Below are 72,089 nucleotides of genomic sequence, written 5' to 3'. Positions count from 1 at the left end.
CCAGCTGTCTCTGCCCCCAGCTTTTACAGTTAAAAAAAATTTGTTACTTGTATTGGTGAAAATCCTAAAATTTCCAATTTATGCTGAAGCATTTTCACGAATTCATCATATACTATACCACTTAAACAACAAATGAACTCCTTCCATTTATTTGAATCTCATAAGCAGCATCTTAGATGTGCTTTGACAGATGAACCGCGCTACCTTGCATGGTTATGTGATTAGCATATCATGTAGGGAGACCATTTCAGAAGAACCCTCATCAGAATTTTTAATCGTCTCCCTTCCCTGTGAGTCTGTGACAAAAGAAGTATATATTTATTATTTGTTATTCCGAGGTTGGGTGATAAAACATAAAATTCATGCAAACTGTCTGGGATAGGTAATAAACATTAGATGGTTGAAGCAACTTCATCTTGGCTGACTTTATACTAATTCACCCAGATTGGCCGGTAGATACTGGATACCCAATTTGCAGTAAAATGTTTTGCTATAGATTACACACACACTAAGCATACAGAACTTGGCTCAGTTGAGCCTTTTGCAAATTGTGGTTTCAGCAACAAAGAAGAAGTTAGGCAGCCAAGAGCAACTTTCTATTATCATCAGTCAAAAGGCAAGGTGGACCTGATCAACCAGTGAGCAAAAAAACACAAGAAATAGTACAATCAAGAAATACTCCCCCTCTTGAAACATTTAGGTTGCCTTGATTACAAGTATGAAAGGGTTTTCAAAATAATCTGAAAGTGAAAATTAATTTATAAAATATTTTAGTTGTTGCACATATTTTTTGAGCATACATATGAAAGGAAAGTATTACACTCATTAGGGGAAAAAAGAATTTATTGCAAAAGGCATAGAAAGGTAAATTCATGAAACATTTGACGCCTTAAAGGGGTGTCAACAAGAAGATCCCAAGCACAATAGTAGAAACTTTTTCTCTCTCGTAGTTTATGTAACTTGTTTGCAATAAAGATATTACAAACAAAACCTAACCTTCGGTAAATACTTCTAAATAAAATAGTACAAGATACACACTGATAACTTGGTCTTGCACCTACTTCTATTACAAACTTAATTCAACTTTGCCACCAGGAATAGCAACAAAGTATAGATCATGCATTAGCCTAGGACAACTATCATTCAGATATTGAATAAACATCTAGGCCAAGAACTTGTTCTTACAACAAGTAGTTTAAAGTTTTAATGGTTTTTCATTTAAAATTTTCCTATCCCATCACATGCTTATTATCCATGATAGAGATTTTTGAAAATAACAAAAACATGTGAATGATATAACAAATGCATGTCAGTCACATTACTTAATTTGAACCATTAGGAGATTCAACGCAAAAAAATGTGAATCGTTCTTCTTTATACAATAAAGATGTTCCCTATAGACTAGCCCCTATTTGCTCATCCTTGCGCCTTCCACTCCTTCCCCCTTCCACAACCCTCCACTCCACCCCCCCACCCCCTCTTCTCCAACCTTCCCAGTGCGGCCTCCAGATGTGGGGATATCCGATTACCCTAAGAGTTTGGCTGGCCCCTTCTCCATCTTCCCCTATCCTCTACTCTGTCTATGACGAGTCTAATGTGAATTGTTATTCTTTGTGTGATAAAGACGTCTTAGAAGATGTTCCCGACCTTGAAACCCTTTCCCCGTCATATGTCTTCGATCGGGAGGCTTGTCGAGGAAGCAATTGCATCACCAAGGGGTGCTTCCAAGAGGATGGACAATCTGTAGTTCATTTAAAGTCTCCTAGAAAAAGAATAAATAGAGAAAGTAGGTTCACCTAGTCTAGCTTGGTCTGTTGGTCTCATTGCTTGTCTTTGCTCAATGCTTAATTGAGCCTCTATTTGCCTCACTTTTGTATAGGGCATCCGGGCTTGCCCCCAGTTCGTCTATACTCTCTCCTTCCCCTTTTCTCTCTTTGGTTAATGAATTCAATTACTCATCCCAAAAAAGGAATTACATAGAGACGACTATAGTTTATTGTCATCATCTTGGGTTAAACTTGGTTCAGAAGATTTTGCAGGTCATGCCCATTGGATTGTAGGTTGAGATCCACCACTGCATGGGCCATCATGACAATTTACACTGCAATGTTGAATTTGTTCCCTACTGCATTATTGAAGGCAACCCTATCATGCAAAAGTTTGGAAAACCAGTCATCAAAACTTAATTATGCTGTTCATTACGCACAATCACAATTCCCTATGTTACTTCATGAAGCCTTTGACAATTCTCCATACCCCATCCCTCTCATTTGTGAATGTAACTAGGACCATCAGTGATGCAGTACAAAAGGTCAACTGATAGTGAACAATATGATCTAGCCCCAATTCGAATAAAAAAATCACTAAGAATATGTCAACACCATCAGGTTAGTCTCTATCTATAGAGAGAGAAAAAAAGGGGCATACCCAGTGCATGGAACACCTGCCACTGTGGGCCTGGGGGAGGGCATAATGAAAGCAGCCTTATTCCTATTTTTCAAGAGAGGCAGTTTCCAAACTCAAACTCTTGGTCACTTGGTCAAAGTGGAGAAACCTTACCACTGCACCAAGGCCATCCCTCAAAAGGAAGGTACAAGAAAAAACCTATAGAACAGCCAGAAATAAGCTTTGTGTGTGTGTGTGTGTGTGTGTGAGAGAGAGAGAGAGAGAGAGAGAGAGAGAGAGAGAGAGAGAGAGAGAGAGAGAGAGAGAGAGAGAGAGAGAGAGAGAGAGAGAGAGAGAGAGAGAGAGAGAGAGAGAGAGAGAGAGAGAGAGAGAGTGACCCTCAGTTGATAGATTCAGCTTAGCCCATCAGAGTGACCCTCAGTTGATCTATATCTTAGCAATTAGACCGTTACAGAAGGTAAAGAAGTAAAACTAACAGAAGTGAAAATTCAAAATGTGTTCCATGTTTTATGGTAACAATGTTTAGGGATTTTTATTAATTAAAATGGAGCAATTACTTGATAAAACCACAGGAAATTCGGATACTCCATACCCTAGTCTATACCTTCCTCTCCTCTTAAAGAGGGGAAATATACTATTATGTATTTATTTATTATGGACCTTTTTACTTTTATTAATATGATTTTATTATTTGTTTCATGGATATTTTGATTTTGAATCCCTATTATGTGCTTTTTAGCATGATTTAAGTGATAATTTCAGCGAGTGGTAAATTCTTATCATAGGAACATATTCTTCGTAACATGTTTATCAAACACCAACTTGTTCTAATAGTGTTCCAGAATGAATTTATCAAACACTCATTTTCAAACAAAGAACGATCTCTCAGCACAAAAACATATAAATAGTTTTACACAAAAACTAATCCCTCAAACTGGAAACTTTACCAAATGCAAACTTAGTATCCTCTTCCCAACTATTTCCTTTTCTGAAAGGGAAAAATAATATCTTAGTCCTAATATTACTCGAACTCTCGACATTCAGCTTTTTACTATAAATATATGACTTGCAAATTCATTATTTGCTTTTCACTCCTCTCTATTTCTTTTAGTTGTTTTCTAAGTGCATTATTCGCTGTCAAAAACCCTATTTGCTTGAGTTTTTTAGAAGGCATTCGCCACCAATTTCAAGCACTCTTCACAATCTTCTGCACTAACGATGTCTTCTTCTGGTAAAATTTTTCTGAAGAGCGCTGAGAATGAAACTTTTGAGATCAATCGATCAGCAGCCCTTGCCCTTCTATCCGGCACCATTAAGAATTTCATAGAAGATGGATGTGCTGGTGATGATGATATGGTAATACCAGTACCGAACATCTACTCTCAGATTCTCCCAAAAGTGCTCGAGTATTGCAAGAAACATGTCAATGGTGATCAAGTCGATGGTGATAAGAAAGGGAAAGAAATCGTCGAAGATGACAATCATGCAGATCATAATTCCAAAGTTGAAGATTTGAAGGAGTGGGAAGCAAAGTACATGGATATCGATCAACGGGATCTTTATCATCTCATTTTTGCTGCATATCATCTAAACATTAAAGGCTTGGATTTGACGGTAGAGAAGACGGCTAGTATGATAAGGGGGAAAACTGCACAAGAGATTCGAGAAGCTTTCAACATCAAGAATGATTTTACTCCGGAAGAAGAAGAGCAGATCCAGAAAGAGAATGGATGGGCTTTCAAGTGAATGAAATACATGAAACTATACAAATTGGGAAGTAAATTTTATTATCATTGGTAGGTAAGGGATATGATTGTAGTGGCAGATTTAGTTTGCTTTAGTATGTGATTGATGTTAGTTTGTTTTTGAGTTTTGAATATGTGACTTCAATTCATTAGGTTTCTCTTGTTTATTGCTTTATGGTGGTTCTTATTCATAGTGAACTTGCACTTGTTGTTTGTTTTCTATTGAATTTCTCTACACCCACTTCCTCAAAAGAGTCCAGATCCTCTCCCACCAGGCAGCCCTCTTCTTATGCACCCTCCCTCACACATGGCCTGCTTGAGGGTACACGGGCAGGCTTGTGTCAACCCAACTGTGAGAGGCGGAGCATGGGAGGACAGCCAACCTAGGAGGAGAGGATCTGAGTTCTGAAAGTCATACTAAACATGAGGCAGTCCCTCAAAAACGGTTAAGATTCATGTGAAATGACTTTTTTATCCTAACTTATTAGCTACAATTACACGAAATGAACATGGTAGGTTTTCATATCCAAACCTTCAATCCTTGGCGGCTTGCTATGTGTTTGAGAATTAAACCTCGTTAACCCTCCAGATATCTTCAACTATTCTTCCACACAACTCGCCCCATCGTTTTTTAGGAATTCATACTCTATATCAGGGGGTGGGGACTGTTACATATACCAAAGATAGAGTCGAGGTTAGAGATGCAGGTTATTACCGATGGAGCAACCATTCGATGGTGACTCGCCCCATTCTTTGTAGTTTTATGTGTAGGTGAACAGCTTAGTTTCTCTGAAAAGACAAGCTCTCCAAAACTGATCCATAATGGCAAATACAACATTGCAATGATTCCTTAGCATTTCTTTCTTCTCCCTTCCTCATCTTTCTTGTTATCTTAGGGTTTGTTTTCTATGTTTTAGAGAACTGGATTTCCTTAAGGGAAATCAATGGGAGAAAGCGAGGTGATGATAGAATTCATGTCTCTTGATCCACTGAAATAACATGTTATGGAGAAATCATGGATTTGCATTGGAAGCTTATCCATCATTGTTTAAGAGGAACCAACGAAGAAATTCTCACAATGAGCCAATTTATGTCTATCGTTATTATAGACAGTTGATTGCAAAACTGACTTATGCTGATCCAAATTTTCACTCCCACGGTTCCCCTTCACCCCAACCCCATCTAGGAAAAAAGAAAGATCTATTGTTAGGTTTTTTATTAAAATCTATATTATCTATATATTAAGTTTCAAAGTTAGTTTTTGCAAGCATTTCTTTTATTTAATTATTTTGTTTGTGTGTGGGACCCTTGAGGTAAGGGTGGTAATGAGGCACCATGAGTAAAGGAGGCCCTTCATGACCTTGGTTAAAGGAGGCCCTTCATGACTTTGGTTATGAGGCTCTTCATGACATTGGTCATGGGTCTTAAAGGTCTTGATCATGGTGATGAGGTGGGCTAACTTGAATGGTGGAATTACTCAAATTCTAACTCTTGACCTTTATTTTTCATTTCAACTTCATGACCATTCATGGCCATTACCATGAGTGGGGGTTAAGGTCTTTGAATGGGTTAAAGCCTATTCATTCCAAAGAAGTGAATATGAGAGTTACTTCCTCAAGTAGTGGGGAGGTTAGGTCAAGGGGGTTTATTCACATTAGTGGAGGAGGGACAAACCATTGATTCTCCATTAGTGGAGAATTGATTCCCCCCTTGTGGGGAGGTGTGGTTTGGGCCTATATAAACCCAACCCTTCCTTGCATATTGTGTGCTATTGTGACTCTCCTCACTCACATTATTTGTTTTACAAAGTTCATTTCTTACTTGAGTTGTCTAAGTGTTGTGCTCTAGCTTTTGGCTCCTTTAAGGGACTAGAAGAACTACCTCATCTTCTAGTTGGAGGTTGCTTTATCTTGGAGGTGGTGGTGCGAAGAACCCTTGGTAGTAGGGTGCATCAATTACCTTAAAGACAACATCAAGGTGTGACTCAACCTCGTCAATCAGTGGTTCGTTCGGTTGCTACTTCAAGCTCTTCAAATTTGCTAAAGATCTTCATCTCTCAATTGTATTGCAATTTCACTTTTATATGTTTGAAGAATTTGTAATACAATTACCCCAACAAGTTTAAGGTAATTGATCTGGAAGATCCAATGGCAAGTCTTGGAGATGGCGACTTCAACAAAGACTGAGACAGCAGCATTGAGGTTGTTGATGGAATTAACACCGGAGGAGATCCTTCAAACAATACCGTTGAAGGTAATGTCAACAAACAAGGTGACGACACTTTCGTTGCCATAGATGGTATGAGATATCCATTCCTTGCTACTCATGATTCAATCCCCACTAATGTAATTCCAACAGTGATAGATCTTATCCCGGATTTGGGTAAGATGAGGATTGTCACTGAGTTCGACAAAATCGAACAGTTTGGAGGTCAAAACTTCAAAAGGTGGAGGCAAATGTTGCTATTTGCCTTAGCCCAAATTGGGGTGGCATTTGCCTTGACTGAACCCATGCCAGAAAAAAGTATTGATCCTGTTAAGGAGGGCAAAAGGGTGGCTTGGATTCAAGCGGACTACCAATGCAAGAATCGAATTCTGAATGCATTATATAATGACTTATACCATGTGTATAGTTCATTAGAATATGCTTATTCGATTTGGGATGCTTTGGTTAAAAAGTATTCTCTTGAAGATGCTGGTTCAAAGAAATACTTGGTGGCTAGCTTTCTAAATTTTACTATGAAAGATAGTGACACAATATCAACCCAAATTGATTTATTTCAAATTGTGGTTGGGAAGCTAGCAAAAGAGAAAATGGTCTTACCTGAAGAATTTGTAACCGGTGCCTTGATTGAGAAACTTCCACCTTCATGGAATGCTTTCAAGATGTCTATGAAACATAAGAAGACAGGATTGACCTTAGACCAGTTGGTTGTAAGGATCAAGATTGAAGAAAGGAACCGGTTCAAAGACAAAGGTGAAAAAGACCTTGGAGAAAGTCGCCTAAAAGCGAACTTGGTGGAAACCAACAAGCAAAACAAGAAGAGGAAAAGTCATCAAGAATATGATGAGTCTTCTAAGAAGAAGAAACTGACTTGTTTTGTTTGTGGAAAGGTTGGCCATTTTAAGAAAGATTGTAGGTTCAAGAAGAAAAAAGTTGAAAAGGTGAACCTAGTTGAAGATGATGTGTTTGTAGCTATGATCACAGAAGCCAATTTGGTTGAAAAACCAAAGGATTGGGTGTTGGATAGCGGTGCTACAAGACATATCTATGGTGATCTCAAGATGTTTTCCTCCTATTCTATGGGCTCAAATGATGAAAAGGTATTTATGGGAAACTCCCAAAGTGCCCCTGTTATGGGAAAAGGTAAGGTGATTTTGAAACTTACTTCGGGAAAAATTATTGTTCTCACCAATGTTCTCCATGTGCCGGATATTAGGCGAAATTTAATTTCAATTCCTTTGCTTAATAAAGTAGGAATGAAGTTGGCTTTTGAAAGTGATAAGACAATTATCACTAAAAACAATGTATTTGTGGGAAAGGGATATCTCAGTGAGGGATTGTTTATACTTAGTATTTCCAATGTTGTAATTGAAAAAGCTAGTACCTCTTCTGCTTACTTTGTTGTTTCATCTAATTCTTTTGATTTGTGGCATGGTAGGTTAGGTCATAGTAGTGTAAAATATATCACCAAACTATGCAAGTTAGGGATGATCACCGAAAAGGTGGAATCTCCCAAGGATAAGTGTAAAACTTGTGTGGAAGCTAAGTTAACCAAAATGCCTCACAAGACTATGGATAGAAAGAGTGATCTCTTGGAATTGATCCATAGTGACTTATGTGACTATAAGTCATATGAGTCAAGGAGGGAGGAACAATTATGTTATCACCTTCATAGATGATTATTCTAGATATACCATGATTTATTTGCTCAAATCAAAGGATGAGGCCGGAAAGGCATTTATATCTTACAAAATGGAAGTTGAAAATCAACTTGGCAAGAAGATTAAAAGACTTAGAACCGATAGAGGGACTGAGTATTTTAATCTTGATAAGTTTTGTGAGGAAAATAGAATTATTCATGAAACGACCGCTCCTTACCAACCGGAATCAAATGGGGTAGCGGAAAGGAAAAATAGATCTCTTAAAGAGATGATGAACTCCATGTTGTTGAGTTCTAATGTACCACTTGATATGTGGGGGGAAGCCATGTTGACTTCATGTTATCTATTAAATAGAATCCCACATAACAAGACCGGTATGGTTCCATTTGAAAAATGGTTTGGTAGAAAACCAAGTATAAAACATTTACGTGTTTGGGGCTGTTTGGCCAAGGTGTTATTACCGGATTCTAAGAAAAGGAAACTAGGTTCCAAAACATGTGATTGTGTGTTCTTGGGGTATGCGATAAATAGCACGGCATACCGATTCATGGTAATTAAATCCATGGATGATGTTATTGAACCAAATAGCATCATAGAATCAAGGGACGTTGAGTTCTTTGAAAGAATTTTCCTCTTTAACTCCGCCTTACCTATAAGTAAGGAGAGCCAATTGATCAATGGGGAGTTGGATCCAATTGAAGAGAATATCAATCAATTGGGTATTAGTGATGGGAATCAATCAAGAACAAGCAAACGACTCAAAAGACCCAAATATAAGGATGATGAGTGGCTTGTTTACTTGGTAGATAAGGATCCTCTTAATTATAAAGAGGCTATCACATCACTAGATGCCATCTTTTGGAAGGAGGCAATCAAGAGTGAACTTGATTCAATCTTGGCGAATAATACTTGGGAATTGGTAGATTTACCAATTGGCTCTAAAACTTTGGAGACCAAGTGGATATTTCGAAAGAAGTTAAAAAGTGATGGGTCCCTTGATCGTTTCAAGGCTTTACTTGTTGTCAAGGGATTTAGGCAAAAACCAAACATCGATTATTTTGACACATTTGCTCGTGTCAAGAATTGCCTCAATAAGAGTTATGTTGGCAATTGCGTCAATACATAACTTGATCATCCATCAAATGGATCTAAAAACTGCTTTTCTAAATGGTGATTTAGAAGAGGAAATTTACATAAAACAACCAGAAGGTTGTATTGTAAAAGGACAAGAGCAAAAAGTTTGCAAGCTTTCGAAAATCCTTATATGGATTGAAGCAAGCGCCTAAGCAATGGCATGAAAAATTAGACAAGGCTCTAATTTCAAATGGCTTTATCATCAACAATGCCGAAATGTGCTTATATAGCAAGTTTCACGGTGGTAAAGGCATATTTATTCTATTATACGTAGATGATATGTTGATAATGGGGACAAGCTTGGCAGTAGTGAATCAAACTAAGCATATTTTGATGTCTAATTTTGACACAAAAGACTTAGGGGAAGCCGATATGATTCTTGGGATCAAGATCATCAAGCAAGAGAATTGTATTTCACTATCTCAAGCTCGTTATGTGGAAAACATACTTACAAAGTATGGCTACCATGAACTTTCAGTAGTCAAAACACATTTTGAGGTGGGATGTCATTTGAAAAGGAACTTGGGTGAACCAGTGAACCAGAAAAGGTATGCATAAATCATTGGTTCAGTTTCATATCTCATGAATTGTACATGTCCGGATATTGCTCTTGCGGTAGGAAAGTTGAGTCAACATACTCAAAATCCAAGTAAAGAGCATTGGAGTGCAATTGATAGATTACTAAGGTACCTAAAAGGTACTATAGACTATAGTTTACACTATAGTGGTAAACCAACAGTTTTAGAAGGGTATTGCGATGCTAATTGGATTTCGGATACAAACGAATCCTTAGCCACTAGTGGGTATGTGTTTACACTAGCAGGTGGTGCAATCTCTTGGAAGTCCACAAAGCAATCATGTGGAACAGGTTCTACCATGGAAGCTGAGTTCATAGCTTTAGAGAAGGCAGGAATGTGCCGAATGGCTTAGAAGTTTAATGGCGGATATACCATTGTGGGAAAAACCGACGCCATCGGTATTACTACATTGTGATAACCAAGCGGCTATTCACTTAGCCAAGAATAAGGTGTACAATGGTAAAAGGAGGCATATACGCCTTAGACACAATCTTGTGCGACAGTACATAGATGAAGGAATGATAGCTATCGATTATGTGAAGTCGAAAGGAATCAAGCTGACATGTTCACAAAGGCTATGTCTCACAAAAACTTGTGTATTGCATCTACAGGAATGGGTTAATGCCTAATCCTCAGGTCACATGATGGATACCCTACCTATGTGAAGAGGCTAAATACCTGAATTAGGTTCAAGGGGTACAAACGAAGTCATGGGAAGACCGGTTCAGTACTACCATTTATAATTATTCCATTTTAGGGTGTAGATGAAGGTAATAGTACTACCACAAGGGTAAGGTTGAGCGAAGCTCTTAATTAGTCTAATCCCAAGGAATGTGGGGGTGTGTTAGTTGTGGTGCACATCAGAGACTAACCTAAGTGGATGTAGGTGGTTTGGCCGCCACTAATGAGAACTTATAGGCGAGTGCTCTAAACATTCATGAATCCAAGATAAGGGACATGGCCGGTTCAAAAGTCCAATGTGTAGTGTAAAAGGTAGCTCCAAAAGTCGACCTTTAGGACATGGATGATGGGGCGGTCAGCTACACTAATGAGGAAAGGTTCAAGGAGTCTGACTCTACCCGTACTTTGTAGCGCGACTCATTAGACCTAGTGTAGGTTCAAGTCTGAAAGACACCTACAACGATGTGTCCTTTAGTGTCTAATAAAGTCACAACACGAGTCATTTTTTGCAATTTTGAAACTTGTGGGGGATTGTTAGGTTTTTTATTAAAATCTATATTATCTATATATTAAGTTTCAAAGTTAGTTTTTGCAAGCATTTCTTTTATTTAATTATTTTGTTTGTGTGTGGGACCCTTGAGGTAAGGGTGGTAATGAGGCACCATGAGTAAAGGAGGCCCTTCATGACCTTGGTTAAAGGAGGCCCTTCATGACTTTGGTTATGAGGCTCTTCATGACATTGGTCATGGGTCTTAAAGGTCTTGATCATGGTGATGAGGTGGGCTAACTTGAATGGTGGAATTACTCAAATTCTAACTCTTGACCTTTATTTTTCATTTCAACTTCATGACCATTCATGGCCATTACCATGAGTGGGGGTTAAGGTCTTTGAATGGGTTAAAGCCTATTCATTCCAAAGAAGTGAATATGAGAGTTACTTCCTCAAGTAGTGGGGAGGTTAGGTCAAGGGGGTTTATTCACATTAGTGGAGGAGGGACAAACCATTGATTCTCCATTAGTGGAGAATTGATTCCCCCCTTGTGGGGAGGTGTGGTTTGGGCCTATATAAACCCAACCCTTCCTTGCATATTGTGTGCTATTGTGACTCTCCTCACTCACATTATTTGTTTTACAAAGTTCATTTCTTACTTGAGTTGTCTAAGTGTTGTGCTCTAGCTTTTGGCTCCTTTAAGGGACTAGAAGAACTACCTCATCTTCTAGTTGGAGGTTGCTTTATCTTGGAGGTGGTGGTGCGAAGAACCCTTGGTAGTAGGGTGCATCAATTACCTTAAAGACAACATCAAGGTGTGACTCAACCTCGTCAATCAGTGGTTCGTTCGGTTGCTACTTCAAGCTCTTCAAATTTGCTAAAGATCTTCATCTCTCAATTGTATTGCAATTTCACTTTTATATGTTTGAAGAATTTGTAATACAATTACCCCAACATCTATATTGATCCTTATGCTGCAACAATCAATTACTTGAGCAGAAGGAGGCATTTGATAAAAGTTGGTTTTTGTGCTTGGAAATTTCTAGGCAAAGACCTATCCAATGTGGGTTCTTAACCCCTTCACATTTTCATATGATACAAGGCATAACTTAGCTTCAGATGATAATTATAAAACATGGTTACCTGTGACTGCATGGAAGTGCATGTTGTTGCGTAGCCTTTATTGTTACTTGACATCCTGCTTTGACTCTTATAGATCTTTGTCATTCTTCATAAAATGGAATCGTAAGATATCCTTGTGTTTCCTAGTTCCTAGAAGACGAGTGCAATGACCAAGGCCACTCCCACCACAAGTCCTACACCTGTAGAGTGATCAAGCAATTTGATGAAAAAGGGAGACTAAGTAAAATTACCATATAAGCAAAACTGCATTGGGCACCAATCAGAAACTGGTGCCTTACCATTTTGGCCACTCCCCTTTTGGAAGCATCACCAGATGTGCAAAGTTTGTCCTGCCTACCGTATAAATCATGAGAATCAAATGCGAATGACACGGCCTCCATCCTGAATTGTGAACTTATGGTGGCTTATCAAGACAAACATCATAGTAGCAGAGAGACTGAGAGAGATTGAGACCTCTTCCTTGGCACTGATAGCACTTATCTCTTCCACCTCCTCCACATACAATACACGATGGATATGGCTTCTTACGATATTCTTTCCGAACATTTGACTAGAACCAGCAAGGGACTACCATTAAGTAAGCTAGCTAATTATGATTTCAATAACATAGATTATCCTTTTTGGAACTCGTGAATGAAAATCTACCCTGATCATTGGCACTCCAGAGAACGAGGAGTGACATTCACTAGGCCATCTCTTGGTGTTTGTGAAGATCATTGGCTCCAATCATTGGTTTTCCATCTCAATCATCACTTCAAGGTATGGATTCTCTTATTCTTCTTTTAATCTACTCAACCTCCTATTGAATTATACTCTTTGGACCATGGCTGAAGTGATGCAACCTTGCAAACACTTGGCCATGAGCTTCCCCTTTTCATTTCCATCAATCTCAATTCATTCTTGCTATGATTATGTTCACCTACATTACAATCCCATGATTCTTTTCATTTCAACATATTCTTTAATTCAAACTGAGGTATAGATGTATGCTAGGTTTGAATTACTATTGATTCATGATTCTAAATTAGTTCTTATCATCCCCTTAACTGATTCCCCATCAATTCGTGCTATTGCAATCAATTCCAATTCAATACTTGATGTTTAGCATATAGAACATAGGGTTTCAATATGGGTATTCATAATTGGACCATTGGATCGTGATAAGTTTTGGTGTGTAGTGTCCCCATATTGCCATAATCATGCCCTCCAAGTTTCATATCTATCGGAGCACCGGAAGATCAGTTTCAGGCCAAATCCCCATTTCTGCCCGCTACTGTTTGCTTTGGTCGACTGCTTGGTCGACTGACAGTTGACCAGCCAGTTGACCAAGATATGACAGCAACTTTGTCTTTGGCCAAATTGCTTCGTTTGACCCCCGATTCGATTGTTTTCTTCTCTAATGTTGATTATATGTTGTCTAGGGTACAAACCCTAATTTTGGGCTATTCTTGGTGATTCTTGGTATTATTTCCGACTTGATTAAGGTATGGACAGTCGTTACCTCAAGTACGCTGATTATGCAAATCTACTTCTACTTTGGAAACTTAGTAGATATACTTCATTAGTGTATTCCTTAGCCATGTATGACTGTTGTATGCACTTATTATCAGTAATATTATGTTACATGTCATTCGGAATATCATGCTTAATTATTCTTTATGATTACATATATGATAGATCATGTTATACTACGCTTTGTTTATATGATGAATTATTGATCATGTATGATATGATGAGATTGAGCTTGTGAATGACTAAGTATGACTTGGGATTGGGAAGTGTCCTACCGACACTTCGTCCTTGGACATCGGAGGGAATAGTATGGGATGTTCTCCGAAGGTGTCCATCGACACTTTCTCGGGTTATTGGATGACATACATAGGATTGTCTAGATGTATGGCTAGGACTATCCTCGCTGTATCAGACCCGAATCGGAAGGGTATTGAGACCGAACGACCCGTGGTAGGGTATGGTTTGATGGGCGCTCAAGACCGGTAACCACCCCGTGAGAGACATAAACCATATTGAGGATACCCGGAAGGGGCCATTTATTGGTAGGGTTGCAAATGGATAGACTTGGGCTCACGATCACTCAAGACCGGTAACCAATCCGTGAGAGGATGTGAGAGCTTCTCGTTTAACATTTGTGGATGACCAATAGGGTTGATGAGTCCGTAGTCCGAGTTGGTTGTAGCTATAGGAAACGCTGACTCTAGTGTGAAGGATACGGAACCGAGTTGGTCAGTGCCATAGGGGAAGTATCCAGTGATACGACTGAGTAGATGACTTGCATTGGGCTAGGCTTCGCCGTGACATGCGCCAATACTTATACCAATGGTGATGTGAGAGAGTGGTGACCTAATCCCCAACCATGGTTTCTGATGAGGACATTACCCAATTACCCCGGCAGACCCAAGATATCATGTATGATTAAGGGGGAGAGACAGACGACCTAAAGAAGTATGGTGCTATGGCTTAAAGCATGTCTACCTCAGAGACTAGCATACTCAGAGTTAGAATCATATTGCATTATTGTCTCATATCATCTTGCATCATATTATGATTTGTGCATGGTGGAACGACTCGCCATGCTGAGTTCTTTGAACTCATTTCCTTTTGTGCAATTGTTTTGTTAGACATATTTGCAGGTACCGAAGACATTGATGGCTCCTACTATGAGGCGGAGCAGGATCCCTCATACTACGGTGAAGGTTCTGGCTATTACGAAGATTGTGGTGAAGGTGCCGAGGGTGATTACCCTCCGTACTTGAGTTAGTCTGACCTTGTTTTGGGAGAGGCCGTGCTTGGTTTCTTTTGTGTACACATACGAGGACACTTTATACAAAACGGAGGAGACCCTAGCTTAGGCCCATTTTTTGTCATTCTGGAACTTGGATATGTCATGTAATTTTTATGGATTTACTCTTTGATTATGGTTTGTAATTTAACTTAATCAACCACTTTCCGCTACAACTGAGGGAGTGACTGCTGATCACTCTCCCTCTCTTTTAGGAATTTCCTTTATATGCACTTGATACCTTATAATTTTCCGCACTCTGATTTGATTATCTTCTCTTATCCATTTTGATCTAATTATTACTTGTTTAAAACATTGATTATATTGTTCGTGATTATGTTATCGTGTATGTGGGAGGCATGGCCACTCGATCCTTGATCCTCGGGCTGTGGATCACATTCCCAGGTATGCTAGATAGGATACCGGCTGGGTGGATGTGACATATATGGTAACTTAAAATTCAACAATTGTCTTTTAACTAAGACATCCATTCAATGTGTCAAAGGCTTGCGCACAATCAGAGTTCAGTAGGGCAATTTTCCTACACAGTGTTACCCCAACATTTTTTTCCTCAGAATTTGTTTCCATACCTTGACCTCAGTGTTTCCATACCTTGACCTCAGGCTACAAATGTGGCCCACCGACATTGGCCAAGGCTGTTTCAACTAATGGACATCCATTCAACTAGTATATGTTGAAGGGCCTGTTGTACTGAATATTTAATATTAATGTTACTTGGTGTATCTTGGATGCAGGGATCTGTTTCTTTTCCAAACATAGCTGTGTTTTGTTTGTTCACATTTAACATCTGGTCATAAGGTGGGGGATCAACAAAGACGTAACGCTGATGTGAATGAAATCTTACGACTCACCAAATTCTCTTCAGTCATTGATGCAGGTCAACCACAGAATATTCCATTTCTTACCAGTTTTTTTTTTCAATTTCACATTGCCAGTACCTGATCATTATGGGAAACCGGTTTTTTCTGTTTAAAATTTTCATCAGCAGGAAAGTCTTAGTATTTTATGGAGTGTCTTATTTTCATCAGCAGGAAATCCTTGTCCTTTGCTGACTCCATGCCAAGTATAGGGGTCAATTTGTGCTTTTGAATCCAAATATTAATGACAGATTACTTAATTACTATACTCCACTCCTTTTCTTCCTCTCAAGTAGTTTGAATTGGCTAAGTCTTCTTCGCTTTACCAAAAGCAGAAAAAAAAAGCTGGAAATCAAGTAGATCCATATCTTCTATCTCAACCTTTAGGGAAGAGTACTTCAAACAAAAATCATTGGGAGTCAAGCTTTTCTGTAAAGCTCATGTTATAATATGCGAAAATGAGCCAAAGGAAGAGATGACTTCTCATTTTTCTGCTGTCCTTGGCCCTCCGGTTTTTTTGCTTTTTGTTGAACTCATTTTTTATTTTTTTTTATTCAAATACCCTGAGTATTTTATAGAAAATGAATCATTCTTAATTTCTCTTACATCTAGCATGAATTCAGTCATCAATTACCAAAAATTCAACCCCATCTTCATATGTGAATAATCTGAATGTTCCAAGGCTTGTTGAGTATTTAGGATTGGCAAGACTAGAACTTTGTGGTATTTATTACATAAATAAAAAATAAAATAAAAAAGGGCTGTACTGACTGCATAGATCTCCCAACACTGCGTGGTCTAGGAGAGTAGGAGGGTCACAATGTATGCAGCTTCACCCCTGCTTTGCAAAGAATATGTTTTGCCGGCCGACTTGAACCCATAACCCCTAGGTTACAGTGTGAGCAAACCTACCATTTCTCCAAGGTCTGACCTCAGTTGAAATAGATAAATATGGAACCTCGCAAACAGTTAGTAATGACTTGCAAATCATGTCATCCAGTTAAACGTTCTACTTCTTCTTCCACGGGAAAGAAAGGAAATTAATAATGAGTTTGATGTTACTAAAATGGTTAGTTAGATGATTAGAAATTTCTGCTTGCTATATTGGTAGATTACTAATTGTTTATGTTTTTGGTACACATTGTGCTTTTTAGAATTTGTCCTAACTGGTCTTATGATGTTAGGACAAATTATTAAAGAATTTTCAGAAGATACTTTATAAAGCTTTAGACTGGGTAGAGGAGGGTTGGTCCGTTGGTGCATTGGTTTGGCCATGGCCCCCGGATTTTTTGAAATTGTAAATATCCTTGTTTTTTTCTCTTATTTCTCTATCTTTAAATGTGAAATACCACTATTTGGCCCCCTCCAAAAATTAAAAATAAAAATTTAAGATAAAGATGATGGGTACAAATGTCATTCATAATCTTTATCTAATGGTTATCATTAAATCCCTAGTTTTAAGGAATAAAAGGTTAAATTATAATTAAAAACTAACTCTTTCTCAAATTTTCTCCACATAATATATTCTTAGATGGGACCTACAGTGGGTCCCACATACATTCGGCCCCCCCCCATGTTCAATCCTGGCTCCGCCCCTGGTTGAGTTACACTAGAGTTCCCGGCTTGGTTCGGGTCGCACATGGGTTCATACCGTGAGTGCGATCCTTAACCCTAAAGATATATTATATAGGTCCTTACCTGTATAATTATATATAAATTCAATAACTAGCTCATTTTTGCCTGATGTGGGACTAATAGAAATCATAAGATAAAACCATAGAAATAAAACATATATTTAAATTAAAATAACATACATAAGGTTTAAATTCCTTCTCAAGAACCTACCCTTCTTCCTATGCTGCTGGTTACCAGCTTAATAGAGAAAGGAAATAGTTGATGAGTTCATGTCAGTGCTCTAACAGTTTTTTCAAAGTTTTTATTAACTTTATTATAGTGTTATATAAGAAAAATTCTGTTTCTTAATCCTTGAGGATAGCATATATATAATATTATAATACTGTTATATATGCATTGATAATATATATCTAGGGTGGATTTATTTTTGCAATATTAGAGGTGGACCCTTCTTTTAAATATACACGGTAGAAAGATGTGAAGATCTCTTGGTAGTCGATCCCTCATTTAGATAAAAAAAAAAAAAAAAAAAAATACTACTTTAAACCCAATTTTAGTGAGAATTGAACAAGAACTCTCGTATCATGAAGTGTGGATAAAGATACGAATTTATATCACTCCCTTATAGGTTTTTGTCTGAAAGTGTAGACTAGTTGACAATGAATTTTGAATTGAAGAAAAAAACTCATAAGTGTTAGTATTTTCTAACGTAAAACTTTTTTTCTTTTCTTTTTTACTTAATTTATTTTGAATGAAAACAAAAGGAGATGATGGGCAAGAGAGTAACGACCCATGAATGGCATTCTAAGTATCTTGACAACCCTTTCAGAATATTTGTTACTTTTCTCAAATCAGGGACTTGCTAGGATGATATCTATATTTATCCTTTTAAATTCAATCCGTACATCTATAAGCAAATCTGTTCTTTCTCAAGTCCTACATATTTAATACTCCAAAAGAAAGAGATTCAACCAAGTACATTAATATTGCTAGAATCTGAAAGGTGTTGCGTGGAAAGATTTAATGTATCCTTTCTCTGTGATAGAAATGGCGGATTCAGTGAAGAAGATTGATGTGGAATTCACAATTGAAGAGAGGAATTTGCTCTCCGTTGGTTAATGAAAGACGCAATTGACTTTGTTGAAAACAAAGATGAATTATTGACTATAATTACATACTGAAATCTATCAAAACTGAAATTTAAAAAAGTTATAAATTTCCCTAATGAGACTGTAGCTAATCCAATCAGTCAATTCAGGTTGCTCATTTAGTGCTACAACTGCAGTCACACTATCTAATGATATGAGAATGCTAGAAATACTCAAGGAAGTAGCTAAAGAAAGGCCATCAAGTATGGCTTCAAGTTCCACTACAAGAGCAGATAGTCCCCAACGATCCTTCGCTTTTGTTTGCCAAAATAGACTATATTGGTCCCATAAGATATAGCCACGTCTTCCTCTGCCTGTAGCCTTATCCCGAGCACCATCAAAATATAAATGAGAGGCGGATTCATCAATCCCCTATAGCCATGGTAAAAGGTGAGTGAACTTGCTGATCTGGTGTTTGCGATGAACAAGAGACTTGTTTTTGAGCTAACTGCATAGAGAGCCGAGTCATAATTTGAGCAATATTCACAGGCAGGCCTCTAAAAATGGTGCATTATGCAAATTCCAAAGCAAAGGGATGACCAAATGATATCAATTGATTGTAAATCTACATATCCTAAAAAAATTTCATGAACAAATTTCATGCAATCAAACAATGAAGAACCTAGAAATTCTGCAGTGTCTAGGTGAGAGTCTCCAACATTGTTTTGCATATTTACAATAAAAAAGTGCATGACTGACTGATTCACATTTTGATGCACATATCAAACATAGTAGGCCTGGGGAACCTTATCTAAAAGGTAATGGATTATGGCTTCATATGAAGCTCTCCAAAGAAAATGCCTTATTTTTGGAAGGGTGCGCATACTCCAAATATATTTCTAATAAGCAGATGTGGAAAAGAACAATGCAACATTACCTTAATTAAGTTTCAGCTCAAGCTCAAAGGAGAGGGAGTTCAATAGGGGTAATCATCTATTTCTAAACTTGTAATGAAACCAATTACCATTATTATTAAGCAATTATCCGTAATAAACCCCTCATTGAAACTTGTAAATATTTGGAAACCAACACACCCATATGCATTAATATGTAGGATAAAATAAAAGGAAACCATTCCACATAAACATAAACATACATGTAAATAATATTAAAAGATGGAGCATTAAAAATTGGATGTCCTTACCCTCTTCAACAACTAAACTGTCCAAAAAATCACTTCCCCTCATCTGTGCCAAGAGATGGGCTCAATCCAAATGGGCGGAGATGCATGAGAATGACAATAAGTTGGGTAGAAATTGAATTTAATGCTTTTATCTTCTAGCTGAAACACACCCAAATCATCACATGGTGTTCTTTTTAAATCAATGGTATTACGAATGTGATCAAAATAGTCATCTGTGAAGTATATGGAATTTCCTTTAAATCCGTTGTAGTGAAGTGCTGAGCAAGAGATGCAAGTGTTTCTGCCAATGAATAGCATTTGGTCACCCAAGTCCTCCACCTTAACCCAGCATAGTTGCTGTAAATCTAACTTGAATATCCAAAACATGAAAGTAGTTGTGGGAGATGTCGAATCATATGGATCAAGTGAATCCAATTTAATCCATCTTATAATCATTAGCAACTCTCCATGAGATTCCACCAAATAAAGAACTTTGATATGGCTTTCAAAATCTATTACTGGGGGAGGAGCAATGTTACAACTTGTTTCTCTTATCCAAGGAAGTAATTCCAAGAGTATAAGATCATAATCTTGCTTGATGGCGTACAGTCTTCCATCATAGACAATAATATCTTCAACTCCAGAAGAAAACCGGATATAGTACTGATGTTTCCACTCCTGATCCCCCGGCCTACAGAAAGCTAAATAATAACGGAAATAAAGAGCTATGACCAAACAATCATCTGGAATGGTTGCCACCGAGCCTGAGGATCCAATCAACTTGAGCTTGTTTTCATCCAAATTGAAGTTGTTAGCAGAAGTAGAATCAGGGGACAACAACATAGCCTTGCGAATGTAATTGGAGAGCAGACGATCCCCCTCAAAATATGGAATAAGAGGAAGGGTAGATTGAGGGGGAAGTGCAATGCGAACCCTAGTAAATGGATTGTAAAGAAACATGGATTCCTCAACATTACCCAACATTATTAGCCATCCCCAGTTAGACCCACAACACAGAAGACCAGGTAGTTTAGGCATGTCTAAGTTGTAAACTTTGCCATGGAAGGCACTGAAAAACCCCTGGTGATCAATATCACGTTTTGATTCTGAGAAGGAAAGCATCAGCCATGGGAATTGAGGTTTAAGGAATTGAGGCTTAAAGAGAAATTGACGCCATAATCTACAAACTGCACCAATACGATGAAACTCCACCAAGTCTAGTTTGTTCACTATTATCGCCAAGATTTCGTCCGGAAGTGCTGCCATAATTGTAGCAGTTCGGATATTATTGTCCTTGAAACCACCATGGCAATGGCAATGGCAATTTACAGTTGAGGAGAAACTAGGAAGGGAAGCCATGCATGCGCTAAGTTTACCAAGACGAACAAATAAACTGAGAAACTATTGAAGGGAAGAAGATCAAAATTAATACGGAATACCTACAGGACAAGGATTCACTCTGAGGCCTGATCCGATTATCTGCCTCTGCCTTGCTCTAATAAGTTTCAAATCATCCCTTCCATCTATCTATCTATATAGATCTCAAGAGTAGGATACTCTTCTTTCCTTTTCCGAGTAGGGTTCGGCCTCTTAAATATAATAATTTCAGTCATTTTTTTTCTTCTTTCCCTTCTTAATTTCTTTTAAAAATAAACAGAAGGAGAAATTTACATGGGGAAAAGAGTCATGAGTCATGAAAGACTTCCACTCTTCTTTCTCAGCCTTCATATCCTTTCGAAGAATAGGAAAGAAAGAAAAATTTTCGCAATGTATTCCTACTGAAAGAATGACTCAGAGTCCAAACAATGAAGAAGTCTTTTGAAAGTGAAATTCAAGTTCAAAATTGAATTGAATTCACAAGATTTAAATTTGAATATACTTACCCATCAACAGCGCAGAAGGGAACATTTTGATTGTTTAAAATGAGCCCTCTACATCTAAAATTACAAGGCTTCTTCGTAGACACAAAGAAACCATTCCATTTATACTTGTTTTAATGGCAACACCAATGAGAGCAGATCCCAAATCAGGTGTGTTTGTTAGGCAATATTAGAATGCTTCTTGAGGAACAAAAGTATATCATGTTTATCATTGTTGGAATTTATTAATATAATTAATAAATTAAATGCTCAAGGGCAAATTTGAAAACTCACTAGGGCGGTTACAAAATAGGGATATATATTTTGGTAACCACAATAAGTGAGTGTGTTTACATTACGTAAGTTTTCCAATAAAAGGAGCCGGCTCCCATCTCTCTCCCTCTCTCCAAGAAACGCAAGAAGGAGAAACCTAGTGGAGGTTTCCTTCCTTTGCCTTAGATCTTTCTTCCATCTTTTTCCACACGGCATTTGGGTTGTGGAAATACTTCCCTTTCCTTGTGATTGTGGAATCATCCCAGTAGAGATTTGGTGGTGGAACGAGAACGTGGATCCAGATTTACTTCCGCTGCGAATACTTCACAAAAGGGAAAGCGAATCTAGGTAAGGAATATTTTCCCGTCAATTAATTGAATTGAACTAATTGGAGTATTACCAACGTTGACATTGGCATCAGAGCCGTAGTTCCCACGATTCTCGATTCTTCCCCATTGTTTAATTTCATTGTATGGATCCAATAGGAGAATCTAGGGTTTAATACGAAACCCATGGGAGAATTGATAGGGTTTTTGGAAACCCTTAAGTTTTGGGTTCGGATCCGAATGGAAGATCCTTGTAAATTTCCCTTATGATTTTTCGCATGAATTGATTATCCATGAAAATTATTTTTTGTTTAATAATTATTGCTTGAATTTTTTCATGTATTTTTGGATGATTTTTTGGGTGAAAAAAACATGTTTTACCGTTTTTTGAAAAAAGAAATTTCGTTTATAAAAAAATTGGAAAAAACGTCGATTTCTGGTCATTGTGGATCGGACGGACGATCACGACCACCCGACGTAATTTCGCCTGGGAGACGGTCATCGGGAGACGGTCATCGATCAGTCCTGTCACGCCGACGGAATTTCCGTCTGGCCAGACGATCATCCGTCTAGCACAAAAGGCAGACGGTCATCCGTTTGGCACAAAAGGTAGACGGCAGTCCGTCTGGTCCACAGTGCCAAACGGATGACTTCCACTACACCAAGGCCATCCCTCAAAAGGAAGGTACAAGACAAAACCTATAGAACAGCCAGAAAGTTGTGTGTGTGTGTGTGTGTGTGTGTGTGTGTGTGTGTGTGTGTGTGTGTGTGTGTGAGAGAGAGAGAGAGAGAGAGAGAGAGAGAGAGAGAGAGAGAGAGAGGATATGAAAAGAGAGTGTGTGCTGAACCATGATAGATTCAGCTTAGCCCATTAGAGTGACCCTCAGTTGATCTATATCTTAGCAATTAGACCGTTACAAAAGGTAAAGAAGTAAAACTAACATAAGTGAAGATTCAAAATGTGTTCCATGTTTTATGGTAACAATGTTTACGGATTTTTATTAATTAAAATGGAGCAATTATTTGATAAAACCACAGGCAATTCTGATACTCCATACCCTAGTCTATACCTTTCTCCCCTCTTAAAGAGGGGAAATATACTATTATGTAATTTATTTATTATGGACCTTTTTTCTTTTATTAATCTGATTTTATTATTTGTTTCATGGATATTTTGATTTTGAATCCATATTATGTGCTTGTAGCATGATTTAAGTGATAATTTCAGCGAGTGGTAAATTCTTATCACAGGAACATATTCTTCGTAACATGTTTATCAAACACCAACTTGTATTAATAGTGTTCCATAATGAATTTATCAAACACTTATTTTCAAACAAAGAACGATCTCTCAACACAAAAACATGTAAACGGTTTTACCCAAAAACTAATCCCTCAAAATGGAAACTTTACCAAACGAAAATTTAGTATCCTCTTCCCAACTATTTCTTTTTCTGAAAGGGAAAATAATATCTTAGTCCTAATATTACTCGAACTCTCGACATTCAGCTTTTTACTATAAATATATGACTTGCAAATTCATTATTTACTTTTCAAAAAACTCCTCTCTATTTCTTTTAGTTGTTTTCGAAGTGCGTTCTTCGCTGTCAAAAACCCTATTTGCTTGAGATTTTTAGAAGGCATTCGACACCAATTTCAAGCACTCTTCACAATCTTCTGCACCAACAATGTCTTCTTCTGGTAAAATTTTTCTGAAGAGCGCTGAGAATGAAACTTTTGAGATCAATCGATCAGCAGCCCTTCTATCCGACACCATTAAGAATTTCATAGAAGATGGATGTGTTGGTGATGATGATATGGTAATACCAAGATGCGAACATCCGCTCTCAGATTCTCCCAAAGGTACTAGAGTATTGCAAGAAACACGCCAATGGAGATCAAATCGATGGTGATAAGAAAGGGAAAGAAATCACCGGAGATGACGATCATGCAGATCAGAATTCCAAAGTTGAAGATTTGAAGGAGTGGGAAGCAAAGTACATGGATATCGATCAACAAGATCTTTATCATCTCATGCTTGCAGCATATCATCTAAACATTAAAGTCTTGTTGGATTTGACAGTAGAGAAGACGGCTAGTATGATAAGGGGGAAAACTCCACAAGAGATTCGAGAAGCTTTCAACATCGAGAATGATTTTACTCCAGGAGAAGAAGAGCAGATCCAGAAAGAGTCTGGATGGGCTTTCAGGTGAATGAAATACATGAAACTATACAAATTGGGAAGTAAATTTTAGTATCATTGGTAGGTAAGGGATATGATTGTACTGGCAGATTTAGTTTGCTTTAGTCTGTGATTGATGTTATTTTGTTTTTGGGTTTTGAATATGTGACTTCAATTCATTAGGTTTCTCTTGTTTACTGCTTTATGGTGGTTCTTATTCATAGTGAAGTTGCACTTGTTTGTTTTCTATTGAATTTCTCTACACCCACTTCCTCAAAAGAGTCCAGATCCTCTCCCACTAGGCAGCCCCTCCTCCCATGCACCCGCCTCACACATGGCCTGCCCGGGGGGTACACGGGCAGGCTTGTGTCAACCCAACTATGAGAGGTGGAGGATGGGAGGACAACCCGCCTAGGAGGAGAGGATCTGAGTTCTGAAAGTCATACTAAACATGAGGCAGTCCCTCAAAAATGGTTAAGATTCATTAGAAATGACTTTTTTATCCTAACTTATTAGCCACAATTACACGAAATGAACAGGGTAGGTTTTCATATCCAAACCTTCACTCCTTGGCGGCTTGCTATGTGTTTGAGAATTAAACCTCATTACCCCCTCCAGATATCTTCAACTATTCTTCCACACGACTCGCCCCATCTTTTTTTGGGAATTCATACTCTTTATCAGGGGGTGGGGACTATTACATAAACCAAAGATAGAGTCGAGGTTAGAGATGCATGGTTATTACTGATGGAGCAACCATTCGATGGTGACTTGCCCCATTCTTTGTAGTTTTATGTGTAGGTGAACAGCTTAGTTTCTGTGAAAAGACAAGCCATCCAGAGCCGATCCATAATGGCAAATACAACATTGCAATGATTCCTAAGCATTTCTTTCTTCTCCCTTCCTCATCTTTCTTGTTATCATAGGGTTTGTTTTCTACTGGATTTCCTTAAGGGAAATCAATGGGGGAAAGCGAGGTGATGATGGAATTCATGTCTCTTGATCCACTGAAATAACATGTTATGGAGAAATCATGAATTTGCATTGGAAGCTTATACATCATTGTTTAAAAGGAACCAACGAAGAAATTCTCACAATGAGCCAATTTATGTCTGTCGTTATTATAGACAATTGATTGCAAAACTGATTTATGCTGATCCTAATTTTCATTCCCACCGTTCCCCTTCACCCCAACCCCATCCAGGAAAAAAGGAAGATCTATATTGATCCTTATGCTACAACAATCAATTACTTGAGCAAAAGGAGGCATTTGATAAAAGTTGGTTTGTGTGCTTGGAAATTTCTAGGCAAAGACCTATCCAATGTTGGGTTTTTAACCCCTTCACATTTTCATATGATACAAGGCATATCAGCTTCAGATGATAATTATAAAACATGGTTACTTGTGACTGCATGGAAGTGCATGTTGTTGCGTAGCCTTTATTGTTACTTGACATCCTGCTTTGACTCTTATAGATCTTTGTCCTTCATAAAATGGAAGCGTAAGATATCCTTGTGTTTCCTAGTTCCTAAACAACGAGAGCAATAACCAAGGCCACTCCCACCACAAGTCCTACACCTGTAGAGTGATCAAGCAATTTGATGAAAAAGGGAGACTAAGTAAAATTACCATATAAGGAAAACTGCATTGGGACCAATCAGAAACTGGTGCCTTACCATTTTGGCCACTCCCCTTTTGGAAGCATCACCAGATGTGCAAAGTTCGTCCTGCCTACCGTATAAATCATGAGAATCAAATGCAAATGACACAGTCTCCATCCTGAATTGTGAACTTATGGTGGCTTATCAAGACAAACATCATAGTAGCAGAGAGACTGAGAGAGATTGAGACCTCTTCCCTGGCACTGGTAGCACTTATCTCTTCCACTTCCTCCACATACAATACAAGATGGATATGGCTTCTTACGTTGTTCTTTCCGAACATTTGACTAGAACCAGCAAGGGACTACCATTAAGTAAGCTAGCTAATTATGATTTCAATAACATAGATTATCCTAAATATGAATCAAGTTCTTACAATGAACTTAAAATCCCTTCAGAACAGTGTCCACGAAACTCAAGGGGGAATCTCTTCTACATGTGGCAATTGAGTAACCAAAATTATTGAGATTGCTAGTGTAATACTCTAAGCAAACTCGCATTTTATATTGTAAAATCCGGCCTTATCCTAACCCCCGACCCGGCCCGGATTTTGTACTCGTTGTAGGTCCGAAGACCCGAAGTGGAGGTAGAAGAGACTTGTGGGCCCTCATAGTTGAAGATTCGATGTTTGATCCAGAGCCTATGGACATTGACAGTGATGCCCCTTACTTGAGCACATTATCAGTGTTTAGTAAAAATCTGCACATCGAAGAAGATTGAATTAGTTGAAGCACCTATTGAATTCCTGTGCTCAATCCAAAGGTATTTCTTGAAACTAGACTTGTTGATTGACTTGTAGGAGAAAACCCAACTCAATTCGGATCAGTCTGGCCTTCCAAATCCATGTTCTAAGTTTGTCATCACCTTGGTCGATCGCTTGGTTGATTGACCAAATGACCAAGCAGCTATGAAATTCGAAAAATCACAAAAATCTTTACCATTTTGACCCTACCTTTTTGGAACTCGTGAATGAAAATCTACCCTGATCATTGGCACTCCAGAGAACGAGGAGTGACATTCCCTAGGCCATCTCTTGGTGTTTGTGAAGATCATTGGCTCCAATCATTGGTTTTCCATCTCAATCATCACTTCAAGGTATGGATTCTCTTATTCTTCTTTTAATCTACTCAACCTCCTATTGAATTATACTCTTTGGACCATGGCTGAAGTGATGCAACCTTGCAAACACTTGGCCATGAGCTTCCCCTTTTCATTTCCATCAATCTCAATTCATTCTTGCTATGATTATGTTCACCTACATTACAATCCCATGATTCCTTTCATTTCAACATATTCTTTAATTCAAACTGAGGTATAGATGTATGCTAGGTTTGAATTACTATCGATTCATGATTCTAAATTAGTTCTTATCATCCCCTTAACTGATTCCCCATCAATTCTTGCTATTGCAATCAATTCCAATTCAATACTTGATGTTTAGCATATAGAACATAGGGTTTCAATATGGGTATTCATAATTGGACCATTGGATCGTGATAAGTTTTGGTGTGTAGTGTCCCCATATTGCCATAATCATGCCCTCCAAGTTTCATATCTATCGGAGCACCGGAAGATCAGTTTCAGGCCAAATCCCCATTTCTGCCCGCTACTGTTTGCTTTGGTCGACTGCTTGGTCGACTGACAGTTGACCAGCCAGTTGACCAAGATATGACAGCAACTTTGTCTTTGGCCAAATTGCTTCGTTTGACCCTCGATTCGATTGTTTTCTTCTCTAATGTTGATTATATGTTGTCTAGGGTACAAACCCTAATTTTGGGCTATTCTTGGTGATTCTTGGTATTATTTCCGACTTGATTAAGGTATGGACAGTCGTTACCTCAAGTACGCTGATTATGCAAATCTACTTCTACTTTGGAAACTTAGTAGATATACTTCATTAGTGTATTCCTTAGCCATGTATGACTGTTGTATGCACTTATTATCGTAATATTATGTTACATGTCATTCGGAATATCATGCTTAATTATTCTTTATGATTACATATATGATAGATCATGTTATACTACGCTTTGTTTATATGATGAATTATTGATCATGTATGATATGATGAGATTGAGCTTGTGAATGACTAAGTATGACTTGGGATTGGGAAGTGTCCTACCGACACTTCTGTCCTTGGACATCGGAGGGAATAGTATGGGATGTTCTCCGAAGGTGTCCATCGACACTTTCTCGGGTTATTGGATGACATACATAGGATTGTCTAGATGTATGGCTAGGACTATCCTCGCTGTATCAGACCCGAATCGGAAGGGTATTGAGACCGAACGACCCGTGGTAGGGTATGGTTTGATGGGCGCTCAAGACCGGTAACCACCCCGTGAGAGACATAAACCATATTGAGGATACCCGGAAGGGGCCATTTATTGGTAGGGTTGCAAATGGATAGACTTGGGCTCACGATCACTCAAGACCGGTAACCAATCCGTGAGAGGATGTGAGAGCTTCTCGTTTAACATTTGTGGATGACCAATAGGGTTGATGAGTCCGTAGTCCGAGTTGGTTGTAGCTATAGGAAACGCCGACTCTAGTGTGAAGGATACGGAACCGAGTTGGTCGGTGCCATAGGGGAAGTATCCAAAGGATACGACCGAGTAGATGACTTGCATTGGGCTAGGCTTCGCCGTGACATGCGCCAATACTTATACCAATGGTGATGTGAGAGAGTGGTGACCTAATCCCCAACCATGGTTTCTGATGAGGACATTACCCAATTACCCCGGCAGACCCAAGATATCATGTATGATTAAGGGGGAGAGACAGACGACCTAAAGAAGTATGGTGCTATGGCTTAAAGCATGTCTACCTCAGAGACTAGCATACTCAGAGTTAGAATCATATTGCATTATTGTCTCATATCATCTTGCATCATATTATGATTTGTGCATGGTGGAACGACTCGCCATGCTGAGTTCTTTGAACTCATTTCCTTTTGTGCAATTGTTTTGTTAGACATATTTGCAGGTACCGAAGACATTGATGGCTCCTACTATGAGGCGGAGCAGGATCCCTCATACTACGGTGAAGGTTCTGGCTATTACGAAGATTGTGGTGAAGGTGCCGAGGGTGATTACCCTCCGTACTTGAGTTAGTCTGACCTTGTTTTGGGAGAGGCCGTGCTTGGTTTCTTTTGTGTACACATACGAGGACACTTTATACAAAACGGAGGAGACCCTAGCTTAGGCCCATTTTTTGTCATTCTGGAACTTGGATATGTCATGTAATTTTTATGGATTTACTCTTTGATTATGGTTTGTAATTTAACTTAATCAACCACTTTCCGCTACAACTGAGGGAGTGACTGCTGATCACTCTCCCTCTCTTTTAGGAATTTCCTTTATATGCACTTGATACCTTATAATTTTCCGCACTCTGATTTGATTATCTTCTCTTATCCATTTTGATCTAATTATTACTTGTTTAAAACATTGATTATATTGTTCGTGATTATGTTATCGTGTATGTGGGAGGCATGGCCACTCGATCCTTGATCCTCGGGCTGTGGATCACATTCCCAGGTATGCTAGATAGGATACCGGCTGGGTGGATGTGACATATATGGTAACTTAAAATTCAACAATTGTCTTTTAACTAAGACATCCATTCAATGTGTCAAAGGCTTGCGCACAATCGAGTTCGATGGGGCAATTTTCCTACACAAGTGTTACCCCAACATTTTTTTCCTCGAATTTGTTTCCATACCTTGACCTCAAGTGTTTCCATACCTTGACCTCAGGCTACAAATGTGGCCCACCGACATTGGCCAAGGCTGTTTCAACTAATGGACATCCATTCAACTAGTATATGTTGAAGGGCCTGTTGTACTGAATATTTAATATTAATGTTACTTGGTGTATCTTGGATGCAGGGATCTGTTTCTTTTCCAAACATAGCTGTGTTTTGTTTGTTCACATTTAACATCTGGTCATAAGGTGGGGGATCAACAAAGACGTAACGCTGATGTGAATGAAATCTTACGACTCACCAAATTCTCTTCAGTCATTGATGCAGGTCAACCACAGAATATTCCATTTCTTACCAGTTTTTTTTTTCAATTTCACATTGCCAGTACCTGATCATTATGGGAAACCGGTTTTTTCTGTTTAAAATTTTCATCAGCAGGAAAGTCTTAGTATTTTATGGAGTGTCTTATTTTCATCAGCAGGAAATCCTTGTCCTTTGCTGACTCCATGCCAAGTATAGGGGTCAATTTGTGCTTTTGAATCCAAATATTAATGACAGATTACTTAATTACTATACTCCACTCCTTTTCTTCCTCTCAAGTAGTTTGAATTGGCTAAGTCTTCTTCGCTTTACCAAAAGCAGAAAAAAAAAGCTGGAAATCAAGTAGATCCATATCTTCTATCTCAACCTTTAGGGAAGAGTACTTCAAACAAAAATCATTGGGAGTCAAGCTTTTCTGTAAAGCTCATGTTATAATATGCGAAAATGAGCCAAAGGAAGAGATGACTTCTCATTTTTCTGCTGTCCTTGGCCCTCCGGTTTTTTTGCTTTTTGTTGAACTCATTTTTTATTTTTTTTTATTCAAATACCCTGAGTATTTTATAGAAAATGAATCATTCTTAATTTCTCTTACATCTAGCATGAATTCAGTCATCAATTACCAAAAATTCAACCCCATCTTCATATGTGAATAATCTGAATGTTCCAAGGCTTGTTGAGTATTTAGGATTGGCAAGACTAGAACTTTGTGGTATTTATTACATAAATAAAAAATAAAATAAAAAAGGGCTGTACTGACTGCATAGATCTCCCAACACTGCGTGGTCTAGGAGAGTAGGAGGGTCACAATGTATGCAGCTTCACCCCTGCTTTGCAAAGAATATGTTTTGCCGGCCGACTTGAACCCATAACCCCTAGGTTACAGTGTGAGCAAACCTACCATTTCTCCAAGGTCTGACCTCAGTTGAAATAGATAAATATGGAACCTCGCAAACAGTTAGTAATGACTTGCAAATCATGTCATCCAGTTAAACGTTCTACTTCTTCTTCCACGGGAAAGAAAGGAAATTAATAATGAGTTTGATGTTACTAAAATGGTTAGTTAGATGATTAGAAATTTCTGCTTGCTATATTGGTAGATTACTAATTGTTTATGTTTTTGGTACACATTGTGCTTTTTAGAATTTGTCCTAACTGGTCTTATGATGTTAGGACAAATTATTAAAGAATTTTCAGAAGATACTTTATAAAGCTTTAGACTGGGTAGAGGAGGGTTGGTCCGTTGGTGCATTGGTTTGGCCATGGCCCCCGGATTTTTTGAAATTGTAAATATCCTTGTTTTTTTTCTTATTTCTCTATCTTTAAATGTGAAATACCACTATTTGGCCCCCTCCAAAAATTAAAAATAAAAATTTAAGATAAAGATGATGGGTACAAATGTCATTCATAATCTTTATCTAATGGTTATCATTAAATCCCTAGTTTTAAGGAATAAAAGGTTAAATTATAATTAAAAACTAACTCTTTCTCAAATTTTCTCCACATAATATATTCTTAGATGGGACCTACAGTGGGTCCCACATACATTCGGCCCCCCCCCATGTTCAATCCCGGCTCCGCCCCGGTTGAGTTACACTAGAGTTCCCGGCTTGGTTCGGGTCGCACATGGGTTCATACTGTGAGTGCGATCCTTAACCCTAAAGATATATTATATAGGTCCTTACTGTATAATTATATATAAATTCAATAACTAGCTCATTTTTGCCTGATGTGGGACTAATAGAAATCATAAGATAAAACCATAGAAATAAAACATATATTTAAATTAAAATAACATACATAAGGTTTAAATTCCTTCTCAAGAACCTACCCTTCTTCCTATGCTGCTGGTTACCAGCTTAATAGAGAAAGGAAATAGTTGATGAGTTCATGTCAGTGCTCTAACAGTTTTTTCAAAGTTTTTATTAACTTTATTATAGTGTTATATAAGAAAAATTCTGTTTCTTAATCCTTGAGGATAGCATATATATAATATTATAATACTGTTATATATGCATTGATAATATATATCTAGGGTGGATTTATTTTTGCAATATTAGAGGTGGACCCTTCTTTTAAATATACACGGTAGAAAGATGTGAAGATCTCTTGGTAGTCGATCCCTCATTTAGATAAAAAAAAAAAAAAAAAAAAAAAAAAAAAAATACTACTTTAAACCCAATTTTAGTGAGAATTGAACAAGAACTCTCGTATCATGAAGTGTGGATAAAGATACGAATTTATATCACTCCCTTATAGGTTTTTGTCTGAAAGTGTAGACTAGTTGACAATGAATTTTGAATTGAAGAAAAAAACTCATAAGTGTTAGTATTTTCTAACGTAAAACTTTTTTTCTTTTCTTTTTTACTTAATTTATTTTGAATGAAAACAAAAGGAGATGATGGGCAAGAGAGTAACGACCCATGAATGGCATTCTAAGTATCTTGACAACCCTTTCAGAATATTTGTTACTTTTCTCAAATCAGGGACTTGCTAGGATGATATCTATATTTATCCTTTTAAATTCAATCCGTACATCTATAAGCAAATCTGTTCTTTCTCAAGTCCTACATATTTAATACTCCAAAAGAAAGAGATTCAACCAAGTACATTAATATTGCTAGAATCTGAAAGGTGTTGCGTGGAAAGATTTAATGTATCCTTTCTCTGTGATAGAAATGGCGGATTCAGTGAAGAAGATTGATGTGGAATTCACAATTGAAGAGAGGAATTTGCTCTCCGTTGGTTAATGAAAGACGCAATTGACTTTGTTGAAAACAAAGATGAATTATTGACTATAATTACATACTGAAATCTATCAAAACTGAAATTTAAAAAAGTTATAAATTTCCCTAATGAGACTGTAGCTAATCCAATCAGTCAATTCAGGTTGCTCATTTAGTGCTACAACTGCAGTCACACTATCTAATGATATGAGAATGCTAGAAATACTCAAGGAAGTAGCTAAAGAAAGGCCATCAAGTATGGCTTCAAGTTCCACTACAAGAGCAGATAGTCCCCAACGATCCTTCGCTTTTGTTTGCCAAAATAGACTATATTGGTCCCATAAGATATAGCCACGTCTTCCTCTGCCTGTAGCCTTATCCCGAGCACCATCAAAATATAAATGAGAGGCGGATTCATCAATCCCCTATAGCCATGGTAAAAGGTGAGTGAACTTGCTGATCTGGTGTTTGCGATGAACAAGAGACTTGTTTTTGAGCTAACTGCATAGAGAGCCGAGTCATAATTTGAGCAATATTCACAGGCAGGCCTCTAAAAATGGTGCATTATGCAAATTCCAAAGCAAAGGGATGACCAAATGATATCAATTGATTGTAAATCTACATATCCTAAAAAAATTTCATGAACAAATTTCATGCAATCAAACAATGAAGAACCTAGAAATTCTGCAGTGTCTAGGTGAGAGTCTCCAACATTGTTTTGCATATTTACAATAAAAAAGTGCATGACTGACTGATTCACATTTTGATGCACATATCAAACATAGTAGGCCTGGGGAACCTTATCTAAAAGGTAATGGATTATGGCTTCATATGAAGCTCTCCAAAGAAAATGCCTTATTTTTGGAAGGGTGCGCATACTCCAAATATATTTCTAATAAGCAGATGTGGAAAAGAACAATGCAACATTACCTTAATTAAGTTTCAGCTCAAGCTCAAAGGAGAGGGAGTTCAATAGGGGTAATCATCTATTTCTAAACTTGTAATGAAACCAATTACCATTATTATTAAGCAATTATCCGTAATAAACCCCTCATTGAAACTTGTAAATATTTGGAAACCAACACACCCATATGCATTAATATGTAGGATAAAATAAAAGGAAACCATTCCACATAAACATAAACATACATGTAAATAATATTAAAAGATGGAGCATTAAAAATTGGATGTCCTTACCCTCTTCAACAACTAAACTGTCCAAAAAATCACTTCCCCTCATCTGTGCCAAGAGATGGGCTCAATCCAAATGGGCGGAGATGCATGAGAATGACAATAAGTTGGGTAGAAATTGAATTTAATGCTTTTATCTTCTAGCTGAAACACACCCAAATCATCACATGGTGTTCTTTTTAAATCAATGGTATTACGAATGTGATCAAAATAGTCATCTGTGAAGTATATGGAATTTCCTTTAAATCCGTTGTAGTGAAGTGCTGAGCAAGAGATGCAAGTGTTTCTGCCAATGAATAGCATTTGGTCACCCAAGTCCTCCACCTTAACCCAGCATAGTTGCTGTAAATCTAACTTGAATATCCAAAACATGAAAGTAGTTGTGGGAGATGTCGAATCATATGGATCAAGTGAATCCAATTTAATCCATCTTATAATCATTAGCAACTCTCCATGAGATTCCACCAAATAAAGAACTTTGATATGGCTTTCAAAATCTATTACTGGGGGAGGAGCAATGTTACAACTTGTTTCTCTTATCCAAGGAAGTAATTCCAAGAGTATAAGATCATAATCTTGCTTGATGGCGTACAGTCTTCCATCATAGACAATAATATCTTCAACTCCAGAAGAAAACCGGATATAGTACTGATGTTTCCACTCCTGATCCCCCGGCCTACAGAAAGCTAAATAATAACGGAAATAAAGAGCTATGACCAAACAATCATCTGGAATGGTTGCCACCGAGCCTGAGGATCCAATCAACTTGAGCTTGTTTTCATCCAAATTGAAGTTGTTAGCAGAAGTAGAATCAGGGGACAACAACATAGCCTTGCGAATGTAATTGGAGAGCAGACGATCCCCCTCAAAATATGGAATAAGAGGAAGGGTAGATTGAGGGGGGAAGTGCAATGCGAACCCTAGTAAATGGATTGTAAAGAAACATGGATTCCTCAACATTACCCAACATTATTAGCCATCCCCAGTTAGACCCACAACACAGAAGACCAGGTAGTTTAGGCATGTCTAAGTTGTAAACTTTGCCATGGAAGGCACTGAAAAACCCCTGGTGATCAATATCACGTTTTGATTCTGAGAAGGAAAGCATCAGCCATGGGAATTGAGGTTTAAGGAATTGAGGCTTAAAGAGAAATTGACGCCATAATCTACAAACTGCACCAATACGATGAAACTCCACCAAGTCTAGTTTGTTCACTATTATCGCCAAGATTTCGTCCGGAAGTGCTGCCATAATTGTAGCAGTTCGGATATTATTGTCCTTGAAACCACCATGGCAATGGCAATGGCAATTTACAGTTGAGGAGAAACTAGGAAGGGAAGCCATGCATGCGCTAAGTTTACCAAGACGAACAAATAAACTGAGAAACTATTGAAGGGAAGAAGATCAAAATTAATACGGAATACCTACAGGACAAGGATTCACTCTGAGGCCTGATCCGATTATCTGCCTCTGCCTTGCTCTAATAAGTTTCAAATCATCCCTTCCATCTATCTATCTATATAGATCTCAAGAGTAGGATACTCTTCTTTCCTTTTCCGAGTAGGGTTCGGCCTCTTAAATATAATAATTTCAGTCATTTTTTTTCTTCTTTCCCTTCTTAATTTCTTTTAAAAATAAACAGAAGGAGAAATTTACATGGGGAAAAGAGTCATGAGTCATGAAAGACTTCCACTCTTCTTTCTCAGCCTTCATATCCTTTCGAAGAATAGGAAAGAAAGAAAAATTTTCGCAATGTATTCCTACTGAAAGAATGACTCAGAGTCCAAACAATGAAGAAGTCTTTTGAAAGTGAAATTCAAGTTCAAAATTGAATTGAATTCACAAGATTTAAATTTGAATATACTTACCCATCAACAGCGCAGAAGGGAACATTTTGATTGTTTAAAATGAGCCCTCTACATCTAAAATTACAAGGCTTCTTCGTAGACACAAAGAAACCATTCCATTTATACTTGTTTTAATGGCAACACCAATGAGAGCAGATCCCAAATCAGGTGTGTTTGTTAGGCAATATTAGAATGCTTCTTGAGGAACAAAAGTATATCATGTTTATCATTGTTGGAATTTATTAATATAATTAATAAATTAAATGCTCAAGGGCAAATTTGAAAACTCACTAGGGCGGTTACAAAATAGGGATATATATTTTGGTAACCACAATAAGTGAGTGTGTTTACATTACGTAAGTTTTCCAATAAAAGGAGCCGGCTCCCATCTCTCTCCCTCTCTCCAAGAAACGCAAGAAGGAGAAACCTAGTGGAGGTTTCCTTCCTTTGCCTTAGATCTTTCTTCCATCTTTTTCCACACGGCATTTGGGTTGTGGAAATACTTCACTTTCCTTGTGATTGTGGAATCATCCCAGTAGAGATTTGGTGGTGGAACGAGAACGTGAATCCAGATTTACTTCCGCTGCGAATACTTCACAAAAGGGAAAGCGAATCTAGGTAAGGAATATTTTCCCGTCAATTAATTGAATTGAACTAATTGGAGTATTACCAACATTGGCATAAGAGCCGTAGTTCCCACGATTCTCAATTCCTCCCCATTGTTTAATTTCATTGTATGGATCCAATAGGAGAATCTAGGGTTTAATACGAAACCCATGGGAGAATTGATAGGGTTTTTGGAAACCCTTAAGTTTTGGGTTCGGATCCGAATAGAAGATCCTTGTAAATTTCCCTTATGATTTTTTGCATGAATTGATTATCCATGAAAATTATTTTTTATTTAATAATTATTGCTTGAATTTTTTCATGTATTTTTGGATTATTTTTTGGGTGAAAAAAACGTGTTTTACCGTTTTTTGAAAAAAGAAATTTCGTTTATAAAAAAATTGGAAAAAACGTCGATTTCTGGTCACTGTGGACCTGACGGACGATCGTCTGACCAGACGGTCGTCTGTCTATTGTCAGACAGATCACAGTGACCCAACCGGAATTTTCGTCTGGGAGACGGTCATCAGTCTGGTCACAGAATGCCAGACGAAATTTCCGTCTTGGCAGATGATCATCCGTCTAGCACAAAAGGCAGACGGTCATCCGTCTGGCACAAAAGGTAGACGGCAGTCCGTCTAGGAGATGGATTTTTTTGGATATTGGTCTGTCCAGTTCAGAATGTGTTTCTAACTTACTGGACATCAATGGCTCGACAATCTGTGTGATGTTTGGGCATTGAGGGCCTAATGGGGCCTAGTGGGAGCTAATGAGGTAGAAGTGTTCTGTGTGAACCACCTCATAGCTTTAACATGATTGAAAATAAAACTGTTGTTTTTAATTATGGGTCTATCAATCATGTTTTTGTACAGAATGAAACTAGTGTATAAGTCTATGTGGGTTTGCATGAGAATTTGATTGAATGTTTGTTAGCATCTCTTTTGGTTTAAATGCTTATCCCATAGGTTGACTATGCTAGTGTTATTTGTTGTTGCTTGAGTTGTGTTTTATGCTAGAATAGTTGAACTCATCCTAGTATGTAATGTCTCTAGAATAAATGGCTGCTACCAAGAGCATTGTTGCTAACTTCGCGAAAGGAGATAAACTGAATAAGAGGTATTATGACCTTTGGCACTGAAAGGTGCAGTATCTCCTAGAAGAACAGAACTTGCTGGAAACCGTAAACTAGACCATGTCCCCAGCTGAGGAAGGTACCACTGCACGGATTGGCAGGAACCTTGAGCTTTACAATGCCTGGAAGAGGAAAGACCGGGTAGCTAGGATTAGTATCCTAAGCTCCATGAGGAATGACTTGATGCTTCGGTTTGAGAAGCATAGGATTGCAAAGTCTTTGTAGGAGGCTGTGAAGTTCCAGTACAGAGGGACTTCCACCACAAGAGGCCACCAGCTCAGACTCACATTTGACGGTTATAAGATGTGCCAGGGTCACACCATGAGGCAGCATATAACCATCCTGTCTAACATGATTAGTGAGTTGAGCGCATGTGGGCGCCAAAAGACTGATGAGGAGCAAGTCTACAGTCATCAGGTCATTGCCTAAGTCTTGGGAGCATATGAAGATCTTCTTGACTCATGCTGATGAGGTCAAGACATTTGATCAAGCTGCCAAGCACCTTATGCTAGAGGACGATCTGATGTTGGCTGATGCTCCTCACACTGAAGTACTTGCTGCTGAAGCTAGCACTAGTAAGGGTGCAGGCTTTGAGCGCAAGAAGGAGAGAGCTCAACCTCAGCGGTCTAGGCAAAGTAACAGAGGTGGGAATAGAAACAAGAGTGGTTTATAAGACATGGTTTTAGAATTGTATTTGAAAACAATTCTTTGGTTTTGTATCTAGGTGATACAGTTTATGTAACACCCAGCCCAAATCTAGCCCGAAGACTCGATATGTTTTGGGTGAAGTCGGGTTTTGTTTAATGTTGACTTCGAAGTTTGACCGTGATTTCAGTTTTACTATCTTTGAAAATCTTAGGAAGATGTCTTTGTGGGCCATCTCAGTAGAGGATATGGTGTTTGACCCAAAACCCATGGATATTGATGATGGTGTTTCCTTATGGAAACCTTATTTGATTTGGGGTTGAACTATTTATTTGTGAAGAAGAACTTGGTTGATGGACCTAAAGCTTAGTTGGACCTAGTTTGAAGACTTCCCTCCATACTAGGTAAGTAGTATGATGTGTTGAAAGAAGCCCATCCAAAAATATTGAAGTTAGGCCCATTAAATCCTTTGTTTTGAACAAGCTGTCCAGGCAGTGGCATTTTGGTAAATATCTGTTTTGAAGGTTTTCAAAAGCTTTATTTCTTTTAATTTCGTGGTAAACTATTCCCACCATGTTTCTAAACCTCTTGATAGCATGGGATCGACCTTTGAACTTCCTCTTTGGCAACCAATCAACCACCAGGGTTAGTTTGGTCAGTTTGGGTGAAACCCTAGTAATTCCTGGACTCTTTGTGCTATTTAAAAGGGGGAACTCCATGTGTTTCACCCTCAATCTGTTTCTAAGCCTTGGGAGAACGTGGGAAGATCCCTAGAACCTCTCCTTAGAAGCCAAGGAAGATCCTCAAGTATTTGTTCAGGTTTCTTCAGCGGTTTCTCTTCTAAAAGGTTGGTATGCAATTCGTTTCTTCTTTAATTCATTCTTTCTTCTCTACTTCTGATTTTCTGATCATGAGAAGGGTATTACACTACTGTAATGACCTTTTCTTTAATTCTTTTAGCCCTAGAGTGAATCCCCCAATTCACTCTATGATCTTGAAGCCATATGGCGATGATCCTTGAATTTGATTCCACCAAAGCTCTTAATGATACTTTCCCTAATTTTCTACCTATCTTTATTAATGTGGGGAAGGTCTCATATTATTACCATGACCTTCCCTTGTGTCCTCATGATTGAGGAGTTGATCCTTGTTTTTCCTTGGAACAATTGGCAACCCTTCTATTTTCTATTAATTCATTGGATCCTCCAAGACTTTCTTTATTATGATTTCTTTATCTTTATTCCCTAGGGTGAATCTTTATTCTCCTTAGTCTTTTTGTGGGATACACAGATTCTTGTTAGTAAATCCCTAATTGTATGATTTGAATTTCTTTCCTTTCACTTTTTATGAGAACCTTATTTTCTCTCATTGGTAGACCCTTTCTAATTCCATTCTTTATTTTGAAATACTAATGAGATGTTCCTTTTATCTATCTTGGGTTGTTTTTGTGAGAATTAATTATGGGTAACTCTCATGGGAGGTAACCAACTCTTATGAGAGGTAACCATATCTGAAACCCTATTGTTCTTTTATTTGTTGGAAACTTCCCAACACCTTTTCAGATTGTGCATTCTTTGTTTCTCTTTTCCTTGGGAGAATCTTGATTCTTTGTTTCTCTTTCCCTTGGGTGATATTTGTGTTAACCTAAACTTGATCACTATATTTTCTTCATGATCCATGTTTAACCTAATTAGGATTTCTAATTATTCCTTCTTCGTTCTTGTTATTGTTCTTGTTTGAGATCAGGAAAAAGATGATGCATCCTTGCAACCATCTATTCCATGATCTCATTCTATTTTATGAGATCTATGATCATCATCATGATCTTAACCCTAGCTAATAGATTCTTGAAACCTTAACCCTAACCCTTGAATGATCTTTCTGGAAACCTTTTGTAACCTTCCATGTGAGGGAAACCTCATGGGTAATATTTCTATTAACCTAAACTAGATTTCCTATGATTTCTTGTTATTTTCTTGATAACAATCATTCCCTCTCTTTCCGTGATCATAACCTTTTCATGAGCCATATGTTATGATGAAACCCTAACCTCTTTGTTACAAACCTATTATGATTGATTTTTCGGACTATGATCTCCCCCATGTCTTCATTTGGGTTAGGTTGTACTTGGTCTTCAACCCCATGAGCAAAGCACCCTTGTATAGCAATATACATGGGGGCGGTTGCTAGTGGCGGTCGATTGAACCAAGCGACCGCCTGAAGCGACCGCCCGGTCTGTTTTTGGGGTTTTACCCTATTTTGCCCCCCTGATCGTTATAAATAGCATCCCTCGCCCTATTAACGCATTATTATGTTCGGGATTGCTATTTTGGGCGATTAGGCGGCTGTGGAAACGTGCGGATTCAGGTCTGAAGTGTTGTTAATGATATGAAACCTTTTCTCTTCTATTCTTGGTGATTCTGATTAAGGTAATGAATCTCCATCTGCAATTCTCTTCTTTTAACCTCTAATTGATTTGAACCCATCCCCTTTTTGTTGGTGGTTACCCAATTGATTTGTTGTACTCCCTTTCCAATGTTCTTGATGAGATCCTGTCCAAAAACGAATCCCTGCATCTGTTAATGGATAGATCCAGTCAAGGGGAGAGTTTCTGGGTAATCCATTTGTGATAATTGTTAGGTTTCTTTTAACCTAGTGTCTCTTGGAGTGTTAGATTCGAGACTTTGGCCATGATCACTCGAAATCCGGATTGAAAACGGATGATCAGAAGCCTAAGTTTCGGATCTGTAACTCTCTGTTTTTGGGGCGGTCACTAGTGGCGGTCGCTCAACCTAAGCGACCGGCTCAAGCGACCGGCCGGTTTCCAGTGTCTGTGTAAGTTTGATTTTTGATTTGTTTTGACTCTTGACTCTTATATATTCTTGTAACCTTATGCCTAGGTGTTCTCTGTTTCAAGTAAAAGTCTTATAATAGTTTCTGGAATTCAAGTTAGAGCAATTTTACATAATTACAGGTAAGGACATGCATTCTTATTTATATGCAATTACATATACATGATGATTCAGCTGTTCTATTTACTATTCTTTGATCATGTATCTTGCTGTAATTGTATAAAGCATGTGAATCTTATCGTATACTCGCTGTTTGTGGTATTCCTTGATGTACTTCATCTTTTATGATTTTGCACAAATGTTCATGATATGATAAAGAGTGATGTAGTGTGATTGTGATGGAAGGGGTATTCCATTGGGATATCTTGGCTTGGGATATCAGAAGGCTGTGGAATGGGACACATGCCTCGCTGATGTCTCCAGCACTATCATGATTACTGGATGACATACTTAGGAGTGTCTAGAATTGCATGGCTAGGTACTCCACATGCTATTACCCTTTCGACAGGGGAATTGAGCCGGGTGACCCGTGACAATGGTGACGTGACTATGTTTCATCCAACAGCGGTAACCAGTCCGTGCGGAGACTCAGTGGTCCATTATTGGTCATGTAATGGTAGGGTTGCATATGTTAGGGTTGGGCTCATGGACGTCCAAGGAACGGACCGGGTGTCGTGAGGAGTCATGAGAGCATCCGCCCCAATAATATGTGGATGACCATAGGGTTAAGGAGTGGAGTCCAACAGAGGTAGCTAGTCCGTGAGGATTCTTACTCCTAGGTTGCGAAGGATACTGAACCGAGTTGGTTGGTGCCATAGGGGAAGTATCTGGACTTCATATAGTATGTTACCATTATGACCTTGCATTGGATTAGAAACCCCGACATGCGCCAGTACTCATTGCCAATGGTCGTGGTGAGAGAGTGTTGACTTAACCCCCAGCCACGGTTTTGAGAGCCAGGTGTGGACTTACCCCTTTGCCCAGGATCCCTACAGAGGTAACCAGTCCTTGCTGGATCAGAGTGATGAGACTTACCCAGAGGAGGGCTGGTGTATATCTTAAAGCATGTCAGCCATTAGAGACTTGCATAGTTAGATCTTAGTAGCATTCATATTTCTGCATATCATCCATATCATTTCATATGTGCATTCGTGGGTTGTATTGACATATATATGAGAATTGCTTGTTCCTTCCTGAGTTCGTTGGAACTCATTCCTTTCATTGTATGTATTATATAAACTGTATGATGGTTGCACAACGTCGGAAGTTGGAGATGATTCGTATGAAAGAGCCTTCTCGTTTGAAGCTGATGTGGCACAGACAGTGATACATGGACTTGCAGAGCATGAAGCCTCCTGAAGATAAAGATTATTTAGTTATTTATTTTTCTTCCGCTGAACTCGATATTACTTTTGATTCTTGATTTTCCCTCTTTCGTTCGTTCTTGGATATTTATTGGAGTATTTGGACTCCTGTAACCTTTTTATTAATTATTGCACTTTTCTTGCTCTTGATTATCTGTATTTGTATTTATTATTGTTGATATACTAAAACCATGGATCCTGTGACGGTTCACATCCGCGGGTTGTCGGGCGGTTAACCGGGCCCTGGCGGGCGGGTGTGACAGTTTATGGTTATGGTTTTCTTAAGAATGGTTTCATTGTATTGGATACAATTGATTATTCATTTAATTCTAGTAGTGCTTTTGTTTGCCAAGATACTGTGTGTATTGATTCTAATTTGTGGCATGCTAGACTAAGACATATTGGCTTAGATAGGATGAACAGGTTGGCAAGAGAAGGTCTCTTAGGCCAAGGTTCACTATCTAATTTGCCAACTTGTGAGTCATGTCTAGCAGGAAAAGCAATTAGAAAACCATTTGAAAAGGCTTTGAAAGCCTCTCTTCCTTTAGAACTTATCCATTCAGATGTGTGTGGACCTATGAATGTGCATACTAGAAAAGACAGGCTTATTTCATCACATTCATAGATCACTATACATGGTATGGTCACATTTATCTAATTTCTCATAAGTCAGAAGCTCTAGAATGTTTTAAGAAATTCATGAGCTTAGTTGAGAATCAGTTAGATAAGAAGATTAAAACTCTTAGAACGGATAGAGATAGAGAGTATCTCTCCGATATGTTCAAAGGGTTGTGTGATGAAAAGAGGATATCTAGACAACTTACTATTCCAGGGACTCCACAGCAAAATGGGGTTGCTGAGAGGAGGAATAGAACCTTGCTAGACATGGTGAGATCCATGATGGCGCAGGCAAATCTACCCATCTCTTATTGGGGAGATGCTTTGCTGACTGCTGCCTATATCCTCAACAGAGTTCCAACCAAATCGGTTCCTTCCACACCATATGAGTTGTGGACCGGAAGGAAGCCAGATTTGAGTTACTTGCGCATTTGGGGATGTGCAGCATATGTTCACTCTACTTCTCACCAATATGGAAAGCTTGGACCCAGAGGAAGAAAGTGTATCTTTGTGAGATATTCTGAACCCTCAGAAGGCCATGTCTTCATTGGACTAGATGAGAGTGAGAGGAGAACGAAACTTGAGTCTAGGGATGCAACATTCCTGGAGAATGATTTTCCATCTCTTTCAGGAGTTAACAAAGAATCATCGGAATTCTTTGAGATACAAGATAGTGGTCTTATCACTCCAGGGACTCAGATTCTTGATAATGAACCAGGGGTTCATCCAGAAGATCCTAGTGGGAGTGGGAGTGCAAATGTGATAGCTACCTCAGAGGGTGAGCAATCTGACATGCACTTGTGCCGTAGTAGGCACAGGCAAGTTCCTCGTCGACGTTTCAACATAGAGAATGAAGCCTACTTGGTAACTCCTGAAGAGATCGACTGTGAGATGACTTCAGTCGATGAGCATGAACAGAAGAGCATGCAGGAAGCTCTTGCGGGGTCAAGCTCAAAGGAATGGTTGAAAGCAATAAAGGAAGAGTTAGAGTCGATGAAAGTTAATCATGTCTGGGACTTGGTTGACTTGCCGCCGGGCTGAAAGGCAATTGGGAACAAGTGGGTTCTCAAGATCAAAAGGAAGGCGGATGGATCTATTGAGAGATTCAAGGCTCGTTTAGTGGCTAAGGGCTACACCCAACGAGAGGGCGTTGATTATGAGGAAACTTTTTCCCCTGTGGTTAGGTTTGCCTCGATCCGCCTTATACTAGCCATTGAGCTTTATCAGATAGATGTAAAAATTGCTTTTCTCAATGGAGAACTTGAGGAAGAGATTTATATGGGTCGACCTCAAGGCTTTGAAGCAAATGGACTTGAGCGCAAAGTGTGCATGCTTAAGAAGTCCATATATGGCTTAAAGCAAGCATTTAGACAGTGGAATGTGCGCTTCCACCGAGCTATGATGGAAAATGGTTTTTCCATGCTTGAGGAAGACCATTGTGTTTACACCAAGAGATCTGATGGTAATTATGTCATTCTGACACTGTACGTAGATGACATACTTATGGCTAGCAATAGCAATGTGCTATTGGAAACCATTAAGAAATGGTTGTCCTCCGTATTTGATACGAAGGACAATGGTGAAGCAAGCTATGTGCTGGGTGTCAAGATTGTCAGACATAGGCAAAAGAGATTAATGGGTTTATCTTAGGAGACCTATGTTGACAATGTCTTGACGAGATACCAGATGCACAACTGCAAACCAATTGATACTCCAGTGGAGAAGGGTTTGCATTTGAGCCTTGATATGGGTACTAAGACTCCAGAGGAGAAAACCAAGATGGAAAGAGTTCCATATTCCAGTGTGCAGTGGGTAGCCTAATGTACGCTATGACATGTACTAGGCCGGATATTTGTTATGCAGTGGGTTGGTTAGTCGATACCAATCAAACCCAGGCATAGAGCACTGGAAAGCAGTCAAGAGGATATTGAGATATCTTAGAGGAACGTGTAACTACATGCTGTGTTACCAAGGATCATATTTGCGGTTAGTTAGCTATAGCGATGCCGACTGGGCTGGAGACATCGATGAGCGCAAATCAACCTCTGGATATGCTTTTTTGCTGAATGGCGGGGCCATTTCGTGGTGTAGCAAGAAGCAGGCTTGTATATCCCTCTTGATCATAGAAGCAAAGTCTGTGGCATGCTCAGCTGTGGTTCAAGAGGTTGTTTGGTTGAGGAGATTCCTTCGACATACTGGGATTGTGATGACATCCAAAGAGGCTGCCCTTGTCTACTGTGATAGTACGGCAGCTCTTAGCTATGTCAAGGACCCCAAGTATCATGGGAAGACCAAACATATACAGTTGAGATATCATTTTGTTAGAGATATTACATCAAGGAAGAAAGTTGTACTTAAGCACATATCTACTAGTCAGATGGTAGCTGACCCTCTTACCAAACCTATAGCCAAGGATGTTTTTATTCTCATGTAAAATCCTTGGGCTTGCATAGATTGTGACTTACTTTTGTACTGAGACTTTCTTATTAATGAGTAATATGAGTTCATTCTAGCATTTCATTTATTCACTTTCTGTGTGATTGTGTTTTTCTAGCATAAAACAAGATATGTCAATAGGCAAAAGAATGGCTCACTCACATGAGCATTCGCCTCTGGCGCCTTGGAGGCGAGTAGAGATGAGACGGATTGTGAATGACTTTGTGTAGGTCAATTCATAATCATGATGTCGCCTTGATTTGGAATCAAGATGAGTTTCTCTATTATGAAGAGAATCGACATGAATGTTCCACTATTCATGTTGCCTATAGGAGCTAGGTGCGAGTACTTTATGTGGCGCTAGGGTGGCGACAATAATGCAACTCGAGTTTGGCGCAAGAGGTTGCGACTAGACTAAGACTTGTATGGTGTTGAGATGGACATACGTTCTATTGTATATAGAATGCTCCACCATAGCACGTATATCACACTAGATTCAAAAAATTGAAATTATCATAATTTGGGCATGCAACATTCCAACTATTAACAAGAAGTGTTCAGGCCAAAACCCAATCAACATGACAAGGCACTTAGAGCTTAGTAGTTCAAAGTCATTCTTGATAATCAAAGTGCTCATTTGAAAGGGTATTGTTCCAAGTCTGGAGTCACTCTATTTGCCCAGAAAGGAGGGTGAGAGAAGTGAAGTTACCCTCAGTTTTGACAACCCATGAGGGTCTGGAAATGGTGGGACGAGACTGAAGATGATCTGTGTTTCGGTGAAACCCTTCAAAGGAAATGGATTCCAATTTACAACTGGCTGCCATAATCAAGCTTCTGCTTCCAGTTCTAGCGGCCATTCTCATTCCTCAATCAAATCTTTTCCTCGGAAAACCTCGATTGTCAAATTTCGCCGGTGAATCGACGGTTAAACCCCTTTGGGAATCTCAATTAAGCATGGCCAGTTCGAGCTTTATTCCTGCCTTCAAAGTTTACTTCCAGAGTTCCAGGTAAGCAAGAACTCGTTGAAAATGCTCTGGTGCCATTAAATATTTGCATATGTTTTCTTCTTGGTCGTCTCAATGAGTTGGATGGCACGGTTGGGCCAGGCCAGAAAAGCCTTAACCCGAACCAAACCTTGCAGGGCCAAGCTCAACCTTGACACACCCTTATTGGCCTTGATAAGGCCAGGCAAGGCCGGATTGAGTTGTCCCTAATTGACCTTGACCTTGCTTTACAATTAAAGGCTCTAACCCTGACCACAAAACAATAAAGCAACCCAAGAAACAAATGAAAATATAATCACCAAGATAAATTGATAATTGACCTAGTAATGTGATTCCAATTACTCAAATTTTGAATATGATGTCAAATTTTGAATATGTAGGCCTAATATGTTGAATATACTAGAATTCGAGGGGTGGCTCATCTGTCAAAGGAGCAACACTTACAAGTATGAAGTCAAAGTTTGAACATGCTCCGGGCAAGGGGCGAAGCCCTGCCTCATATTTAAATTATATGTAACAGTTATTCCCCCTCCCCCCCCCCTCCAACGAGTACTGAAGGCAAGTATAAGCTAACCCGAGCAAACCTCAGTTCCAAAACTAATGTTGCACATACTAGTAAGCCACATTATTATAGTCAATAGATTGTTGAGTTGCATATCTTTGATGGAGAAACACTAGTGGTAATCAAAGTTAAAATCAAGTTAAAGATCAAGGCAGTATCAAAATTCAAGATTAAGGTTAGGATAAGGGTTAGGATCAAGGCCATGGCCAGGATAAATATTAGAATCAAGGTTGGGCCACACCAAACACTAAACCTTGACCCTACCTAGACCTTGATTTTGGTCTAGAATATTCATCCTTGAACCACCTTCTGAACCCAAACACTATTTAGACTCATGATAGATAAGGTGGATTCATGCCATCACATCAATGCACCCCTAACAATGGCCTTGACCAAAGAGAAATAAGAGTTTGGAAATGCAATATATATTACAAAAATGCTAATATAAGTTCACAAAAGTAGCATTAGGGGATCATAACTACATTTTGGAGATTGATATGTTGCACTAAAATTTCAAAATCCTCAACAAAGTATACCCAACATATTCCAACTATCTCTGCCCCCAACTTTTACAGTTAAAAAAAAATGTTACATGTATTGAAAATCTTAAAATTTCCAATTTATGCTAAAGCATTTTCACGAATTCATCACATACTATACCACAAACAAAAAATGAACTCCTTCCATTTACTTGAATCTCATAAGTAGCACCTAAGATGTGCCTTGACATATGCACTGCGCTACCTTGCTTGGTTATGTAATTAGCATATCATGTAGGGAGGCAATTTCAGAAGTACCCTCATCAGAACTTTTAATTGTTTCCCTTCCCTATGAGTCTGTGACAAAAGAAGTATTTATTATTTGTTATTCCGAGGTTGAGTGATAAAAAATAAAATTCATGCAAACTGTCCAGGATAGGTAATAAACATTAGATGGTTGAAGCCATTTTGCTCGCCAGAATGACCAAGCAAAATTCACTGGGAAAAAATGCACTCTTTTGTTCAAGTTGTGGCCAATTTTTTGGCTTTTATTCAGGCTGAAACGATTGCCAAAACCTGAGTTTAAAAACACCAGACATACAGTTTGTAACCTCCAAAATCACATAGAATAGTGAATCTCAGAAACTTAAACTGCACACACTGCATAATCAATCTTGAAAAAATGCCACATGAGGAGCTCGTGACTTTCTGATAAGTAGAGCTGTATATTTCCTTCTCGATTCCTTGAATCCACGTTGGAGTATTATGAATCTAAGGCTTATTTAGTGATTGATTTCTTCCTTAGCTTAAAAGACTAAGGAGCTTCAAGCTAGCTCATCCTCTACAGGAGATCTATGTGGCATGGGACCCACGTGCTTGAACCGGATATCTAAATAAATTCAGTGCCTGGCATGATCTATGATCTCCTTGAGCCTTGGGACGACAAGATCTCTATTAAAACATACAAGCCGTAAGGCAGTAGCGGCTGAAAGGACCCTTGTCTCTCACAGCTGCCCGGAAGTCACCGCAAAGGGTAAGGACCCATTATATAATCCCTGACCATGCTAAAACAGGGTAAGCTCTACACACTCCAGCCTTCATTATCTTCAGCTTTCTAACCCTTCAAGAGAATGATCTTCATCATCTCTTGGGGTCTTCACTCAATGGACTTTATCATTTGCTAGCTGGACTAACTCGATTGTCGGAGGTGGCTTCCCGTCCTCAGAGGCAGCCCACTTTCACCTTGCTTTGGTCTCAGGAACAAGGGCTAGATCTGGAGCGAACCTAGAAGCTAAGATTACATTTCTTGCACCAACAGATGGAGAAGCCTCTAGTTTCACTAATCAAAATTTAGAATTGAATGGTGCAATGAGACGAGTATACTGTAGTTCAGGAAACCTAGGTTTGATGTGGACAGTAGCAAGATCAATCTGAAGTGCTTTCTTTTTCTAATGACTCTGAAAGTTCGTCTGAAGATGATGAATATCATTTAGAAACAGAAAAGGGACATTGTGAAGTTGAAAGCAAAGCAGTGACTGTGAAGACCCGTTCTAAATATGTGCGCATTGTCCGCAATCAGATGGTAGGAATTTATGTATCAGGTTGGGTTCATAGGAGGTTGAGGAGGCACATAAATAACTTGAATGTTTCACCGGTGGGAGTCGGTCTCATGGGCTACATGTGAAACAAGGTTTCTGATTACTTCGATTTTACATGCTGAAGTCAATTATTACCTGTTGTCTTGAATATTTAATATTAATGTTACTTGGTGTAACTTGGATGCAGGGATCTGTTTCAGTTAGTATGTCTCTTTTCCAAACACGGCTGTGTTTTGTTTGTTCACATTTAACATCTGGTCATAAGGCGGGGGATGAACAAAGACGTAATGCTGATGTGAATGAAATCTTACGACGCACCAAGTTTTCTTCAGTCATTGATGAAAAACCCCCCCTTAATCCTAACCCAAAACACCATTTTCTTACCACTTTTTTCTTTTTCCAATCCCCCCCCCCCCAATTATTATAGAAAAATATTTTTTTTTTTTATATTTTTACCCCCCCAGAGAGAGTGTTATTTTTTTTGGGGGTTCTTTTTTTCCCCCCCCAAAATTTTTTCCCCCCCCCCCCCCCCCCCAATTTTCCGAATGAATACAAGATTTTAACGTGGTTCGATCTTCAATGTGAAGTCTACGTCCACGGTGAAATCCCCAATCAACTATGTTCTGGGGAGAGCTTTCATTATCTTTAAATAGAGATGGTAGTGTACATGATGTGGTATTTTACAATGAGTAGAGTTCTACAAGTAAAGGAACTTTACAATGGGTGGGACTATTAGTCTTTATGTTATACTGAAAGACTAATATCCGATAACACTCCCCCTAAAGTTGGATCGAAGATAACATCTGAGGTCAACTTGGACAATAGTTTTTGGAATGTTCCCTTGGATAAAGCTTTTGTGAAAATATCTGCAAGTTGCTCTTCACTTCTTATGAATGGAGTTTCAATAGTTCCATCTTGGACTTTCTCACGAATAAAATGACAATCAATCTCAATGTGTTTGGTTCTTTCATGAAATACTGGGTTGGAAGCAATGTGAGTAGCTGCTTGATTATCACAGAAGAGCTTCATAGGTTGACTAAAACTGTCAAATCCTAATTCTTGAAGAAGAGATCTTATCCATACCAATTCACTAGTTGCAGATGCCATTGCTCTATACTTAGCTTCAGCACTAGAACGTGCAACCACACTTTGTTTTTTACTTTTCCAAGTGACTAGATTTCCTCCAACAAATACGCAGAAGCCAGTAGTTGATTTTCGATCAATAGGATTACCCGCCCAATCAGCATCAGAGAATCCTTCAATAATAGTGTTCCCATTTTTCTTCATCCATATACCTCGTCCTGGAGATGACTTCAAGTAACATAAAATACGGTCTACTAACTCCATATGTCCTTTGGAAGGAGCATGCATGAATTGGCTCACATAACTCACTGAATATGCAATATCAGGTCTAGTAATAGTAAGATAAATTAGCCGTCCTACCAATCGTTGGAAACAACCAATATCTTGCAGAGGAGTAGAATCATTGACCACTTTGCTATTATAGTCCATGGGAGAATTAGCTGGTTTCACACCCATTTTTCCAGTTTCTTTTAGAAGATCAAGAGTATACTTCCTTTGACAAATGAACAATCCTTTACTAGAGCTTGCAACTTCAATACCAAGAAAATATCGAAGTTTTCCCAGATCCTTGATGTCAAAAGTTTTATCCAAATATTGCTTGAGAGTAGTAATTTCCTGATGATTATCTCCAGTGATAACTATGTCATCAACGTAAACTAAGACGACAATTATACCGCCAGTAGTTTTCTTGACAAACATTGAAGAGTCTGATCCACTTCTTTTGAATCCAAAAACTATAAGGGCTGTACTTAACTTCTCATACCACGCTCGTGGTGATTGCTTAAGACCGTATATTGCCTTTTTCAATCTACAGGCAATACCATATTGATTTTTTAATGGATGACCTGGAGGAACTTCCATGTATACTTCTTCTAGCAAATCTCCTTGTAAGAATGCATTCTTAACATCCATTTGAAAGAGAGGCCATTCACAATTGACGGCTATTGACATTAACACTCTTACAGTGTTCATCTTCACTACTGTGCAAAAGTTTCTTTATAGTCAACCCCATATGTTTGGGTATATCCTTTGGCAACAAGCCTAGCCTTGTATCTTTCAATTGTACCATCACTGTTGTATTTGGTTTTATAAACCCATCGACAACCAACTGGGTGTACACCATTTGGAAGTGGAACAATATCCCAAGTATGATTCTTATCAAGAGCCTTTAGTTCGTCTTCCATAGCCTTCATCCATACTGATGAATTCTTGGCTTCAAGGTAATTAATTGGTTCCTTATGATCATCAATGATAGTTAAAAATGTAAGAAATTGAGGAGAAATACGATCATAACAAATATGAGATTGAATGGGATATTTTACTGCATGATATGTTGAAAAGTCATGCAATCTGATGGAAGGTTTAGAGACTCGAGTTGACCTTCGAACTTGTATAGATGATGTCTGCTCATTCTCAAGTGGAACCAATATTTGTGGTTCTTCTTGAGTATCAAGATTTTGTTGCTCAATGTCGATTGATGAGCTATCTGGCATACTTGGTAATGGGGTAGGAGCAAATTCCTGCACAACAAGTTCATTATAATTATCCATATTCTCCCCCTGAATTTGACTCTTGCCAGGATAAAACATGTGAGTTTCATTAAAGGAAACATCACGAGAAATAAAAACTTTCTTGGTGGAAGGATTATAACATTTATAGCCCTTTTGTGATGTCGAATACCCCAAAAATACACACTTCTGAGAGCGAGGATCAAGTTTGCTACCATGCTGCGAGTGAACATAAGCAACACAACCAAAGACTCTAAGATGAGTCATTGTAATTGGACGATTATAGAGAACTTCCAGTGGAATCTTGAATTGTAACACACTACTTGGAAGACAATTAATCAAATAACAACTTGTAAGAACAGCATCAGACCAATAAATTTTATGAAGATTTCCATGAAAAAGTAAAGAACGGGTCACCTCCAGCAAATGCCTATTCTTACGTTCAGCAACTCCATTTTGTTGAGGTGTGCCAACACAGGATGTTTGATGCAAGATTCCCATATTTCTAAGATAGGACTGGAAAGGAGTATTTGTATACTCTGTGCCATTATCTGTCCGCAAGATTTTAATACTCGTCTGAAATTGAGTGTGAACCATTTTGCAAAAATCTTGAAATATCTGCAGAACTTCATTCTTGGATCGCAATAAATATAACCACGTGGCTCGTGATTTATCATCAATAAAACTAATGAATAATTTAAAACCATCTCTAGAATCCACAGGAGAGTGCCAAACATCAGAATGCACAATCTCAAAAAACGTACTGGAAACATGAGTACTGTTCGGAAAAGGCAACCTATGTTGTTTAGCAAAATGACAAGCATCACAACAACTGGAATCAAAAGAGAAAGATGAATTCAAAAAATTTAGAACCCTATCAGAAGGATGGCCCATACGCCAATGCCAAAGTTGGGATTTCTCAGGTTTTCTCAAAGAAACCAAAGCATTGTTTGGAGAGTCCAACACATAGAGACCATCTTGCAAGCGACCTTCACCAATCGTCATTCCGGTTCTGCTGTCCTGAAATATTACTTTGTCCTTGGAAAATATCACATGACAATTCAAACTTTTAGTGATCTTGCTAACTGATAGTAAATTCATAGACAAAGATGGCACAAACAATGCATCTGCTAGTTGAAAATAAATTCAATTTCCCATGTCCTTGAATAGGAACAGTGGTGCCATTAGCAACCGTAATAGGAGGGAAGGAATCCACTTTCTTAGTACTCAAATCAGATAAATAATATGAAGAACGACACATATTGTCAGTTGCACCAGAATCCACTATAAAATAATTCTGAGATAAAGTGGAAAGGGCAAGGGGAGTACCAGTGGTGTGAGCAACATTGCTTGATTCAACTACTGAGCGAACATAACTATTTGACTGAAGGAACTGTTGTAGTTGAGATGCAATATGTTCAAGAGAACCCTGAAAATCTGAAGAGCCTGCTTGCGCAACAATTTTTGGATCTGATGTTTTAGTGGGGGTCTGATCTTTAGAAGGACGCAAGTGAGGGTGCAACTGCCAGCATCGTTCTTTAGAATGACCATCACGATTACAATTATCACAATGATAAGTAGGTCGAGTTCCACGACCTTTCCCACGATGACGACCATAAGAGACTTGATTTCCAGAGCCAGAATTAGGAAAAATATTTGTTTTTGCAACATGGGCAGTAGTCTCACTTTGATCAGTCCCTGTTTTAGATTCAGAATGCATAACACGTCTTCTAGTCTCTTCTCTCTGAATTGTGGCACAAACAGTAGTGAATGTGGGAATTTCTGAATTCATAAGTATCTGTCTTTTTAAGTCTTCATATTCAGGTCGAATACTGGCTAACAGTTGAAAGACACGGTCATGCTCATCTCTCTTCATATATTCATCAATAGTTTGGGCTGGGGGATGATACTAACGAAGTTCGTCCCATTTCTTTTTAAGGTTTCCAAGATGGTCGGAAAAAGACTGAGAAGATCCTTGCTCAACATGAGCAATCTCTTGTTGCAGTTCATAGATTCTAGAGGAATTATCAGCTTGTCCATACATAACACTTAAGGCATCCCACAGAGATTTAGCCGTTTCAGAGTAAGCAAAAATCTCATATATCTGAGGTTCCATGGAATTAAAAAGCCAAGTCATCACTTGGTTATCATTGGCAAACCATTCACCATATTTCGGGTCAGCAATATCAGGAGCTTTGGTCTGTCCATTAACATGACCAATTTTAGAACGCCCACCTAAGGCAACGGTTATTGCACGAGACCAAGTCAAAAAATTTCTCTCATTGAGTAAGGTGGGGGGAAGACCCCCCCCCACGCGTGATGCAACCTTTTGTTCCGCCACGACCTGGATTCTTCCCCCCGCCCCACACCCAACAAAAAACCAAGCAAAAAAAAAAAAAGGCATTTAACCCCCAATTTTTCCCAAGAAAAGGTAAAAAAATCCGTAGCAATAGCCTATAACTACGGATTACATGCGCTTTAATATCTGTCGCTACAGGCTCCGTCGCAAACGCAATAGCTACATATAAAATACCGCATGTACAAGATTGTTTATAGCTGCGGTTTTTTAGTCACGGATGTTTCCGTAGCTATATCTATAGATGCACATTGTTAGTTGCGGATGTTTCTGCATCTAACTTCTAGCTATACGTATTATAGCGACAGATGTTTCCGTGGTTATATATCTTCTACCTGCGGAAAATAATTGCGGATTTTTATGCATCTACCTTATAGCTACGAAAAATATAACTACAGAAGTTCTACATCTAACTTCTAACTACACATACTTAGCAGTGACGAATAATTCCACGACTATGTATCCTCTGGATGCAAAAAGTATAACTGCAAATATTTTCACGGCTAAGAAAAATATAATTGCGGATGTTCCACATCTAATTTCTAGTTACATATATTGTAGCGATGGATAGCATATGCCCTTGTATGCTGACATTTTGAGGCATTTTTAACAAATGTCAACATAGGACGTCAACAACATTTGTTCAATAATGCCATCATAATGAGTATTTTTTTAATTATTTTGTATTTAATCAATCGACTTATTTAATCGAATACAAATAATACATCTATTTCATAAGAAGCATTTTATACAAATGAAGATCTAAAGTAATGATATTGATGCTTACACAATTCTTAAATCACCTCCATTTAGGGTTCCAATAGTTATACAAAATCCCAAAAATCAACATGAATATATTATCACACACCCTGTTCCAATCAAATTTCCCTAAGACTGTAAAACTCAGGTTGCACAGCCAATACACCGTCGTTCAACTTTGATAGAGCCAAATTTAGGGGTGGGACTCTTAATTCAGCATAAGTTTGTCCAATTTCCTCCTCTTTGCTTCTGGACTACTAGGAGAATAATTTTCTCGTGACCCAACTATTACTTCTGACTAGTAACTCTAGCATACAAGGTCCAGCTCCCCCTTGGCAGTTGTGGCATCGATGGAATTGAAGCAGTTGTTGCACCAACTTTAATTAAACCGTTAATCAATAACACATCTTTGATCAGTTAAAGACATTTTAACAACCTCTCCTGCAAAATAAAACACAAAAGCACCTCCAACCACTTAATCAAATGGCTTCTTAGTAAAGGGAACTAAAACTTGCAGCAAGAACTTGCAAAACCAAAACAACTCATATATTCTTTACCTTGTCTATACATGCGTGAAATAAGATAAAGCCTTCTCAATGTCCATGGTTTTGCTTTATGAAATTGCCACTGACGATGCAATCTCTAATGGCCTGTCATTTGAGAATCAATTCCTGCACTGATTTTTATACCCAATCGCCGGTCAGATATTTCCTCAATTTTATATATATTTTTAATATAGCTTAACGAAGAGGTTAACAGAGGGATAAGAAAAAACAGAAATATACAAACTAATTGTGCTTAATCTAATTCTTGAAAGCTTCAAGCGAACTGGGAAAGGAAAAAAAAAAAAAATTTGGTGATCTTGAAACCTTAGTATCGTTGTGTTATATTCCCAGCTATTGATTTTGAAACCTTTCAATGGTGATCTTGAAACCTTTCCAGAAATTAGAGATGTAGAGATCTGGTGAGAAGAGAATCCGCTCCTTTGAAAAACCCTCTTGTCAAATCCTAGATAGAAACCTAATTAACGCTTAAACTTTCTGCATAAAAAAAATAATAATAATAAATAAAAAAGAACCCATCTTTCAGTGATAGATTGTAAACCCTAACATCATCAAATTGGAGACAAATCTGACAAGTTGTAGAATACTAAGAGAGTTGTCTAACCTTTTTTGCTGGTGGAGACTCACTCTATCATGTTATTTTTTCAGCCATTCATCTTGAAGCCTTCCAATGATGATCTTGAAACCATTCTACAAATTAGAGATATAGAGATCTGGTGAGAAGAGAGTCTGTTCCTCTGAAATATCATGGATTGAGTTTTTTCAATCCTTAGGGATCAGACATTTCTACATTACCTTGGATCAATCTCACGGCCTCATTGAAGAAAACCACCAAGATGAAATAATTGCTACGATCTCCATCTTTGTTTTCAGTTACTTTCTTTTTATAAAAGTACTATAAAGGTATTAGAAGAAACCTATTTTGTGGGAAGAATTTCATTTAAAAATTTTCTATATTGAATTTAAGCGGGAAAGTGTATTTTTTGTTTTTTGGTAAGTAATGGGAAATATTCTCTTCAATATTTTGGGATGAAAAAGACGTATTCCATACGGTTCAATGTACATTTACTTTTTTATTAAAATAATCATGATATACTTCTATAGTAAGAATAAATATGTTTACTACAATTTTTAACCGCAGTTCTATTTATGTGGCTAAAAGAAATTGTTACTGCAATTACAAATACTGCAATTATTATATAAAATATATTACTACAATTTGAAAATGCAATATTATTTTGGTAGTTAAAAAAGTCGATGTTGTTACACTTTTAATTCCGCAACATTAAGTTCCACATATTGCTATAATTTTTAGTTGTAGTTTTGTTTATGTAGTTACAAAGTTTTTTTTATTATTACAATTTTAAATGTTGTAGTTTAAAATGTCTTAAATTACTACAACACATAACCGTAGTTATATTTGTATAGTTAGAGGGAATATATTACTGCAGTTTTGAATACCGTAGTAAAAAGTAGTATATATTACTATAACTTTTAGTTACACTTTTAAAACTACATTTATAAATATATTTGTTACTACAGTTCTTACATACTGTAACAATAACTGTTTTATATTACTACACATGGAAAACTGTAGTTAGAAGAGACTTGTAACTTCAGTTAAAAAAACCATAGCTAATTATCTGTAGTTATATGCCCTTTTTGTTGTAGTGGCTGCAAAGGGTTTAAATAGATGTTTTGCCTTTCCTTTCTCCCTTTTTTTTTATTTGGAGAAACAAAATCAGAATGACAAAGAGTTTACACGTTAAACCCAAAAAAAAAAAAAAAAAAAAAAAAAAAAAAAAAAAAAAAAAAAAAAAAAAAAAAAAAAAAAAAAAAAAAAAAAAAAAACAAAACCATTCATTTTTTTTTTTTTTTTTATAAAAAAAAAAAAAAAAAAAAAAAAAAAAAAAAAAAAAAAACAAAATATAAAAAAAAAACCCACCAAACAACCCCCCCATTTTCTTTCATCCCACCACCAAAAAAAAAAAAAAAAGGGAGAAAGAGAGCCACAACCCCACCCCCAACAACAAACAAAAAAACAAAAAAAAAAAAAAACAAACAAAGAAGAACACCCCCACCCCCCCCCACCACCACCCCCCCCCCCCCCCGCCCAATCCAGGTGGCCCCCGATACCATGTTCGGGAATGAATACAAGATTTTAACGTGGTTCGATCTTCAATGTGAAGTCTACGTCCACGGTGAAATCCCCAATCAACTATGTTCTGGGGAGAGCTTTCATTATCTTTAAATAGAGATGGTAGTGTACATGATGTGGTATTTTACAATGAGTAGAGTTCTACAAGTAAAGGAACTTTACAATGAGTGGGACAATTAGTCTTTATGTTATACTGAAAGACTAATATCTGATAACTTATTACCACATCACTTCGTGACAGATTACTTAATTACTATACTCCACTCCCTTTCTTCCTCTCAAGTAGATTGAATTGGTTAAGTCTTCTTTGCTTTTGAATCCAAATATTAGTGACAGATTACTTAATTACTATACTCCACTCCCTTTCTTCCTCTCAAGTAGATTGAATTGGTTAAGTCTTCTTTGCTTTACCAAAAGCAGAAAAAAAGCTGGAAATCAAGTAGATCCATATCTTTTATCTCAACCTTTAGGGAAGACTTCAAACAAAAATCATTGGGACTCAAGCTTTTCTGTTAAGCTCATGTTATAAAATGCGAAAATGAGCCAGAGGAAAAGATGACTTCTCATTTTTCTGCTGTCCTTGGCCCTCTGGTTTTTTTGCTTTTTGTTGAACCCAATTTTTTTTTTTATTCAAATACCCCGAGTATTTTATAGAAAATGAATCATTCTTTCTCTTACATCTAGCATGAATTCAGTCATCAATTACCGAAAATTCAACCCCATCTTCATATGTGAATAATCTGAATGTTCCAAGGCTTGTTGAGTATTTAGGATTGGCAAGACTTGAACTTTGTGGTATTTATTACATAAATAAGTAAAAAAAGGCTGTACTGACTGCATAGATCTCCCAACACTGCGTGGTCTAGGAGGGTCACAATGTATGCAGCCTCACCCCTGCTTTGCAAAGAATCTATTTGCCGACTTGAACCCATGACCCCTAGGTTACAATGTGAGCAAACCTACCATTTCTCCAAGGTCTGAACTCAGTTGAAATAGATAAATATGGAACCTTGCATACAGTTAGTAATGACTTGCAAATCATGTCATCCAGTTAAACGTTCTACTTCTTCTTCCACAAGAAAGGAAGGAAATTAATAATGAGTTTGATGTTACTAAAATGGTTATTTAGATGATTAGAAATTTGAAATTTCTGCTTGCTATATTGGTAGATTACTAATTGTTTATGTTTTTGTTACACATTGTGCTTTTAGAATTTGTCCTAACTGGTCTTATGATGTGAAAGATAATATTTCTCAATAATTATTAAAGAATTTTCAGAAGATACTTTATAAAACTTTAGCCTGGGTAGAGGAGGGTTGGTGCATTGGTTTGGCAGCTCACACCCCAGAAAAAAAAAAAGAAAAAGGGGCCCAGCCAAACCCTTTCTTTCTTAGACAAGGATTTTACTTTCTGGTGCGATAAATGTAATAGTAATTTAATTTTTGGAACCTTTTTAGTAGTGTGAGAGGTATTTTATTCTTGCTTGGCCACAAAAAGTTTTCATTCTTTTTATTCAAGCATTTTCAGATAAATGTTGTTTGTTCATGAAGAGAAAAAAAGGCAGATTACACCTCCAAAGTTATCTTAACCAGAGAGCAAGAATATATGTACATCGCATGGTACAAAATTCGGTCAAAATGTGCGAAATTTCGGCACTGAAATTTCATATTTTGGAAAATGCAAAACTCATGAGGACCAAAAAAAGTCCTCAATTTCGATCAAAACTGTCGAAATTTCGTCGAAACCTCGAAACCTGTCGAAACTTGGTTCAACCCAATTGGACCAGCTGGTTCATGAGAAAAAAATTCCCAAATTTCGTGGAAACCTGGGAAATTTCGTGGAAACTTGGGACTTTTTCCTGTAAATTTTGTAACTTTCCCAAATTTTCAATTGTTTTGTTTATTTCATGTTTGCCCAAATACCACAACAAATACCCCCTCCATCAGGACTTCCCTATCCAAAGTGCGTATTCCCTCAGGCTAGTTATCTTAAGCATGTTGATGACCAGACTCATAAAGTTACAATTGTCGATTACCTTGACAACCATATGCATAAATGTCATGGGATGTCTATGTTCGTTGGTTGGAGGAGAGGATGTTACAGGCATAATACTACTTAGCTTACAGGATGAATCCACTCTTGGCACTCTTCTTAGCACTAAGTTGTATTTTCCTTTTACTGTCAACTATTTTGAAGTTAGAAATTATATATTGAATGTTATGTGCTTAAGTAGTTAAGTTTATAATGTACTTTTCGGACAACTCTACATTGATGTTATGTACATTGAATGACATATCTACATTGATTTTTTTAGCAAAATAAAACCAATGTTTTCTTTATACTATAGTTAGCTTAAATACAGAATCCCACCTCAAAATACTCTCTAAAACCTATCGAAACTTGATGTCGAAACTTGTACGGATAAGTCCTTGATTTCCTCGAAATTTTCCAAGTTTCCACTAATGAGGACATCAGTGAGCACTTCTGAGTTTATCGGCGAAGCCGACGTAGAAATCATCCCACGACAACATCTATGTGGATCGAAGATGAGTTCGGGTTATCAAATTGCTAGGATCCTATGGTTCGATGAGAAACACTGCTCATAGGCAATTTGTCATGTTATTTTCCTTAGTCTTAGTGGGTTGGGTAGTAGTTTACTATTGAAATATTTTAATTTCATGTTTGAGTCTTTATGGGCTGGGCCTAGAGTCTATTTTGGCCCAATTTTGAGTTATTTTGAATTTGGGTTATATTTACAACTTAAGTTGGGGTTATTTTGGGAATTAAACATGTAAGGTTGTGAGGAATCAATTTTTTTATTTAAACCTTGTATCAAATTCGTTTTTTGGCAATCAATCAAGGAAAAAAAGAATTACAAAAGAAGCTCAGGCTGCTCTCTTTCTCTCTCTCTCTCTCTCCTGGTAAGCTTTCTCTCCTCCTTTCACCCTTGTTTCCTACTAGAAAACTTCCCCTTGCTCTCCTCTATAAAGATCTACTCTTTTTTTTTTCTCAAAAAAAGACCTAGTTTCTTTCCTGCAAATCTTCTTCTTCTTCCCCAAACCCCACGGTTCTGTTTTTCTTGCAGAATAAAAAAAACCTTCTTTTCTTTTCTTCCTTCTTTGTTAGTCTAGTTGTCTTTTGTTAGTCTCATTTCCCTTCTCTTTGTTTCTTTTCTTTCTCTCCCTCTCTCTTATCACCTACTCTCTTTCCTAGGATATGCCATTACTTCAAAATATTATTTTCTCCTTTCCTAGGATTCCCCACTACTTCAAAATATTTTTTTTTCTTTCTCTTATTTCTGTTCCTAGATGCTTTCTAACCCCTGTTTTGCAGCCAGGATTAGCAGGTAACATTTTCTCTCCTAAAATATTTCTCATTTATTCTTTGACAGTAGTTTTGTTAAAACAAAAACTTCCCAAGGCTCCTTTTACATTGTTAGTTGTTGAATTCCTTGTTAGAAATCTGATATTGACTAGGACAACTTTATTTTTCTTTAAGTTTCTTAATACCCTTGCTTTCAATTTAGTGTTATGGTCCAAGATCCCCATCCCCTTGTTTCCCTATTGATTCTTGTTTAGTTGTGCTTACCAGTAAGACTTATTGTGCTTATTTATCTACTTTAGCTATCTTACATGCATGATTAATTAGATTTCAAGTGCTGCAAATTCCTTTCTTTACTATCTGTCAACAATAGGTGTTTAATTCTAAGAGTCTAGTAGCCCACTTTGTAGGTCCCCTAGTTTCTAGGGTTTCTCCTACATCAATTCTGCTATCAGAGCCAAGTTTAGAGTGTCAGTACTGTTGGACTTTTAGATTTCGAGTTGTTAGAACTGCTGGTTTTAGTTTAGGTGTCTTTAGGTCAGACTGTGTATGGTAGTAACCCGAAGTGGAAACGAATATTCCAATATAACTGGTTCATCAAGTGCCCAATTGACCCCTGACCAATTGACTCAGATGCTCCAACAAAATGGAGAGATCTTAAAGGCCATTCAAACAACTCAAGAGGAGTTAAATAACCAAAGGGCAGCACAGGCAGCCCAAGCCACCACCATTCAGGCCATAGAATGTAATGTTCGGACCCTTGCAACATGACTTACAGCCATAGAGGGACAGCAAGAGCAGCATGGACATAATACTCGAGCCAATGGACCTAGGAATGAAAACTACCAAGAGGACCTCCAGAATGTTGACCACCGCTTTGAGGATCTTGATAGAACTGGGGATAATTTCCAAGGTAATGGAAGAGGTAGATGTAGAGGTCGTGGAGCACGTGGACATCTTGGTCCTATGCATCATGCAACCTATGAGCATGAAAATGCTCTTGACACCCATGATAGAGGATTCGATATTAGGAGGATAGTCAAGGTAGAGGCCCCATCTTATGATGGCCAAATAGATGCGAAAGTCTTACTAGATTGGATTAGACAAATGGACAAGTACTTGGATTTTTATAATATGTCGGAAGAGGTTCGCTTTAGGTTTGCTAAGATTAAGCTTACCGGGGCTGCCCAAGATTTTTCGACAAAATTAGAGTACCAAGAGAACAATCTAGGACTTGAGCAAATGACCACTTGGGTTGAGATGTAAGAAAGGCTTAAAAGGGAGTTCTTACCTATCACCTATAGGCTGAACCTGTTGAATGAAATAAACACCCTAAAGCAAGGGAAATTAATTGTGATTGAGTACATGGCTAAATTCAATGAACTTAAGATTAGAAGCCGTACTCGTTAGGATGTTGAGCAGACACTTTCTAGATTTATTACTGGACTTAACTCCGATATCTGGTCACTGACTTGCACCCCACTTAGTGCGAGATGTCCCTCAAGCCTTTAGGATTGCTCTAGAACTTGAGACGTGCATGAAGACTTTTCCTCAAAAGAAGAGTTTTCAGCCTGGAGAATCTAGTTTCCGAAGGTCTACCCCTAACATTACCAATTTCCAAAGACCGCCTGTTAATCCACAACACCCAATTGATAACAAGGGTAAAGGCATTTTGGGAATTCCCCCCATGAAAGCTGGCCAGCTCCAGTGTTTCAAATGCCAAGGATTTGGACATGTTGCTAGGGAATGCCCCAACAGAAACCTTTATGTTGGAGGGCAAGACCATGTGGATTTAGACCAGGATGACGATCAAGTGCCTGAGTATGAAGACCATAGACCAGATGAGGACATATCTGATGAGGATCTTGATATGGTATATGGATCTAAGCTTGGAGTTGTGCGTTGTATGGTATCACAACCCAAAGATACTGATGATTGGCGACAGACTAATATTTTTATTACCTACACTTGCCATCAAGGTAAGAACTGCCGAGTCGCCATAGATAGTGGTAGCTGCATGAATGTAGTTGCTCAAAGTGCTGTATCCAGAATGGGGCTCAAACCAGAGGCTCACCCCAAACCATACAAGGTTTTTGGGTCGATCAGTCTACTATCCCTTTAACCCTTAGGTGTTTAGTTCCCCTACATTTTGCTGGTTATGAGGATAGAGTGTGGTGTGATGTCCTAGAGATGGATGTTGCTCACATCATTTTAGGGAGACCATGGTTATATGATAGGGATGTTAAGTTCACTAGTCACTTTTGGCGGACTTTATGGAGAATGATGGGAACCAAACTCCGTTTCTCTTCTCCATTTCACCCCCAAAACGATGGTCAGACCGAGGTTGTTAATAGAAGTCTAGGGTACTTGTTGCATTGCCTTATAGGAGAGTACCTTACCAATTGGGATCGGGTCCTTACCCAAGCTGAGTTTGCCTATAATAGCTCTAAGAACCGAAATGCTGGTCTGTCACCTTTTGAGGTTTGTCTAGGATACCAGCCCAAGGCTCCTATAGACCTTATTCCAGCTGTGTCCAGCTCTAGGACTTCCCCATCAGCCGAGTCTTTTGCGCATCACATATCTGATTTACATGCAAGTATAAGACAACGAATAGTCTAGAGTAATGATCAATATAAGTCCAAAGCTGATGTGCATCGACGACTGTCAAGAAGGAGATATGGTGATGGTTAGGATCAGACCGCAGCGTTTCACTAAAGGTAAAGCGAGCAAGCTACATGCTCGTAGTGCAGGACCATTCGAGATTTTGAAGAAAATAGGAGCTAATGCCTATGTTCTTAATCTGCCAACTAACATGGGGATCAGCAATATTTTCAATGTGGAGGACCTTTTCCTTTTCCATGGCACTCCTACTACTGCATCTTTCTATCCAGATGACCTTGACACCCTTCCCTTTGTTTTTGATGACCCTGCTGGTAAGACCCCTTCACTCCTTACTACCACAGTACCACTTATGCCTAAATTTCACAACATAGTTGAGACAGTTGAAGAGATCCTTGATGAGAGAGTTACAACTACAAAAGAGCGAGGTTACAGAGAATTCCTAGTTAAGTGGCGGGGACATCCTGAGATCGACATCACTTGGATCACTGTCACATCCACCCAGCCGGTACCCTATCTGGCATATTCGGGATGTGATCCACAGCCCCGAAGATCCATAGTTCAGGGACCACATAATCCACATCGACGATAATACAATCATGAACAAATAATAATCATAAACTAACAATGAATAATCATGGAATTCAGAAATAAGATACCAAGACATAATCGAGTGCGGAAGTAAATATCAGATTAGATAAATTAAGAAGGCCGTGGGCGGAATCCACTCCTTCAATCAGTGGGAAAGAGATCAAAACTAATGATCAAAACTTACAAGTCAAGAAGTTAAAGTATAAGTTATTACAATTCTCCAAGTATACTTGTCACAAAAAAAGGGGGGATGGGCAACTACTCATAAGTTTCTTCCAAAATAGATATGTCCTCCTCAAAGGTGAGGACCATGGAGACCCAACATGACAGCTCCCATACTATCTCAGGGCTAACCCTGATGCGCTGAAAGATCTGCTTCGGTACCATCACCGAAGTCTTCATGGTAGCTAGCCTCCGGATAGTAGTATGAGGTATCCTGATCCGCCTCAGGGAATGAGCTATCAGTATAATCACCTGTAGAGTAGCCTAACAAAATATTGTAACAGAAAAGGAATGAGTTCAAAAGAACTCAGCAAGGAAGTTATTCCTCAATACATAAACCACAAGATAATCATAACATGGTGCAAATGATATGAGTCATAATATGCAATATGATTCTATTCTAAGTATGCTGGTCATCTATGGTAGACATGCTTTAAGCCATAGCACCATACTTCTTTAGGTAGTCTCAGTCACTCATCACCGGGGGGAATTGGGTCCTGCATCCCTCTCGGACAAATCCATGGTTGGGGTTTCGGTCACCACTCTCTCACATCACCATTTGGTATAAGTATTGGCGCATGTCAAGGTTAAAGCCTAGCCCAATGCAAGTCATCTACTTAATCATATCATGTCAGTTCCAGATACTTCCATTCCTCCCCTCTTGGGATCCTTTCCGGTATCCTTCACACTAGAGTTACGGATATTACTCACCGGACTCATCAACCCTATTGGTCATCCATAAATGGTAAACGGGAAGCTCTCACGTCTCCCTCAACGGATCATTTCACCGGTCTTGAGTGCCCGTAAGCCCAAGTCTAGCCATTTGCAACCCTACCAATAAATGGCCCCTTTCGGGTAACCGTAATGCAATTCATGTCCTCTCACGGAGTGGTTACCAGTCTTGAGCGCCCACAAATCCACACTACTACCACGGGTTGTTCGGTCTCAATGCCCTTCCGATTCGGGTCTGATATGATAGGAATACCCTAGCCAAACACCACTAGACAATACCTATGTATGTCATCCAATAACCCGGGAAAGCGTCGATGGACACCTTCGGAGAACATCCCATACTATTCCCTCCGATGTCCAAGGACAGAGGCACCAGTAGGGTACCCCTCAGTCCCAAGTTACACTTAAGCAATCACATGCCCAAGTTCATCATATCAGTTCACAAGATACAACATCATAATAAACATTCAATTCATAACATTGACATAAGTCATCATATAATGAAATTGATAAACATGATAAGTCATTGAAATAACATAGTATAAACACAAAGCTACTGTTGAAAAACATGTGTAGCAAGTCTAACATGATAAGAATATGAAATAGAAACTATATTTACTAGGTTAGGAACACCAAGTCAAAATCTCATATCCTAAGTAATTATATCGATAACTATCCTTACCTTGAATAGGAGAAGAGAATGGTCCAAGTTCACAAGCAAGTGGCCCAAATAGTCTTAAAGTCCTAAACACACATATATGAAAGGTTAGAGAAGAAATCAGAACAATCAGAGATCAAACGAATCAGAACTGGGCAAAAATTGCTGACAACAACTCTGTTGGTCGATACCTTTGGTCGATGATATCGACCAATAGTATCGACCAAAACAATTTTCGGATAGCAAGCTGGCTTTTTGGATTCTTGCCCAGATTTGGTCTTCCGGGTCTCGGATCGACACGAAACTTGGAGGATAGTCTAAGCACAACATAAGGGCACTAATTATCAAGAAATAACCATGATCCAATGGTCCATGTGGAAATCCCCAAATTGACATATCAAGGTTAAGAGTTGTAGGTCATGGCATTGGCTACATCTTAATGTAAATTGGGGAAAAACATGGGGGATTAGGTAGGGAATCATTTAGAAGTAATATTGAACTCATATGCAAGATGTAAGTTAGGTAAATAATAAGCTTCATCTCAGTTTTGGTGAATAAAGCAAGTTGGTGAGAAATGAATCATGGAAATGTGTAGTTAATCATCATGAGGTGATTCAATCATAGTAATATCGGTGAAAACATCATTGTATGGGGTTTAGAAGGTTCATGGCAAGGTGTTTGCAAGGTTGCAGCACCTTAGCCATGGTCCCAACAGTAAAATAGAGAAAAGATGAGTGAGAAAGTGATTAGGAGAGAGAATCATACCTTGAGAATGAAATAAATAAGTAGGATTGAGTGGTTGGCAATGATTGATGAAGAAGATGCTTCACCACTACCAAGGAGGTGTTCTTGAGAGGCTCTCCCACGTTCCTAGATGTTAAAAACGTGAGAATAGGGCTCCAGTCTCGAGGAATATATAAATAGAAAAGAATATTCCAAGAATCCTTAAATGTGGGTTCAACAAACCTGTATCATCGACCAAAGGTATTGACCAAAACATGTTTCTGCAGAATTTTACAGAATAGTTCAGCAACTTTAGGTGTGGACTTGGAGGGCTATACAAGGTCAAATTGGATGGGGTTTTCTCCTACAGTTCACTCAAGAGGTCTAGTTTTAGGGAGTACCTTTGGATTGTGCATGGGAGTCCGTTTGATATCTCAACTGTCTCACTCTTCATCAGTGCGCAGATTCTAATCTAACATTGATAATGTGCTCAAGGAAGGAGTAGCATCATCAATGTCCATATACTGGAGTTCCGACATTACATCATCAATCAGTAGGGCCCATAAGTCCCTTCTACCACCACTTCGGGTCTTCGGACCTACAAACACAACAATGACCGGGTCGGGTCAAGGTTAGGTAAAAGCTGGATTTTACAATCATGATGGCGGAACTACAACGACTTGACCCAGACATGCTAGAGTACTACCAGAGCCTTTATTTACCGGAAATGAATTCTTCAAAGTCGGGAAGAGTTGATGAGGACATCAGTGAGCAGTTCCGAGTTTACCGGCGACGCCGACGTAGAAATCATCCCACGACAACATCTATGTGGATCGATGATGAGTTCGGAGGTTATCAGATTGCTAGGATCCTATGGTTCGATGAGAAACATTGCTTATAGGCAGTTTGTCATGTTATTTTCCTTAGTCTTAGTGGGTTGGGTAGTAGTTTACTATTGAAATATTTTAATTTCATGTTTGAGTCTTTATGGGCTAAGGCTTAGAGTCTATTTTGGCCCAATTTTGAGTTATTTTGAGTTTGGGTTATATTTACAACTTAAGTTGGGGTTATTTTGGGAATTAAACATGTAGGGTTGTGAGGAATCAATTTTTTTTATTTAAACCTTGTATCAAATTCATTTTTGGCAATCAATCAAGGAAAAAAAGAATTACAAAAGAAGCTCAGGCTGCTCTCTTTCTCTCTCTCTCTCTCCTAGCGGTACTAGTTCTTCCCCTTCTCTCCAGGTAAGCTTTCTCTCCTCCTTTCACCGTTGTTTTACACTAGAAAACTTCCCCTTGCTCTCCTCTATAAAGATCTACTCTCTTTTTTTTCTCAAAAAAAGACCTAGTTTCTTTCCTGCAAATCTTCTTCTTCTTCCCCAAACCCCACGGTTCTGTTTTTCTGGCAAAATAAAAAACCTTCTTTTCTTTTCTTCCTTCTTTGTTAGTCTAGTTGTTTTTTGTTAGTCTCCTTTCCCTTCTCTTTGTTTCTTTTCTTTCTCTCCCTCTCTCTTATCACCTACTCTCTTTCCTAGGATACGCCATTACTTCAAAATATTATTTTCTCCTTTCCTAGGATTCCCCACTACTTCAAAATATTTTTTTTCTTTCTCTTATTTCTGTTCCTAGATGCTTTCTAACCCCTGTTTTGCAGCCAGGTAGCAGGTAACATTTTCTCTCCTAAAATATTTCTCATTTATTCTTTGACAGTAGTTTTGTTTAAAACAAAAACTTCCCAAGGCTCCTTTTACATTGTTTGTTGTTGAATTCCTTGTTAGAAATCTGATATTGACTAGGACAGCTTTATTTTTCTTTAAGTTTCTTAATACCCTTGCATTCAATTTAGTGTTATGGTCCAAGATCCCCATCCCCTTGTTTCCCTATTGATTCTTGTTTAGTTGTGCTTACCAGTAAGACTTATTGTGTTTATTTATCTACTTTAGCTGTCTTACATGCATGATTAATCAGATTTCAAGTGCTGCAAATTCCTTTCTTTACTATCTGTCAAGAATAGGTGTTTAATTCTAAGAGTCTAGTAGCCCACTTTGTAGGTCCCCTAGTTTCTAGGGTTTCTCCTACATCATCCACCTAAGTTTCCCATTTCACCCGGTCGAAACTTGAGTTTCCCTCGAATTTTTTACCATGGTACAGAGAAATTTCACTTACAGTTGATTTATCACCACCAGGTTTGACTATGTTTCTGAATGGTGAACAGCCAGATTTTCTGGTTCAGGGATTTGAATTATCGAGTTAATATGTTGGAGGCTGAGGTGAGAAAGCTCATGGTTATGAAACAATGGGATGAACTTATCAATAGTGATCAGGTAAAGACTCTGGGTATTTTAGATTTCTGTATCATGTCATAGGCTCGTAGCAAAGTTTAACCCTATTTTGGGCCAATTCAGCCAGGCCAAATTCCTGAGAGCAGTGTACTTATACTTTGCATTTTCCAGGCTGAAATGGCTTGATATCATCAACCTTTTTAGTTTTCTTTCCTACTCATTGGGAATCAATATGGCTTGGTTGATTCTTTGTTGTGTCGAATGCACCCTATAATCACATGCTTGCAGAATACACAACACTTCACACTATTAGACACTCATACTAAACCATGTAGAGATTGGATTACATTAACAGCGCTCAGTAGTATGGAGGGATGTTGGATCCATAAACCTTTGGCTTCTTATTCTAGAGAGAGAGAGAGAGAGGGGAAAAAAAAAGGGTTGTTGAACCATTGAATTGAAAGAGACAAAGATAGCCACCAGGTTTGAAATCACATTGCGTTAGCATCCGTAGGGACCATCGCAGTGCTTTGTTTTAATTAAATAGTCGTTCCCCTTGTCCGTACTAGTCCTGAGTCTACAGATTTTTTTTCAAAATTCTGATGACAGACTTTTTTCTGAATGTATCAGCTGAGCAAAGAACATTTCAGCGGTTGTGTCTTTGATGGATGGAAGGATGGGATGATAAACTTCCCACTTACATACAAATACGAACTCAACTCAGATACATATGTTGGAGAAAGCCCAAAAGAAGGAGAGAGAAAGAGATCCCCAGCATGGTAGGGCTTTCTTTGTGGCAACAAGTATGACCATTTGAATGTTGTAGTAATTAATATTTTGGGGAAGTTAAAAATCAAAATTGAAGGCAAGAAGTGTGTCTGTGTTTTGTACAGAGCAACTTGTCAAACCTACTAAAAGGTGTACCAAGAGGCTTCTGCTATTGCAAGACTTGGGGAGGGTTATATTGTATGCAGACTTACCCCTGGTTTTTCCAAGAAGCTCTTTTCTGGCTTGAAGCCTTGGTCACCATTCAGTGTCACAAAGTCAACTAGTCATCCAACAAGTTGTTGCCTCTTTCATATGTCCAAAAAAATATCAACAACAATATCAATCACATATTCTTCACCATTCAACTGAAAAAATCACACAGTTCAACTGAACAAGTTGTTGCCTCTTTCATATTTTGTTGTTCATTCAAAGCCAATTTTTGGCCTACTCCTTTTTTATTCTTAAGTAAATAGTTAGACATAGGTGCATGGCGACAGTTTTTTTTTCATGGGAGAACAGACTTTTTTATTCCTCAATTCAAAGTATGCAGGTGCTTGTTCACCTATCTGATAACATTCCTTAACTTTTATTAGATCATGCCAAATATTAATGAAACTTAAGACACAATACATTTTTGCACTAGGTTTTGAAAGTCTTATATTTTATGCATACAACAGGTATCAATCTTCAGAGATCGTGAAACGAATGCTGGTACTAGTACTGCAGGAAAATAAACAAATTGTTCTAGAGATAGATGTCTGTGCAGTGACAATATATATATGATTATAGGATTATGAATGCAGAGGTCCCATCTCTTATGTTTTTCTTGGGAGGAAATAGCAGTACTTGTGTATCTCTGGGCATAAAATCTGCAACCACACAAAAATTTGATAGATCATACATGAACAATTTGGTTTTGAGCTTTAGAGCCCTTCTACTTTGGACCTATACAAGGTTGGTCTCAATCACTGTACTTTTTTCTATGGACTGCTATATGTTGTATTTTAACCCAGAATGCTTTAGTTTCGGTATACATACGAATGGAATTTGTTCGTATTGGAAAAAGTTGCATCATAAATGGGGTAGACTAGGCCTTCATCTGTCTGATTTACTAGTATAGCATGATGGCAGAGTAAATTGCACCTAAAGTTTAATTGATTCTCATGTACATTGCATTAACCTTTCTTTTCATCTATTTCAGGTGTGATCATATTCTGTGGCTGGGAAGGGTATGAGACAACTTGTTTATAAGAGTGCTGATTTAAGGCTTTCAGATCATCGTCCTGTTAGCTCAATATTCTTGATTGATATTGAAGTCTTTGACCATCGGAAGCTCCAAAGGGCTTTGAATTTCAGCAATGCTGTGGTGCATCCTGAGGTGTTCATTGACAAATGGGACGAGTAAAAAGTTTGATAGACATCAGGTAGCCCCATGACCATGATCACATATTCACTTTTAAAAAAAAAACCTTACTACCTAGTCAAGATATGTAGCACACTATATTAGTTGTTAATAGTTAGTACAGGGGAATTGTCCCATTGAGGACGTAGTTGTTTCGTTTTGTTTTGTCCCCCTCGGCCCCCCTCCCCCCTCCCCCCTCCCCCCTCTAAATAAGTTTGTGATGTACGTTGAGAGTAGTTTGCCGTTAGTTGGACCCCTTCATTTATTTCTTCTGTGATCAGGTGTTGATTGTTAGCAGAATTCTTACTGACATGCTGACAGCCAACTTATAAGTAAACTGCGATCTACCACAATAGACTAAACTGAATCTATCATGGCTTAGAAGATATTCTCTCTTGGTTCTCTTCACTTCCTCTATGTGTCCTGGTTTGTTAGCTAGGTTTTGTTGTATCAGTGTAAAGAAGAAGAGGATAAAGGGCTATGAAACCCTGGCTGAGAAAAATAAGATTTTTGCAATATTTACCTTCATAATTTGCTTCAATCAAGTCTTGCCTTCCCTTGTAGCTTCCAGATTTTTGTTTTGAAGACAATTAGCTACTATATTTGAGCCATTAGATATGTCAGTTTCAGATTATTTTGAGAACCCTTTCATACTTGTAATCAAGCCAACCTAAATGTTTTAAGTGGGGAAGTCTCCCTGTAAAATTTCTTTGATCTGTACTATTTCTCGTGTTTTCTTGCTTACTAGCTGATCAGGTGCACCTTGCCTTTTGATTGATGATAATAGGGAGACTTTCTCTTGGTTGCATAACTTCTACTGTATGGCTGAAACCACATTGTTTGTACTATTCATGCTGGAGGGTATCTCTATGAAAACTAACCTGACTTGAAATAGAGTTGAACAACAAAACACCTATTTAGTTGCAAAAAGGCTCAACTGAACTGAGTTCTGTATGCTTAGTGTGTATGTGTAATCTAAACCAAAACATTTTGCTGCAAATTGGGTATGGACCTGCCAATGAGTCCCACCTTGGTGATTCAGTTGAAAGTCAGTTAGATGAAGTTGTTTCAACCATCTTGACAGTTTGCCTTAATTTTTGTCATACATGACACTCTAAAATGAATTAGATTAATTGCTAGATCTCTCGGGATGGAAACAAGTATCATCATTTGTTATATACATATTTTTGACATTAGTAATGCTCAGCCTTGGAATAACAAATAATAAATACTTCTTTTGTCACAGACTTACAGGAATGGGAGATGATTAAAAGTGCTGATGAAGTCTGTTGTGAGATGATCTCCCTACATGATAT

General features: G+C 38.2%; 2 protein-coding genes and 3 pseudogenes across 2 annotated transcripts; 3 read left to right on the top strand and 2 right to left on the bottom strand.

The window, feature by feature from the left end:
• Nucleotides 1-3,624: 3,624 nt before the first annotated feature.
• On the top strand, nt 3,625-4,152 carry LOC149000292 (SKP1-like protein 1A pseudogene; annotated as a pseudogene).
• A 15,550-nt stretch (nt 4,153-19,702) lies between these two features.
• Nucleotides 19,703-21,001, bottom strand: LOC149000291 (putative F-box protein At5g55150). Its single transcript, XM_089139152.1, has one exon. The coding sequence runs from the start codon at nt 20,999-21,001 to the stop codon at nt 19,703-19,705; it is 1,299 nt and encodes a 432-aa protein (XP_088995278.1).
• Nucleotides 21,002-23,788: 2,787 nt separating this feature from the next.
• LOC149000290 (SKP1-like protein 11 pseudogene) lies at nt 23,789-24,314 on the top strand (annotated as a pseudogene).
• A 9,616-nt stretch (nt 24,315-33,930) lies between these two features.
• LOC149000289 (putative F-box protein At1g44080) lies at nt 33,931-35,230 on the bottom strand. Its single transcript, XM_089139151.1, has 2 exons — nt 34,849-35,230; nt 33,931-34,805 (listed from the first exon to the last, which is right to left on the bottom strand). Exons 1-2 carry the CDS (start codon nt 35,228-35,230, stop codon nt 33,931-33,933), a joined length of 1,257 nt encoding a protein of 418 aa, XP_088995277.1.
• Nucleotides 35,231-48,749: 13,519 nt separating this feature from the next.
• On the top strand, nt 48,750-70,776 carry LOC149000288 (type I inositol polyphosphate 5-phosphatase 2-like; annotated as a pseudogene).
• Nucleotides 70,777-72,089: the final 1,313 nt, after the last annotated feature.

This window comes from Hakea prostrata, chromosome 11 (genome assembly GCF_041222555.1).
Source record: "Hakea prostrata isolate BN-2017 chromosome 11, UWA_Hpros_2, whole genome shotgun sequence".
Lineage (NCBI taxonomy): Eukaryota > Viridiplantae > Streptophyta > Magnoliopsida > Proteales > Proteaceae > Hakea > Hakea prostrata.
This window is presented reverse-complemented; position numbering and strand designations above follow the sequence as displayed.

What these genes read in the sequence shown, in the direction of transcription:
- LOC149000291 (XM_089139152.1), bottom strand. Translation starts at nt 21,001, where the DNA reads ATGGCTTCCCTTCCTAGTTTCTCCTCAACTGTAAATTGCCATTGCCAT.
- LOC149000289 (XM_089139151.1), bottom strand. Translation starts at nt 35,230, where the DNA reads ATGGCTTCCCTTCCTAGTTTCTCCTCAACTGTAAATTGCCATTGCCAT. An exon ending in GGGATGGCTAATAATGTTGG is followed by an intron (nt 34,806 to 34,848) that starts GTAATGTTGAGG and finishes TCCATTTACTAG; the next exon opens with GGTTCGCATTGCACTTCCCC.